Raw genomic sequence first — 72089 nt, 5'->3', positions numbered from 1 at the left:
TTGTGTGAATTATCGATTTTTATTTTCAAGTGATCCGAAGTTGATTTGGAAGAATAATTCTCAACTAGCAAGCTTTTAGTTGGAAGAGTTGATCAAGTTTGACTTTTGTGTATTTGATATCGGATCAGAGTTTTGATGGTTCTGTTAGGTCCGGATTGTGATTTTGGACTTGGGTTTATGTCCGGATTTTGCATTTGGATGTTTCTTGAATGTTCTAGTATTAATTGGCGAAAGTTGAAAATTTGGAGTTATGGAATGTTAATAAATTTGACCGGAAGTTGACTTTAGTGATATCGGATTCGGATTTTGGTTACGAGAGTTGGAATAGCTTCGTTATATCATTTAAAACTTGTGCGCAAAATTTGAGGTCATTCCGAGTTGATTTGATATGGTTCGGCACGAGTTTTGGAAGTTGAAAGTTTAAAAGTTCATTAAGTTTGATTTGACATGTGATTCATGATTTTTATGTTGTTTGATCTGATTTGAAGCTTCGAATAAATTCATATCATGTTTTAGGACTTTTTGGTATGATTGAATGGGGTCCCGATGAGCTCGGGTGTGTTTTGGATTATTGGTTGAGAAACTAGTTAAGTTAAGGATTTGGAGTTTGACCATGGTCAATATCGGGTCAAGATGACCTCTTTTAGGTGTTTTGAGTGCGAGAGCAGGTTCGTAGCATGTTGTATGATTGAAATAGATATATATGGTTTGTGTACGGGGGGTTCCGAATGAGTTTTAGGTGCTAAAACAAAAATTCTTTTGTTGCTAATTTTCTGGTGTAAAATAATTACAAATATGTCATTTTTGTCTCTTAAATTTTCAGATTTCCTTTGAAACTTCAAAATATCATATCTCCCTTATTTTAAGGCCAAATTGGGTGATTCAAAAGGCTATCTTGGGTATAATCTCACAAGGATTATGTTGGGATTATCAAATGAGAGTTTTGGTGTCATCTTAGATCTCTATAATAACTGCTGCATTTTTTACTTATTCCGAAATTTAGTCACTTTTTCTCACATGATTTTGGAGCTCGGATTTGGGCAATTTTGGAGAGAATTTTTACCACATGGATTGGGATAAATATTTTCTACTCAGTTTTGATTATATTCTGTGATTCCATCTTTGTTTTTGGCATTTAATTGATAATTTTAAAAGAGAAATTGGGGGTTTTGTCTAAACTTTCCTAAAGTGAAGTTTTAAGTTTTGAGCATCAATTCAGAGTCAGAATTGAGTCAAATTAGTATGGTTGGACTCGTAATTGAATGTGTTGTCAGAATTTGTGAGTTTTGTCGGGTTCCGAGGTGCGGGCTCGAATTTGACTTTTTGGTTGACTTTGAGTAAATGTGTAAAGATTCGACCTTTATCGGTTGGGTTTGCTTCCTATGGTATTATTTGATGATTTTGAGTTGCTTTTGGCTAGTTTCAAGCAGTTCAAAGGATGATTTGAGCGGGATGGCACTTCTAGTGTATCGATTGTGCTTGTTTGAGCTAAGTGTCTTGCCTAACTTTGTTGAGAAAATTTTTCCTACTAATTGCTATTGTTTGCTACATGCGGGGGTGATGCATATATGAGGTGACGAGCATATATGCATCTGCCAGGGTTAATCATGCTCGGGGATAAATTATATAATTAAGTGTGCCTTGTAAAATTACGTGACCTTCTTGTTTTATGTCTTGACTTCTAGACTACTAAGAATGTGAAATTAAATGCTAGAAACCAAGATTTAGCTTATTATAACTTGATTAAAATTTGACGGATTTTCGTGAAACTATTGATGTGTTAAATTCGGTCATCACTATGCTTAATTACTAATACATCGCTACGACCGTTATTCTTGAGATATTAGATTTTATATTTGAATTGAAGATAATTTTTGAAACTTGTTAAAATACTTGCACAATAAGGTTCTTGAGGTTTATTGAATTATTATTGGCTTGAAAGTTGTGATTGATATTCATTTGGAATATCTACTTAAACACTCTCATTGATGCTATTCATGCTTCCTAGCTTGCTTGTCATTAATATACATGTGCTTGGTGAGGAAAAGTGTAAAGCACGAAGGGTGATGTCGTGCCATTGCATATACATTATCATGTGAGAAAGAGTCTAAAGCACGAAGGGTGATGCCGTGCCATTTCATTTACATTATCACGTGAGGATGAGAGTAAAATCACGATGGGTGATGCCATGTCATTTCATTTACATTATCATGATCTCATTTACATTGTCATGTGAGGATGAGAGTAAAAGCACGAAGGGTGATGCCGTGCCATTTCATTTACATTATCATGATCTCATTTACATTGTCATGTGAGGATGAGAGTAAAAGCACGAAGGGTGATGCCGTGCCATTTTATTTACATTGTCATGTGAGGATGAAAGTAAATGCACGAAGGGTGATACCGTACCATTTTATTTACACTGTCATGTGAGGATGAGAGTGAAAGCACGAGGGTGATGCCGTGCCATTTTATTTACATTATCATGTGAGGATGAGAGTAAAAGCATGAAGGGTGATGTCGTGCCATTTCATTTACATTACCATATTTTTATATTATCATATGTTCATGGCACGAAGGGTATTTTCGTGCAGGAGAGGATGAGAGACATGCATTATGTGGTAATATCTTTTCCTTGTGTATACATTCATGTCATTATCTTGAGTTGTTACTAGTGCACCTATATTTTCTATGTGACTTGTCGTTGTTATTCTGTCTTTGTCCTCTATCTCAATTATTGTTGTGTTATCCATGCCTTCTATCTGTTTAACTTTCAAATATCATGCTTTCCTTCTTATTTGTCATATCTACATATGTGTCATTTCTCATTTGTTGCACTTTCGTATAAGCCTTCTACCATGTTTGTCACTCATGCCTTCTATTTGTTTAGCTTATAAATATCATGATTTCCTTCATGGTTGTTATATCTACATCTAAGCCTTCTACCATGTTAGCTAGTAAAATTTATGTTCATCTATCTTAAATGTTATCATTACTTCTATGCCTTCTATCTAGTCTGTTACTATTTCCTATATGCACTGCGTTGCTCGTTATTGCTTCCTGTGTGTCTCTCACTTTATCATTATTGTTATTGGCATTTTTTTCACCTGGTTGGTACTGTTATACGTATGCTCGGTGAGGAAGAGATAAATGCATGAAGGGTGTGTAACGACCCAACCAGTCATTTTGAGAATTTGCACTTCGCTCGGTAGTTTACGGGCAAGTGTAGCTCCGTATGATGTATTATGACTTATGTGAATCGTCGGTTTTGGTTTTCAGGTTATTCGGGACTGATTTTTGAAGAATGATTCTCAACTATGGAGCTTTAAATTTGAAAGAGTTGACCAAGTTTGACTTTTTAGCATTTGACCTCGGATTGGAATTTTGATGGTTTTGTTAGCTCCATTGGGTGATTTTGGACTTAGGAGCGCGTCCGGATTGTGATTTGGAGGTCCGTGGTTGAATTTGGCTCGAAATGGCGAAAGTTAAAATTTTAGAAAGTTTGATAGGGAGTGAAAATTTTGATATCGGGGTCGGATTCCGATTTCGGAAGTTGGAACAAGTCCGTAATGTCAAATGTGACTTGTGTGCAAAATTTGAGGTCAATCGGACGTGATTTGATAGGTTTCGACATCAGTTGTGGAAGTTTGAAGTTTCAAAGTTCATAGATTTTGATTTGAGGTGTGATTCATCGTTTTGATGTTGTTATATGTGATTTGAGGACTCGAGTAGGTCTGTATTATGTTATGGAACTTGTTGGTACATTTGGACGGGGTCCCGAGGAGCTCGGGTGAGTTTCAGACGTAGTTCGGATCATTTCAAATGATTTTTGCATTGTTGGTTTTTTTGTTGTTACTTGTTGCTTCTGAAGTTCTTCGCGATCACGAAGGCTTGGCCGCGATCGCGAAAGGTGTTTGGTCAGTGGAGCTATTTGTTCTTCGTGTTCGCACTTCTGAGGTCGCGTTCGCACTCGATTGAAGATTGCAGTCTTCGCGTCCACGTCCATGGCTATGCGTTCGCGTAGTGTTGAGTGGGGGTTGGTCAGTTTATATGGATTCTTCATCGCGTTCGCAGTGAGTTGTCCGTGATCGCGAAAGTCTGGTAGTGTGTTTCATCATGTTCGCGAGGGTTTTTCCGCGAATGAGTAATGCAAAGTGAGGCAGTGTGGGTTTGTGCTTCGCGAACGCGAGGCTTCTACCGCGTTCGCGAAAGAGGATGCCTGGGCAGAAGTATAAAGTACTCTATTTCGAGGGTTTCTGCCATTTCTACATTTTGGGAGCTATGGAGCTCGGATTGAGGCGATTCTTGAAGCAATTTTCACCATATGAATTGGGCTAAATGTTCGCTACTCGGGTTTGATTATATTTCATGAATCTATCTTCGTTTTTGGTAATTGGATTGTGAATTTTAAAGAGGAAATTGGGGGGTTTGGCCTAAAGTTTCATAATGTGAATTTTTGAGTTTTAAACATCGATTCGAAGTCAGATTTGAGTAAAACTAGTATGGTTGGACTGGTAATTGAATGGGTTATCGGATTTTGTGAGTTTTGTTGGGTTACGAGGCGCGGGCCCAGGTGTTGTTTTTGCCGATTTTGGTTTTTTATTAAAGATTCGATCTTTATAATTTGGAATTGTTTCCTTGGACTTTATTTGATGTATTTGAGTTTCTTTTGGATAGTTTTTAGCCATTCGGAGGTCGCTACGCGTGTGATGGCATCGTTGGAGCATCGTTTCGCTTGCTCGGCATTGGTATTGGCTTGTTCGAGGTAAGTAACTCTTCTAATCTTGGAGCTGAGGGTGTAAACCCTGAATACATGTGTTATGTGTTTGGTGTTGAGGTGACGCATATGCTAGGTGACGGGCGTGTGGGCGTCCACCGTGTGAACTGTGATTCCGTTATTTCTGTGGTACTGTGTAGTTACCTGAACTTATCTGTAATCATGAAATCTCTACGTACTAGAGTTATCGAGCTGTGATTCATGTTAGAAGCCATGTCTAGGCTACATGCTCATTCTGTTGGGACCCATTGAGGTCATTACCGCTGTTGAATTATTTGTTTACATTGCAATGTCATACTCAGTCATATTTATTCATTGCATATCATATCTCAGCCTCTGTTGTTATTTATTGATACATCAAATCATTATTTTCGGGCTAGTTTTATGACATTGTGAGCCCGTGAGTGAGACTGGAGAGATTGATGACTAAGTGAGGCCGTGGGCCTGAGTGAGAGTGATATTTGGAATCGGGTTGCATACCGCATCATGTTATATTGATTATATTTTATGGGATCGGGTTGCACACCGCAGCGATATATATATTGATTACATTTTATAGGATCGAGCTGCACGCCGCAGCGATATATATATTGATTACATTTTATGGGAACGGGCTGCATGCCGCAGCGATATAGCGCTTGGGCTGAAGGAGCCCCTCCGGAGTCTGCACACCCCCAAGAGCGCATTCGACTATATATATGTGGATCAGACTGCACGCCACAGCAGGTATCGAACAATGCTGAGTGATTGAGTGTACTGAGCATTGAGCATAGTGAGAGGGAATGCGAGACAGTAAGATTGAGTACTCTGAGAGTGTGAGTACATGAGCTCATCATTGAGATACATTGCATTTGTCCTGCGTACTTGAGATACATGCATAGAGATGCATTTCCTTCTGCTACCCCGCTTTGGGGACATTTATGCTTTTACCTGTATCTTGACATGTAGGCATAGAAACGTACTTTCCTCATGCTATCTAAAAATGAAATATTTTACTTATCATTGAAAAAAGTTTTGGAAAAAATTACAGTTTTCAAACTTACTCGTATTTTGATATTTTCGGTAAAAGATTTGGGTTTTCACTAAGATACTTGAAAAGAAATGCCAATTTTTTTCTGGAACTGAGACCGAACTGAGCATTTTATTTCTGAGATGCCTCTTTGTCACGACCCAATTTCTCCCTCCGTGAACCGTCGTGACGGCACCTAGTCTCTATGACTAGGTAAGCCTAACACTTTTGCAGAAATGAAACAAAAGCATGAACATTAGCTACTAACAGTAACAAATATCTAATAAGCAACTGAACGTCACTCGGCATATACAATTATCACCTCTGAAAAGTACGAAAAAACATTTTCCCAAAACCCGGAAACCCGCAAGTCACAAGCTACTGAGAAGTCTTAACTGTTCTATACGTCATTTCTACAGAAGGAAGGAAAAATGAACATAGGTGAATAGAGGGGGACTCCGAAGATCTGCGGGCGCGGGCAGATGTACCTTGAAGTCTCCAATAAGCAGCAACGACTGCAACTAGTGATGAGGCTAGTAAGATGAACCTGGATCTGCACACGAAAAACATGTGCAGGAAAGGGTGTGAGTACACCACAACAGTACCCAGTAAGTGCCAAGCCTAACCTCGGTCGAGTAGTGACGAGATCAGGTTAGGGCCCAACTGGTATAAATATAATGAAATAAGACAGAATGAAATATCGCCATAAAAATAAATACGGAAATCTAACAGGAATAGAATCAATGAAAGACAACAGCTCAGAACACAGTGATAACAACAGGGGATCTCCCAGGATACCATCCCGTAGTCCCAAACATAAATGTGCAGGTGGGATCTACCGGAATACTGTTCCGTAGTCCCAAAGTAAATATGCAAGACAGGGGGATCTACCGGAATACCGTTCCGTAGTCCCAAAGTAAATATGCAAGGTAGGGGGATCTATCGGAATACCATTATGTAGTACCAAAGTAAATATGCAAGACAGGGGGGTCTACCGGAATACCATTCCGTAGTCCCAAAGTAAATATGCAAGACAGGGGGATCTACCGAAATACCGTTCCGTAGTCCCAAAGTAAATATGCAGCGCAAACAATAGAAATACAACTACATTATGAATTCTTATGATTTAGACTAAGTACAAGTCAAGGGAATCCGGAAATTTCACTAAACATGTTGCGCAGAGTTCAAATAGGCAGTTAAACAAGTAGGCATGCTATTCTAGTTTAAGCAGGATAGTTACATATGCTAGTGTGTTTCAAATAAGGAGAAAACAAGTTATGACTTAGTGAAAAATGGAGTTTTACAACAAATAGCCCATGTACGTACTCGTCTCCTCGCGTACACGGCTACCAAATGCAAAGGGGAGTTCCCCCACAGAAGGTTAGGCAAGCCACTTACCTCGAACCAAGCTCAAATCAAATCCGAAATCACGCTCTTGCAACGAGTATCCAACTCCGAGTGGCCCAAATCAAATCAAATAAATTACATAACGTAAATATAGCTACAAGTAACTAATCTAGCAAATGAAATCAAAGCTAAAGCAAGAAAATAGAAAAATGCCCAAAAAGCCTCCCCGGGCCCATGTCTCGGAATCGGGTAAAGGTTACAAATTATGAACACCAATTCACTCACGAGTCTAACCATACCAACTTCACTCAAATCCGATACCAAAATCTCGATCAAAATCCCAAAATTCGGCCTAAGAACTTTTCTCAATTTTCCCCCTATTTCCACCCCAAATCCGAAATTAAATGATGAAATCAGGCATAGATTAGTGGGATTGAATCATAAAGGAGTAAGGAATCATTACCCAATAACATCCTCCGAAAATCTCTCCAAATTTCGCCTTCTACCGAGCTCTCAATCAAATTTTGTGATATGAACTTAAACCCTCATTTTTGAATTTTAAATTCTGCCCAGTGGTTCCTTCATCGCGATCGCGAAAAAGGCCTCGTGATCGCGAAGAACAACTTCGCTCCCTCAAAAACTTACTCTACGCGAACGCGTAACACCTCACGCGAACGCGATGCACTAGTTGCTCACACCTACGCGATCGCAATTGTCCTCATGCGACCGCAAAGAGTAACACTCAAACTCCACTGCTGCCTCACTTCTTCTTTGCAAACGTGGCCTAGCCCACGCGTTCGCGGTGCACTGCCTGATAACCTTACATGATCGCGTCTTCATCTTCGCGAACGCGAAGAGAAATTTTAACTGACCTCTCAGATGACCTATGCGAATGCAAGATCTCCCTCGCGAACGCGATGAAGAAAAATGTCTGCAATAACACCAGAAAATCTGCCAACTCCCTAAGTCCAAAAATGAACCGTTGAGCATCTGAAACACGCCCGAGGCCCCCGGGACCTCAACCAAATATACCAACCAATCCTAAAATACCATACGAACCTAGGCGAGACATAAAATCACATCAAACAATGCTAAAATCATGAATCATCCTCCAATTCAAACTTAAAGAACTTGAAACTTCAAAATTCTACAACTGATGCCGAAACCTATCAAACAACGTCCGATTGACCCCAAATTTTGCACACAAGTCATATTCAACACTACGGACCTATTCCAACTTCCGGGATCGGGATCGGGATCCAACCCCGATATAAAAAATTCCACTACCGGCCCAAAATTCCAAAAATTCGACTTTCGTCATTTCAAGCCTAAATGAGCTACGGACCTCCAAAACACAATCCGCACACGCCCCTAAGCCCAAAATCACACAACGAAGCTAACGAAATTAATGGAATTCTATTCCGGAGTCGTATTCACATAGTTCCAACTATGGTTCCAATCCTAAGGCTTAAATATCCATTTAGGGACTAAGTGTCCCAAACACTTCCAAAAACCAAAATAAAACTTCCTGGAAAGTCATAATAGCAGAAAAAGATACTGGGGAAACAGTTAATAGGGGATCGGGGCTCTAACTCGCAAAATGACCGACCGGGTCATTACATCCTCCCCCTTTTAAAATAATCGTTCATCCTCAAACGAGTATAGAGACATACCTGAAACTGTGAAAAGATGAGGATAACGGCTGCGCATATCCCGCTCGATCTCCCAAGTCACCTCCTCGACCGGCTAACCCCGCCACTGAACCTTTACTGATGCAATGTTCTTTGACCTCAGCTTCCAAACCTGCCTGTCCAAAATAGCCACTGGCTCCTCAACATAGGATATATCCTTGTCCCACTAGACTGAGATGAAATCCAACACATGAGACCGATCGCGCGTGATACTTCCGGAGCATCGAAACATGAAAAATCGGATGAACTCCTGCTAAGCTGGAAGGTAAGGCAAGCTTATAAGCAACCTCCCCAACTCGCCACAACACCTCAAAGGGGCTAATAAACCTTGGGCTCAGCTTGCCCCTCTTTTCGAACCTCATAACGCCCTTCATAAGCGAAACCCGAAGCAGGACCCGCTCTCCAACCATAAATGCAACATCGCGAACCTTCCGGTCTGCATAACTCTTCTGTCTGGACTAGGTTGTGTGAAGTCTATCCACAATCACCTTCACTTTCTCCAAGGCATCCTGAACCAAGTCCGTACCCAATAATCTGGCCTCGCCCGGCTCGAACCAACCCACTGGGGGCCGACACCGCCTACCATATAGAGCCTCATACAATGCCATCTGAATGCTGGACTGATAATTATTGTTGTAGGCAAACTCCGCAAGTGGCAAGAATTGATCCCAAGAACCTCCAAACTCCATCACATACGTACAAAGCATATCCTCAAGAATCTGAATAGTGCGCTCGGACTGCCCGTCCATCTGAGGGTGAAAAGTTATGCTCAACTCCACCCGAGTACCCAACTCCTGTTGTACGACTCTCCAGAACCGCGATGTAAACTGCGTGCCTCGGTCAGAGATGATAGATACCGGCACGCCATGAAGTATGACTATCTCACGAATGTAAATTTGAGCCAGCTGCTCGGAAGAATAGGTAGTCATCACAAGAATAAAATGAGCTGACTTGGTCAGCCTATCCACAATCACCCAAACTGCATCAAACTTCCGCTAGGAGCCGTTTGGGTGATCCGTTCCAATTTCCACTCTGGAATCTCTATCTTCTAAAGCAACTTACCCGGTCGCTGATGCTCATACTTCACCTGCTGACAATTTAGACACCTAGACACATACTCTACTATGTCCTTCTTTATCCTCCTCCACCAATAATGTTGTCTCAGGTCCTGATACATCTTCGCGGAACCAGGATAAATGGAGTACCGTGAGTTGTGAGCCTCCTGGAGAATCAACTCATGTAAACCTTCCACATTGGGCACACATAACCTTCCCTGCATCCTCAATGCACCGTCCTCCCCAATAGTGACCTCCTTAACATCACTGTGCTGGATCGTGTCCCTAAGGACAAGCATATGGGGGTCATCATACTGACGCTCCCTGATACGATCATAAAGAGAAGACCAAGAGACCACACAAGCCAATACTCGACTAGGCTCAGAAATATCCAATCTCACAAACTGGCTGGCTAAGGCCTAAACATCTAATGCCATAGGCCTCTATACTGCTGGTAGATATGCTAAACTCCCCAAACTCTCTGCCCGATGACTCAAAGTATCAGCCACCACATTGGCCTTCCCGGGATAGTACAAAATGGTAATGTCATAATCCTTAAGCAGCTCTAACCACCTCCTCTGACACAAATTAAGATCCTTCTGCTTGAACAGATGCTGCAAACTCCGGTGATCAGTGTAGATCTCACAAGGAACACCATACAAATAGTGCCTCCAAATCTTCAAGGCATGAACAATAGTTGTTAGCTCAAGGTTGTGGACATGATAGTTCTTTTCATGCATCTTCATCTATCTAGACGCGTAGGCAATCACCCTACGGTCCTGCATCAACACCGCGCCGAGGCCAACTCGCGACGCATCATAATAAACTGTATAAGACCCCGAACCTGAAGGCAATACCAATACTGGGCTGTAGTCAAAGCTGTCTTGAGCTTCTGAAAGCTCTCCTCACACTCCTCTGTCCACCTGAACGGAGCACCCTTCTGGGTCAGCCTGGTCATAGGTGCTGCAATAGAAGAAAATCCCTCAACAAACCGATGGTAATACCCCGCCAAACCAAGGAAGCTCCGGATCTCTGTCGCTGAGGACGGTCTGGGACAACTTTGCACTGCTTCCACCTTCTTCGGATCCACCTTGATCCCATCACTCGATACTACATGTCCTAAGAATGCCACTGAGCCTAGCCAAAACTCACACTTACAAAATTTTGCATACAACTTCTTTTCTCTCAAAGTCTGAAGCACAGTCCTCAGGTGCTGCTCATGATCCTCCCGAGTCCGGGAGTACACCAGAATGTCATCAATAAACACAATGATGAAAGAGTCAAGATAAGGTCGGAACACACTGTGTATCAAGTGCATAAAGGCTGCTGGGGCATTGGTCAGCCCAAAAGACATAACAAGAAACTCATAGTGACCATATCGGGTCCTGAAAGCATTCTTCGGTATATCTGGCTCCCGAATATTTAACTGGTGATAGCCTGAACGTAAGTGAATCTCGGAGAACACTCTGGCACCCTGTAACTGATCAAATAAGTCATCAATATGAGGCAATAGATACATGTTCTTCACTGAAACTTTGTTCAGCTGGGGATAATCAATACATATACGCATAGAACCATCCTTTTTCTTAACAAACAAGACAGGAGGACCCCAAGGTGACACACTGGGCCGAATAAAGCCCTTATCAAGCAACTCCTGCAACTTCTCCTTCAACTACTTCAACTCAGGAGGAGCCATACGGTATGGAGGAATAGAGATGGGCTGAGTGTTCGGCAACAAATCAATGCCAAAATCAATATCTTTGTCGGGCGGCTTGCCCGGAAGATCAGCTGGGAATACATCTGGATAGTCCCTCACTACTGGAACTGACTCAACTGTAGGGGTATCAATACTGACATCTCTCACATAAGCTAGATACGCGTCATGCCCCTTCTCAACCATTTGTTGAGCTTTAAGAAATGAAATAACTCGGCTAGGAGTATACTCTAAGGTATCTCTCCACTCTAATCACGGTAAGCCTGGCATAGCCAGCATCACGGTCTTAGCATGACAATCAAGAATAGCATAATGGACCAGTCCATGCCCAAGATAACATCAAAATCTACCATGCTGAGTAATAATAAGTCAGCTCAGGTCTCAAAACCACTAAGAGCAATCAAATATGACTAATACACGCAGTCCATAACAAGAGAATCTCCCACAGGAGTAGACACATAAACAGGGAAACTCAAAGAATCCCGAGATACGCCTAAATGTGGGGTAAACTAAGAGGACACATATGAATATGTAGAGCCCGGGTCAAATTATACCGACGCATCTCTATGACAGACTGGAACAATACCTGTAATGACAGAGTCGGAAGCAACTTCCTCTGTACGAGCCGGAAGGGCATAATACCTGGCCTAGCCTCCCCCTCTAGGGCGACCTCGACCTCCCTAACCTCCACCTCGAGCTGGCTGAGCAGGTGGGGCGGTAGCTGGTGCTGGAATCATTACCTGAGGACCCGGTGGAGCACTTGGTGGCGTTGAAGTCTGTGGAGGTGCAACCCTCCTAAGTCTGGGGAAATTCCTCACCATATGGCGGGTGTCGCCACACTCAAAACAACCCCTCGGAGGGCGTGGCTGCTGTGACTGACTTGGGCTAGGTCTGCTGGACTGGCCACTAAAAGTACCCCGAGCAGGAGGCACACTAGATACTGGCAGCACATAATAAGTCTCCTGGGCCTAGAAGGGGCTGCAACACCACTGGCGGCTGGAAAAGCTGAATGAACAGGGCGACTCACATAACCCCTACCATGGCGAGCTGCTGGGGCACGAGCTCCAGAATAAGAGCCAGTCTCTCGAGACCTCTTATCCTCTGTCTCCTCTCGGTTTCGGGCAAGCATGCCCTCCAATCTCCTAGCAATACTCACAACCTGCTGGTAAGGAATATCCATCTCCAGCTCCCTGACTATACTAATCCTGATACTAGGGTGGAGTCCCTCAATAAATCGTCGAACCCTCTCTCAAACTGTGGCAACCAAGGCCGGTGTATGTCGGGCCAAATCACTGAAGCAGACTGTATACTCTGACACAGTCATAACACCCTGGTGCAGCTGCTCAAACTCCGCGCGCCATGAGTCTCTGAGGCTATGAGGGACACACTCTCTCAAAAACATGTCCGAGAACAGAGTCCATGTAAGTGAAGCTGCCTCATCTGAACTACTCAACTCATAAGCACGCAACCACTGATAGGCTACTCCTCTAAGATGGAAAGTGGTAAAAGAAACCACACTCGTCTCCGCTACGCCCATAATACGGAGAATGCGATGACACTCCTCCAGAAAACCCTGAGCATCATCTGTAGCCAATCCGCTGAAGGTAGGTGGGTGGTACTTCTGGTACCTCTCAAGTCTAAGCTGCTCCGCCTCAGAAGCGGTTGTCCTAGTCTCATGCTGAACTGGGGCTACCGGCGGCATAGGAAAGAACTCTGGGGCCTGATCAACCTGGACCCTCTGCTCAGGAGTGTAGGCTGCGGGAGTCTGTGCCCCTCCCCCGGCCTGAGATGTGGAGGGAGCTAACGGAATCAATCTAGCCTGAGCTAAGGTGCTAAACATTCTCATGAACTGGGCTAGAGTGTCCTGGAGGGATGGTGCAACAATAGGAACCTCCAGTGCCTACCCTCCATCTGGAACTGTTGGGGGTTCCTCTGTCGTAGCTCGCGCGGGTGCTCTGGCTACACCGCGTGGCCGTACTCTACCCCGACCCCGGCCTCTGGTGGCTCTAGCAGGGGGTGCGGGTGTCTGGTCATCAGATCCTCTAGTACGGGTCCTCACTCATCTCCACTCGTCTCCGCTACGCCCATAGTACGGAGAATACGATGACACTCCTCCAGAAAACCCTGAGCATCATCTGTAGCTAATCCGTTGAAGGTAGATGGGTGGTACTTCTGGTACCTCTCAAGTCTGAGCTGCTCCACCTCAGAAGCGGCTGTCCTAGTCTCATGCTGAACCGGAGCTACCGGTGACATAGGAATGAACTCCGGGCCTGATCAACCTGGACCCTCTGCTCAAGAGTGTGGGCTGCGGGAGTTTGTGCCCCTCCCCCGGCCTAAGATGTGGCGGGAGCTAACGGAATCAATCCAGCCTGAGCTAAGGTGCTGAACATGCTCATGACATGGGCTAGAGTCTCCTGGAGGGCTGGTGCAGCAATAGGAACCTCCAGTGCCTGCCCTCCAGCTGGAACTGATGGGGGTTCCTTTGTCGCAGCTCGCGCGGGTGCTCTTGCTGCACCGCGTGGCCGGACTCTACCCCAACCCCGGCCTCTGGCGGCTCTAGCAGGGGGTGCGGGTGTCTGGTCGTCAGATCCTCCGGTACGGGTCCTCACCATCTGTGAGAAAGAATATAATAGAGAAGTTTTAGAATTTGATGCCAATAACTCGCACGACAAGGAATCAAAAGAAGTATGTTTGTTCCTAACAGTTTCATAGCCTCCCGAAGATAAGTACAGACGTCTCCGTACCGATCTGCGAGACTCTAATAAACCGGCTTGTGACTCATGACTCCTATGAACCTAGAGCTCTGATACCAACTTGTCACGACCCAATTTCTCCCTCCGTGAACCGTCGTGACGGCACCTAGTCTCTAAAACTAGGTAAGCCTAACACTTTGCGAAAATGAAACAAAAGCATGAACATTAACTACTAACAGTAACAAATATCTAATAAGCATCTGAACGCCACTTGGCATATACAATTATCACCTTTGAAAAGTACGAAAAAACATTTTTCCAAAATCTGGAAACCCGCAAGTCACAAGCTACTGAGAAGTCTTAACTGTTCTATACATAATGTCTACAGAAGGAAGGAAAAATGAACATAGGTAAATAGAGGGGGACTCCGAGGATCTGCGGGCGCGGGCAGATGTACCTTGAAGTCTCTAATAAGCAGCAACGACTGCAACTAGTGATGAGGCTGGAAAGATGAATTTGGATCTACACACGAAAAACATATGCAGGAAAGGGCGTGAGTACACCACAACGGTACCCAGTAAGTGCCAAGACTAACCTCGGTCGAGTAGAGACGAGATCAGGTCAGGGCCCTGCTGGTATAAATATAATGAAATAAGATAGAATGAAATATCACCATAAAAATAAATACGGAAATCTAACAAGATTAGAATCAATGAAAGACGACAGCTCAGAACACAGTGATAACAACAGGGAATCTCCCAGGATACCATTCCGTAGTCCCAAACGTAAATGTGCAGGGGAATCTACTGGAATACCGTTCCGTATTCCCAAAGTAAATATGCAAGACAGTGGGATCTACCGGAATACCGTTCCGTAGTCCCAAAGTAAATATGCAAGGTAGGGGGATCTACCGGAATATCATTTCGTAGTCCCAAAGTAAATATGCAAGACAGGGGGATCTACCGGAATATCGTTCCGTAGTCCCAAAGTAAATATGCAAGACAGGGAGATCTACCGGAATACCGTTTCGTAGTTCCAAAGTAAATATGCAGCGCAAACAATAGAAATACAACTACATCACGAATTCTTACGATTTAGACTAAGTACAAGTCAAGGGAAGCCGGAAATTTCACTAAACATGTTGCGCAGAGTTCAAATAGGCAGTTAAACAAGTAGGCATGCTATTCTAGTCTAAACAGGATAGTTACATATGTTAGTGTATTTTAATTAAGGAGAAAACAAGTTATGACTTAGTGAAAATGGATTTTTACAACAAATAGCCCGCGTACGTACTCGTCACCTTGCGTACACGGCACTCACATATCAAACAGTACCAAATCCTAAGGGGAGTTCCCCCACACAAGGTTACGCAAGCCACTTACCTCGAACCAAGCACAAATCAAATCTGAAATCACGCTCTTGCCATGAGTATCCAACTCTGAGTGGCCCAAATCTAATCAAATCAATTACATAACGTAAATATAACTACAAGTAACTAATCTTGCTAATGAAATCAAAGTTAAGGCAAGAAAATAGAAAAACGCCCAAAAAGCCTCCCCGGGCCCATATCTCGGAATCTGGTAAAAGTCACAAATTATGAACGCCCATTCATTCACAAGTCTAGCCATACAAACTTCACTCAAATCAGATACCAAAATCTCGATCAAAATCCGAAAATTCGGCCTAAGAACTTTTCTCAATTTTCCCCTTATTTTCACCCCAAATCCGAAATTAAATGATGAAATCAAGCATAGATTAGTGGGATTTAATCATAAAAGAGTAAGGAATCATTACCCAATAACTTCCTCCGAAAATCTCTCCAAATTTCGCCTTCTACCGAGCTCTCAATCAAATTTTGTGATATGAACTTAAACCCTCGTTTTTGAACTTTAAATTCTGCCCAATGGTTCCTTAATCGCGATCGCGGAAAAGGCCTCGCGATCGCGAAGAACAACTTCGCTCCCTCAGAAACTTACTCTACGCGAACGCGTAACACCTCACGCGGACGCGATGCACTAGCTGCTCACACCTACACGATCGCAACTGTCCTCATGCGACCGCGAAGAGTAACACTCAAACTCCACTGCTGCCTCACTTCTTCTTTGCAAACGTGGCCTAGCCCACGCGTTCGCGGTGCACTGCCTGATAACCTTACATGATCGCGTCTTCATCTTCGCGAATGCGAAGAGAAATTTTAACTGACCTCTCAGATGACCTATGCGAATGCGAGATCTCCCTCGCGAATGCGATGAAGAAAAATGTCTGCAATAACACCAGAAAATCTGCCAACTCCCTAAGTCCAAAAATGAAACGTTGAGCATCCGAAATACGCCCGAGACCCCCGGGACCTCAACCAAATATACCAAACAATCCTAAAATACCATACGAACCTAGGCGAGCCATAAAATCACATCAAGCAATGCTAAAATCACGAATTACTCTCCAATTCAAACTTAAAGAACTTGAAACTTCAAAATTCTACAACTGATGCCGAAACCTATCAAACAACGTCCGATTGACCCCAAATTTGGCACACAGGTCATATTCAATACTACGGACCTATTCCAACTTCCAAAATCGGAATCCGACCCCGATATAAAAAATTCCACTACCGGCCCAAAATTCCAAAAATTTGACTTTCGCCATTTCAAGCCTAAATGAGCTACGGACCTCCAAAACACAATCCGGACACACCCCTAAGCCCAAAATCACACAACAAAGCTAACAGAATCTATGGAATTTCATTCCGGAGTCTTCTTCATATAGTTCCGACTACGGTGCCAATCTTTAGGCTTAAACCTCCCTTTAGGGACTAAGTGTCCCAAACACTTTCAAAAACCAAAATGAAACCTCCCGGCAAGTCATAATAGTAGAAAAATATATGGGGGGAACAGTTAATAGGGGATCGGGGCTCTAACTCTCAAAACGACCGGCCGGGTAGTTACACTCCTTCATTACTTGCTTTATGTTATTATAAAATGTTATTGGTTATTGGAGCTGGACTCTGACCTTGGTACAAGCTCGTCACTACTTTCAACCTAAGGTTAGGTTTGTTACTTATCGAGTACATGGAGTCAGTTGTACTCATACTACACTTCTGCACCTTGCGTGCAGATATTGGCTGCTGATGTTGCTGCGTTCATTGGGAGCTGGATCTGAAGATGTACCTGCGTTCCGGTTGTAGCTGCCTCTCGTTCATGGTAGCCTTAGTTTTATAAAAATATGTTTATGTACTTTTCAAACAGATGATGTATTTATTTCATACCAGCTTTATAAACTCCATTCTTAGAAACTCATGATTTGTACTACCAGTCCTTAGGGAGTGTATAAGATTTAGATAATTTCTTTTGCTTAATTTCTTTATTAATTGTTATTGGAATTGGTTAGTAGTTAACTGGATTACCTAGCGGGTTGGGTTAGGTTCCATCACGACTAGTTGGATTTTGGATCGTGACAGGGTATTGCCGTGTTAATTGATTTGATCTACATTGATATATTTGGCGAGGATGAGATAAATGCACGAATGGTGTTGTCGTTCCATTTGATTTGATATCTTGAGTACATTTCTCACACCATGAAAGTTATGAATTTACTGCCGTGATTTCTTCTAGCAATCATTTACTGCCTCGCATAGGTGTTTTCTTGTACTCTTATCTGTTATGTTCTAGAACTATTTCTATTGCTAGTCTACCGCTTGAGGTATAACAGTGAGTATCTTTTAACTAAAAATTTCTCGTCACTACTTCAACGAGGTTAGACAATATACTTACTGGGTACATGGGGTCGGTTGTACTCATACTACACTTCTGCATCTTGCGTGTAGATTTTGGAACTGGAGTCGTTGTGCATGGCAGGAGCTGGCATTGAAGATGTACCTGCGTTCCGATTATAGCTGCCACTTGTCCTTGGTAGCTTTAGATTTTGCTAATCTATTTAGGTAAACTTCAAACAGATGGCGTATTTATTCGTACCAGTTTTTATAAATTCTAAGTTTTAGAAACACGTGGTTTGTACTACCAGTCCTTGGGTTATTGTATAAATGTCTTGATAATTCTTCATTATTTTCTTATAAATCTTATTTGGATTGTATTGACTGTTAGTTGTCTTATTTAGCGGATCGAATTAGGTGCCATCACGACTAGTGAATTTTTGGGTTGTGACATTGGTATACCTTTTTGTTACACAAATAGGTTTGACCAGATTGTAATCTCAAATTTTATACATATAACTAGGTTGACTGAATCTTAATAGAATAACCTTCATATATCATTAAAATTATAACGATAACATAAATATATAAACAATAAGCAATTAAAAGCCGTCAATAACAACAACAACAAAAGCAAAAACAACAACTTCAGCAATGACAACAACAAAAGCAACAACGACAACAACAACAACAACAACAACAACGATAATGACAACAAAAATAACAACGACAACAACAACAACAACAATGACAATGAAGACGACAACAACAATAGCAACAAAGAAAACGACAACACAATAACTATGTCTCAATCCTAAATAAGTTAGTATTGACTACAAGATGAAAAGACAGAGATAGGGAAATAAAAATATTGCATGCTCAATCAAGGTCCTTAGGATGCCCATCATTCTTCTCTCCATCATCATTGGCTTTACCTTCTGATTCTCCAAGCCCTATAGCACTGCTTTGACTTTCAACATTCTCATCTACTAGTTGTTGATTAAGTTATTTTTTTCTTTCTTCAAGTTTAGCCCTCTTCACATCAAATAGCTTTAGCAAACCTTTTATTTGTCTAACATCAAGCTCGTTGATATTCTTTCCCTTGACAAGTTGGTTAAAGAGAGTCTCCATTTCCATCTCCTCAGCCATTTGTTCAATTTTTGACCTAACATTTTTTTCCATATCATTCACTTTTTCTTGAAGGTAGACGTCATGTCTAACTAACTTCTTTTCCCTTTGGACCTCGGTAAACCTTAAATAGTTCGTTACAATGTTTGTAGCCTTGGTTAAGGATGGCCAAACAAAAGGATTGGTTTCTACAGGACTATTATATATTATTAGACCTACTTCTATATCACATAGAATTGACAGCTTTTCTGCTCTCTTACATAGAGATGCTATTCTTTTATCTAAGATGGCTTTTTTCTTACTGTCACTGAGATTCTTAATATTCCTAAGCCCCTTTCTAGTCATGTTTGGTACACAGAAAAAGGAGCACCTCCCTTTAGAGTACAATATATGAGTAAATAGCTTATCTATGAATGTGGAACATATAGTAGTCTTTCGCTTATATAGAGATGTATAGGAATTGATAGGTCCAAATTAATAACATAATCTAAAGTTGATTGAGATAATTTGACCAAATTTAGGAATAAACTAATTGTACACTTTGATTTTTAGAGAATTGATTAATTACTTTCTTAAATAGATGTAGTTGAATTCCTAAAACTCAATCTTGAAGTTGGAGAAATAATCATATTTCCATAATGAATGTTGGACAATAGATCATATTTCCATAATGAATCTTTCCGGAGTTGGCAAGTGCAAATGGTCAACTCACATTTTGAGACAACGTTTCAAAATAAATAAATTTCGGGCGTATAGTTTTAATAAATAAAAAAATTACATGTTCAATGATAAATTTGAGCTTAAAATTTTCTCAAAGTTGATTTATACAACAGTAAAATCTTTCTATAACAGCCGCTCTTTACAATAATATTTTACTATAATGGTCCGTTTATTTTGGAACCGATTTTTATGTTATCTTACACTATATGTTTTCTATAAAAGCATTTCGCTATAACAACCTAAAAATATCAGAACAAATGAATTGTTATATAACTATTCAAGATCATTTAAAAGTCTCTCTGATAACAATAAAGATTAGAAAGGGAAAATATACAAAATTAAACAATCTCATAGTCTAGGACTAGATCTTAATTAGGAAAATGAAATTACCCACACCACATCAAGAACAAATAACTGAGAGTTCAAGATCAAAGGAAATATTTTCAATTTCAAAGTTCAAGAGTTTTAAGAGGTAATAATAATAACGTCATATATGACGTTGGAAATAGGTGCAACCAAATATTCATAGTACAATATAATATCTTTCTTTTAAGAACTTGAGTCCCCAGCATAATCCGTTTGCACTAAGACAATCCTTCGCTCCATCTGCCAGTGTAAGTGAATTTTTTTAATAAGATTAGAAAAAAAATTATAATTACCAAGAAACAATTAAAAGTTACAAAATACTAATTAAGTAGTGATTTCTCTGTAATTAAGCTGAGTACCCGAGCATAAGCTTCCAACTCGTTTTGTGTAGTACTGAAATCATTCCTTAACCTGCTCAAGGTTTGGGAAAATCGGAAATGATGCCAATTGATGCCGGAATGAGAGCAAAAAGAGTTATAGTAACACCCAGATGATTATCATTTTTTTGTTAATGGCAGAACAGTCATAATTTTCCATTTAATTAAGATAACAATCATTAGAAAGAAATTGTTAGAAAATCAAGCAAATTAAAGTAACAACGTAACTTTTGATTATTATGTCATTAATTATTGTTACAATGTAAGGCATGTCTTGCATATACTTTTTTAATCACTTAACTATGATTACGTGATATGCATTTTCACTTTAATTTGATTCTTAAGATTAATTGTTTAGTTAGGTGTAAACATTCGGTGCAAGTAAGTATTTAATGTGCCTACTATTTGATATTTAAGAAGAAGTATTTACTGTGCCTACTATCTTTGTCGCATATTTTGTAATTAAGGAGAACCCCTAAATATCTCAAATTATGTGTTTATCAAGAATAATTCACAAATAATACGACATACCAAAAATTAGCAAAGTTTAGTTGAGCATAAAAATGATAGCAACCAAAGATGCTTCTTACTTCTTTTTGTTTCTTTGCTCGCAAGTGCGAACGAGAAGCAGACATGCAGATTCCACATGCACAGCCCCAATCATGTACCATCAACATAAATTAATAATAATCTTAGTGGTATTATCACTTTTCGCGAGCATCAGAAATTATTTATATTCAAAAAAATATATAAAATTTTATTTAATTTATATATATATATATATATATATATATATATATATATATATATATATATATTAAAAACGGCTATACAATATCATTTTCCCATAATTCAAAACACAATTTTCGCTTTCGGTGTGGGTTTAGACATTGAGTTTTTTAAAATAAAATTTTAATATGTTAAATGACGTACATGACAAGTACCATAAGTCAACATAATTAATAATTCACAGGATTTAAAAAGAGCTTAAAAATCGTCATCAAAGAAAGAAAAACATATACGATTTCTCAAATAATAGCACCTCCAAATAGAACCATAAGTTTTACGTGAGAGGTTAAAGCAAAACAGCAAATTTTCAGAAAATTACAAACAGCTCACATGTAACAAACCAGCTGGGCACATCAGCTATACCTAGAGGCAGTACAAGAGAGACAATTACCAAAGCACCTGGACCAATATGTGGTCCCTGATCCAAAGGGAATATTATAGCTGCCAAATCCGTTAGAGAAGGTGAAGAATATTCGTGGCTAAGGATAGTATATAAGGGGGAAGGCCGAAGGCACACAGAATAGGTAGGGAATAAGTTGTCTTTTATTTTTGTTAGCTCATTTGAGCATTCTGGAACCTCCATTTTCTTGTTTTGTTTTGTTATCCTCTGTTTATTCCTAAGTGAGAATTCCAGATCTTGTAAATTCTCCCAACTAGTTGAATATCAAATTTTGCTTTTGTTCCATCACCTTGTACTTTTTTCTATGACTTGGTCGCATAACGCAGCCAAATGAGAAAAATCAACATCAGGAACCTCACTGCAAATCATTTGAATATTTTAATGTGAAGAAATTATTGCATGAGATGAACAATAGAAAATCGAATTTATCGTAGAGTTAATAAATTTGATTCTTTGATAAAAGTATAGATATATGACTTTCTAGTTTAAAGAGTAAGTACTGCATGTCATTTTTCATTTGCGATATCATAGCTTCAATTTCAGCACAATAATCCTCTAATGTTTGCACTACAAATTGAGGATTTTGTGCCCTCTTAGATATCATTAGGTGTTCAAACTGATCATTCACCAAACCCTGCATAAAGACAAATTAAGGATATTTTTTAAGTCAAACTAATAAATAATCAACAGAAGACAAAAATAAATAAGTTCAAACAAGATAGAGATAGACAAGTCAGATTAGATTCTACCTTTTTCAACATTTGGTTAAGAAGTGCTAGTTGAAGTTCCTTCAAAATTCTCAATGCCATAGCAGCTGCAAAAGGAGATTAAATAAAACAACTGCATAAACTGAACGAAAAAACATCTACTTTCGTCGCACTAGAAAGTAAAGTGAAAATCACAATGAAAGTAATTAAGTTTAAAAGACTTGGTTCACAAATTATAAAGTATCCCAATAGTTTGACTAATTACAGAATTGTTGAGGCAACATATAAAGTATTTTACTTTCACGTCCAAAGGGGTAAGACAAAAAGCAACCTCGATTCATTGAAAGAAAAAACAAACAAACACAAAAGCAAAACAAAAATTAAATTAAATAAATGAATAATTTTTGAAGGATTTGCAAGGTGCGTGGTGAGGTACATGACAATCTTATAATTTTAGTCATCATTATCAAATAACTCATATAGCCAAATTAATCTGAACTTGTTTGGAATTGAGACCTAGATGACCAAAGAAGAGAGATGCTGAAAAGCCAGATCAGACTGAACGGTTTGAAAGATTACAAATGTTTCCGACAGTTAGACCGTTTGAGAGCCTTGCAGGACATTTGAGAGTAAACAACCGGAGAAAGGGAAGATGATGGAGAGAGTTAATTAAGACCGTTTGAGATTTGCGTTAGCACACTCGATCGCATAGATTAATTGCAAGAAGATCTAGATTGAATAAAAAAGATCGATTCATGCGTGATACGGTAGATATTGTACGCAGTAGTTGTTCAACAATAAGATTAACTAAACTAATCAACTTTTTATGTTAGAAGTGTTACTGAAATCATGAATAGATTTTCTAAGTACTATAACACAAATAGATAACAATAAGCAACAAACTTAACTAGGAATACTATTAAAAGACGACAATAATAACAACAATTAAAACAACGACAACAATAATAATAATAATAATGACAATAAAAATAACGACAACGACAATGATGGCGACAACAACAATAACAATGACAACAACAATAACAACGATGACGATAACAATAATGACAAGGACAACAACAACAACAACAACAACAACAACAACAACAACAACAACAACGACGACAATAATAACAACAACAACAATGACACAAAAACTATGTCTCAATCCCAAGCCAATTAGGATCGACTACGAGATGAAAAGACAATGATAGGGAAATAAAAGTATTGCATGCTCAATCAAGGTCCTTAGGATGCTCGCCATTCTTCTCTCCATCATCATTGGTGTTACCTTCTGATTCTCCAAGCCCTATATCATTGCTTTGACTTTCAACATCCTTATCTACTAGTTGTTGATTCAGTTATTTCTTTCTTTCTTCAAGTTTAGCCCTCTTCAATCAAATAGCTTTAACAAACCTTTCATTTGTCTAACACCGAGTTCGTTGATGTTCTTTACCTTGACAAGTTGGTTAAAGAGGCTCTCCATTTCCATCTCCTCAGCCATTTGTTCAATTTTCGACCTAACATTGTTTTTCCATATCATTCACTTTTTTTTAAGGTAGACGCCATGTCTAACTAACTTCTTTTCTCTTTGAACCTCGGTAAACCTTAAATAGTTCGTTACAATGTCCATAGTCTGGGTTAAAGACGGCCAAACAAAAGGAAATTAGTTTCGACAGGACTATATATTATTAGACCTACTTCTATATCACAGAGAATTGACAGCTTTTCTGCTCTCTTACATAGAGCTGCTATTCTTTTATCTAAAATGGCTTTTTTCTTACTGTCACTGAGATTCTTAATATTCCTAAGCCCCTTTTTAGTCATCTTTGGTACACAGAAAAAGGAGCACTTCCCTTGGGTACAATATATGAGTGAATATTGTATACGGTCAAAATAGATTTCGGCCTTCGTACGTCTGATCGAGTTCGAAAGATAAGCGATCGAAGTGAGACTTCGAGATGGGTTCCGAAGATGGTACAAACAAGCTTCGAACCCGAGGGGCCGATAAATGTCAAGTTCAATATCATTATCAAACTCGAATCCAAATCGAACTATGATGCAAAGTAAAGCTATCAAGATTATGATCTAGAGACCGACCAACATTGACTTCGAATCAATTCAAGGGTCCGAGTCAGAATCGAGCTTAAGCCAAGATCGAGAGCTCGAGTCTGGATCGAGCTCAAGCCAAGATCGAGAGCTCGAGTCAAGATCGAGCTCACAGACAAAAACCGTTACAATCCCACTAGAGGAGAGAATCTTGGCAGGAATTGTGAAAAAGCTGATTTATCATGGACTTCCCACTAAGTATTTTTAATTATATTTAAAGTAAGATCCCTCTACTATAAAGGTGGAGGGTTATCATTTCTGTAAGGGCAGTTTTCAGATAGAGCTTACATTGTAATTCAAGCACCATATCCTCTTATATTCAAGAGTTACTCTTTTGAGCCTAAAAAACTAATCCATCTTGCTTAGTCCTAAAAATCGTCTTCTTTACAACTTTGTTTATTTTACATTCTCTGCAGTCCATATTTGATATTTTCTTTTATCCTTACGATTTGTATTAAGCTATATCACATATCCTTAGAACTACGTATAAATTCAACTCTATCCGTTTTTCGGGTAAATAGTTTGGCGCCCACCGTGGGGCTAAGCATAACAGTGGTTATTTGATACGAATCTGAAAAAACACGACATTGTGTTTTGCGCTTATTTCCGAAAATATCTTGAATTTCGGATTAGCTACGACTAACCACCAATCAAATTGCTTTACTAATCGACAACGGAGCCGGCCTTCAAGACGAAAATAACAACTTGATACCTAGTACTGAAAGACCACTTGTAAACGCCGTTGGAGCTCGAATCAAAGCGCCAATAGATATCAATTCACATGTAGCCATTGAGGCGAACCTACATGTTGAACCCGTGAATAGCATCCATGGTGGTACTCGGTCTGCAGCTTGAGATACCCACAACGTCGAGGAAAATGGCGTTAGCTTGCGTATGATTTTCGAAATGTTGCAAGCCCAACAGGCAGCAATAGCTCAGTTGCAGAGCCAAACCCAGCTACAAAGCAGGCCGGAGCTCAATCCACCTCGAGAAATCACCCACAGAACGGGGCCAGCCATAGTGAAGTCAAATGAGCAAGAATCGGGGACTACTCCCGAAATTGCTAAATTGCTCGAGGAACTCACGATAAAAACCAACGATAAAAAAGTATAAACTTATAACTCTAGGGTCGATCAGATCCCGGGAGCTCCACTAATGATAAAAGGGTTGGATTCAAAAATATTCCTGCAAAAACCTTTTTCCCTCGAGCGCAGCCCCGGAACCAATCCCCAAAAAATTCTGTATGCCCGAAATTCCCAAATATAACGGAACGACCGATCCCAACGAGCATGTCACTTCTTATACATGTGCCATCAAGGGAAATGATTTAGAAGATGATGAAATCGAATCTGTGTTATTGAAAAAATTCGGAGAGACCCTCTCGAAGGGGGCAATGATTTGGTATCACAACCTACCACCAAATTCCATCGACTCGTTCTCCATGTTAGCAGATTCTTTTATGAAAGCACATGCCGGCGCCATAAAAGTCGCAACAAAGAAATCGAACCTCTTCAAGGTAAGACAGAAGGATAACGAGATGCTGAGGGAGTTCGTATCTCGTTTTCAAATGGAACAAATGGACTTGCCACCAGTCACAGACCATTGGGCTGTTCAAGCTTTCACTCAAGGTTTGAACGAACGAAGTTCGACGGCTTCACGGCAATTAAAGCATAACCTGATCGAATACCCAGCCATCACATGGGCCAACATGCACAATCGGTACCAATCAAAAATTAGGGTCGAAGATGATCAATTGGGGTGTGAACCCACTGTTCGAAGGGATACTAATCGAGAATGAGGTCCGATCGGGTATCGATACCAACCGTACAACGGAAGTCACAGAGTCAGTAAATCGAGACATAACCTTGGGAAAAATAACAAAAGAAGTGATCGAGGTCAAGGGTCCTGGGGCTGATGAACAAAAGTAGGTTCGATAGGCCTGTTGGATCTAAGAAAGCACCTTGGCTATCGGAATATAACTTCAGCATTGATGCGTCCGCCATCGTTTTGGCTATCGGACGCATCAAAGATACTAAATGGCCTCGACCCATGCAGACCGATCCTGCCTAGAGGAATCCCAATCAAATGTGCGAATATCATGGCACCCATGGCCACAGAACGGAAGATTGCAGGCAACTAAGAGAGGAAGTAGCCCGATTATTCAACAAAGGGTACCTTCGAGAATTTTTGAGCGATAGAGCGAAGAACCATTTTAAAAATAGGGATTTCGGCAAGCAAAACGAACAAGAAGAACCACAACACGTCATTCACATGATCATCGACGACGCCAATATCCCTCAGGGACTAGTGCTTAAACGCACTAAGACATCGATTGTGAGAGAAAAGCGATCTCGAACTCAAGATTACACACCCATAGGAACTTTGTCCTTCAATGATGAAGATGTAGAAGGAATCATACAACCTCATAACGATGCACTGGTAATATCCGTACTCATGAATAAAACTAAAGTTAAGCGTGTGTTGATTGATCCAGGTAGCTCGGCCAACATCATCAGATTGAAGGTCGTAAAACAGCTCGGCCTGCAGGACCAGATCGTACCCGCAACCCTGGTTCTAAACGGATTCAATATAGCATGTGAAACCACCAAAGGAAAGATAATTCTACCAATAAACGTGGCCGGAACCATCCAAGAAACGAAGTTCCACGTGATCGAAGGTGACATGAGATACAACGCCCTTTTCGGAAGGCCATGGATCCACAACATGAGAGCTGTACCTTCGACCCTACACCAGGTCCTCAAATTCCCAATATCGAGAGGGGTCAAAATAGTGGACGGAGAACAACCAACTGCAAGAGAAATGTTCGCCGTCGAGGAAGCGAAACCAATATCCTCACTTTTGCCAGTAAAGGGATCGGGCCCAGAAGGGGAACGATATACCAAATAGCAATCACAGACATCGGCTTTGACCCAACCAGATAACCAGAAGATCGAAGAAGATGATGATCAAAGGATACCTCGATCCTTCGTGATTCTCGATGACTCCGACACGACCAAATCAATGATTGAGCAACTGGAGCAAATCACACTAATCGAGCACTGGCCCAAACGGAAGGTATACCCGGGAATGGGGTTGAGCCCCGAACTCAGGAAGAAACTTATTCAATTTCTTATCGATAACATTGATTTCTTTGCCTGGTCCCATTTAGATATAACAGGGATCTTACCAGACATAACGACGCATCAGCTAAGCTTGGACCCTAGGTTCAGACCGGTGAAGCAAAAGAGAAAACCCCAATCCAAGAAAAAGCACACATTCATAAAGGACGAGGTAACCAAACTTCTCAAGATAGCGTCCATTCGGGAGGTGAAATATCCCGAATGGTTAGCCAATGTAGTTGTAGTGCCTAAAAAAGGGAACAAACTTAGAATGTTCTTGGACTATAAGGATTTGAACAAAGCATGCCCCAAAGATTTCTTTCCGCTGCCCAACATCGATCGCATGATCGATGCCACGGCCGGCCACGAGATCCTCACTTTTCTCGATGCTTATTCCGGGTAAAATCAGATCCAGATGAACCCGGAGGACCAGGAAAAAACTTCATTTGTCACCAAATATGGAACATATTATTATAATGTGATGCCCTTCGGGCTAAAAAATGCAGGGGCTACTTACCAATGCCTAGTAAATAAAATGTTCGAAGAACAAATAGGTAAATCAATGGAAGTTTATATTTATGACATGCTAGTTAAGTCCCTGCGCACAGAGGACCATTTGACCCATTTGCAGGAAACGTTCGAGATTTTGAGGAAATACAACATGAATCTCGACCCCGAAAAATGTGCTTTCGGGGTCGGTTCGGGAAAGTTCCTCGGCTTCATGGTGTCAAATAGGGAAATCGAGATTAACCCCGACAAAATCAAGGTCATCGAAGACATCACCATCGTGGACAGTGTGAAAGTTGTACAAAGGCTAACTGGACGGATTGCAGCTTTAGGCCGATTTATTTCGAGATCATCAGATCGAAGTCACAAATTTTTCTCTCTACTCAAAAAGAAGAACGATTTCGCTTGGACCCCGGAATGCCAACAGGCATTAGAGGAACTAAAACGATATCTATCAAGCCCACCACTACTTCATACTCCAAAAACAGACAAAAAACTTTGCTTGTACTTGGCAGTATCGAAAATCGCAGTAAGCGATGTCCTAGTTCGAGAAGAGCAAGTTACGCAATTTCCCGTTTATTATATAAGTCAGACCTTGGGTGAAGCAGAAACTAGATATCCGTACCTAGAAAAATTGGTACTTGCGCTGATAAGCGCCTCTAGAAAGTTAAGACCGTACTTTCAATGTCATCCCATATGCATATTAACCACTTACCCGCTTCGTAATATTTTGCACAAGCCCGAACTATCAGGCCGATTGGCCAAATGGGCCGTCGAACTCAGTGGGTACAATATCGAATATTAACCCGTACAGCCATCAAGTCTCAAATTTTAGCAGACTTCATGGCCGATTTCACTCCAACCCTCGTACCCGAAGTCGAAAAAGAACTCCTGTTGAAATCGGGTACATCATCGGGGGTATGGACCCTTTTTACGGACGGGGCTTCGAACATGAAGGGGTCCGGTCTAGGAATAGTTTTAAAGCCACCCACGGGCAACACTATTAGGCAATCTATTAAAACTACCAGGTTGACTAACAACGAGGCCGAGTATAAAGCCATGATTGCAGGTCTCGAGCTAGCTAAAAATATGGGAGCAAAAGTCATTGAAGCCAAATGTGACTCTTTGCTGGTGGTAAGTCAGGTAAACAAAACCTTCGAAGTTCGAGAAGATAGAATGCAAAGGTATTTGGACAAACTATATGTCACTTTGCACCATTTCAAACAATGCACTTTACAACATGTTCCACGAGAGCAAAACAGTGAGGCCGATGCACTTGCGAATTTGGGTTCATCGATCGAGGAAGGTGACTTGATCTCGGGGACTGTCGTTCAACTCTCGAGATCCGTGATTGAAAAAGGTCATGCCGAGATAAATTCTACGAGCTTAACCTGGGATTGGAGAAATAAGTATATTGAATACTTAAAGAACGGAAAGCTCTCATCGGACCCTAAAGATTCAAGGGCACTACGGACAAAAGCTGCTCGATTCACATTGGCTTCAGATGGAACTCTATACCGAAGGACATTCGATGGACCATTGGCCGTATGCTTGGGTCCAGGAAATACCGATTACATCCTACGTGGGGTGCACGAGGGCACTTGTGGGAATCACTCCGGTGCAGATCCACTAGTCCGAAAAATAATCAGGGCAGGGTATTATTGGATTGATATGGGCAAATATGCGAAGGAATTTGTTCGAAAATGTGACAAATATCACAGGTTTGCACCAATGATCCATCAACCCGGGGAGCAACTTCACTCAGTCTTATCCCTATGTCCATTCATGAAATTGGGAATGGATATTGTCGGCCCTCTGCCATCGACCCCAGGTAAAGCTAAATTCATTTTATTTATGACTGACTATTTCTCTAAATGGGTTGAAGCAAAGGCGTTCGAGAAAGTAAGAGAGAGAGAGAGGTAATAGACTTTATCTGGGATCATATCGTATGTCGATTCGGGATACCCGCCGAAATAGTGTGTGATAATGGGAAACGATTTGTTGGCAGCAAAGTGACGAAATTCTTCGAAGATCACAAAATAAGAAGGATATTATCAACACCGTATCACCCCAGTGGGAACGGACAGGTCGAATCAACGAACAAAACTATCATTCAAAATCTAAAGAAGAGGCTGAACGGCGCTAAAGGAAAATAGAGAGAAATCCTACCCGAAATCCTTTGGGCATATCGAACAACGTCAAAATCTAGTACGGGGGAAACCCCGTTCTCCTTAGTATATGGGTCCGAAGCCTTGATACCCGTCGAAGTCGGCGAACCCAGTGCCAGATTTTGATACACAACAGGACTGCAAAATAACAAGGCTATGAACACTAGCCTCAAACTATCGGACGAAAAATGAGAAGCTGCTCTCGTCCAATTGGCCGTCCAAAAGCAACGAATCGAAAGATACTATAATCGAAGAACCAAGCTCTGCCATTTTAAGCCTGGGGACTTAGTGCTAAGAAAAGTCACCCTCAATACCCGAAACCCGAACGAACAAAAACTAGGACCGAACTGGGAAGGACCATATCAGGTTCTCAAGAACGTCGGAAAGGGATCATACAAGCTCGGCATTATTAACGGCAAACAATTATCAAGCAATTGGAATGTGTCACATCTAAAATGATACTACTGCTAAGGTACGACCCTCCCATATTCATTTACAATTCAAAACTAACCCCTACAGAAGTTCGATCAGGAGCTAAGATGGATCCTTCAATACGAAGCCTTAGGTCTGAAAGCACGCGTAGCACTCTTTTTCCCTTAGACCGGTTTTATCCCAATGGATTTTTCGGTAAGGTTTTTAATGAGGCAACCAATGATCGTGCTGCACTTACAACAGTATCCGAGGCCTCTTTACAATTGACCTCGAATATTGAGGGGGCATTAGCCCTCAAATATATCAAGTTCTGATGCAAGAAAGTTAGTTCGCAACAACGGGGTTCCAATAGGAAAAGTTATAAGAGCCAAATGGTCAAAACGAACCACGCTCATGTAGTTGGCCCGAACCCAGACGCGAAACATGAACACATGTATAAATGAATTGCAATGAAAGTTCTCCTCTTTACCGATATCTTATATCCAAGAAACATTCCTCTATTTGGAGATTTATTATGCAAACAGAATTAAGATAAACTCGACCAATAAGCCTACATGCTACTTTTATTTCGAGTTCGAGCAAACACTCACTCGACCATTACGCCTACGAGCTACATTACTTCGAGTTCGAATCATTCACTCGACTAAGCCTACGGGCTACTTTTATTTCGAGTTCGAGCAAACACTCACTCGACCATTACGCCTACGGGCTACATTACTTCGAGTTCGAATCATTCACTCGACTAAGCCTACGGGATACTTTTATTTCGAGTTCGAGTAAACACTCACTCGACCATTACGCCTACGGGCTACATTACTTCGAGTTCGAATCATTCACTCGACGACTAAGCCTACAGGCTACTTTTATTTCGAGTTCGAGAAAGCACTCACTCGACCATTATGCCTACGGGATACATTACTTCGAGTTCGAATAATTCACTCGATTACTAAGCCTACGGGCTACTTTTATTTCGAGTTCGAGCAAGCACTCACTCGACCATTACGCCTACGAGCTACATTACTTCGAGTTCGAATCATTCACTCGATTAATCCTACGGGCTACTTTTATTTCGAGTTCGAGAAAACACTCACTCGACTATTACGCCTACGGGCTACATTACTTCGAGTTCGAATCATTCACTCGACTAAGCCTACGGGCTACTTTTATTTCGAGTTAGAGCAAACACTCACTCCACCATTATGCCTACGGGCTACATTACTTCGAGTTCGAATCATTACTCGACGACTATGCCTACGGGCTACTTTTATTTCGAGTTCAAGCAAGCACTCACTCGACCATTATGCCTACGGGCTACATTACTTCGAGTTCGAATCATTCACTCGACTACTAATCCTACGGGCTACTTTTATTTCGAGTTCGAGCAAGTACTCATTCGACCATTACGCCTACGAGCTACATTACTTCGAGTTCGAATCATTTACTCGACTAAGCCTACGGGCTACTTTAATTTAGAGTTCGAGCGAACACTCACTCGACTATTACGCCTACGGACTACATTACTTCGAGTTTCAATCACTCACTTGACTACTAAGCATACAGGCTACTTTTATTTAGAGTTCGAGCAAGAACTCACTCGACCATTACGCCTACGGGCTACATTACTTTGAGTTCGAATCATTCACTCGACTAAGCCTACGGGCTACTTTTATTTTGAGTTCGAGCAAGCACTCACTCGACCATTAAGCCTACGGGCTACATTTCTTTGAGCTCAAATCATTGACTCAACTAATAAGCCTAAGGGCTACATCAATTCAAGTTTGAGTAAGCGCTCGCTCAGTTATAGAGGCTACAAAGTCCAAATTTGATTAAGTTGTTTAAATCCTTGTGAAAACATTCATACGGCGTGAATAAAGTCTTCACAAGACAGAAAACAAAACAGAAGCAAGTCGGCAAAAAAGGGGATATTTTTATATACAAAATTGTTTACATGATTGATTACAACATAAAAATTAAGGACTAAGCTTCCTGATCATCCCCAGGAGCGGTCTCTTCTCTATCGGGCTCCCCCATGTTCTTGGATCCGCTCTTAATCCCATCGTCATCATCACTGACATCATCATCATCATCGAAAACCAAGGCTTCAGCATTGACTTTGAGTTCTTTGGCCCTATTTATCTCTTCAGCGAGGTCGAAACCACAAGCATGGATCTCCTCGAGGGTTTCCCTCCGAGATCGATACATAGCAAGTTCAGTGACCCAATGTGCTCGAGTATCGGCGGTCTCAGCTGCCTCTCTTGCTTAGACATGGGCAGCTTTAGCATCGGCCCGATAGACGGCCACGAGTGTATCCGCATCGGCCTTTGCCTTTTCAGCATCAGATTCGGCCTTAGCAAGTACAGAGGCCAACCGAGCCTCGAGCTCTTCTATTTTTCTTGCTTGAACCGGGCCTTTTTCCTTCATTCTCTGAAATTGGGTTTCGGACGATGATAACTGGGCTCGAGCAGTTTCTTTCTCTGCAGCAAAGCGGTCCATACCTTATTTCCACTACAAAGACTCTGCTTTTATCATGTCGACCTCCTCACAAAGCTTCCTGATCATCCCAATTTTTTTGCTGCAACTGTGAGACCAAAAAATTAGCCATCGTTCTGGTATCAAGCCTATAGTCTTTTAAAAGTATCATTATCTGCTCAGATAGATCGGTCTGATCTCGGTAAGCCTTGGCCAACTCAGCTTGGAGGTCTTTTATTTCCTCTTCCCTTTGCCCTAAGAGAAGTTTTAGGGAGTTCCTCTCCTCAGTAACCCGTTGAAAGTCAGCCTCGTATCGACGCAGCTCGTTTTGGGACCGAGAACATGCTTCTCGATGAACTGCCGCTGCCTGCAAAGAAACAAGAAATGAAGTTAGAAACAAAAAGTAAACATAAAGGTAGTACCGACAAAATACTTTTAAGGCTTACCTGATTCAAAGCCTGCTGCACCCCGTGAAAAAGATCCGATTCATCACTAGTATCGGCAACATCCTCGATACCAATAAACAGATCACGAAAGGGATCCTCTCCATCATGAGGCATGTCTAGATCGAGGGCCCCCAAAGCTTGGGCTTCCCGAATCACCTCTGCGGAAAAAGCGGGGAAGGTGGGCGAATCTTTGATTGCTGCAGCCCCAAATGAATCACTTGGAGCATTCTCTTCGGTCCGAAGGGATTCAAGAGGGGCCCCTTCAGATATATTCCCCATCTGTTGGCTTCGATGGGATGCGTCTTCGATCTCCGATAATTCAGGGATTCCGCCCGAATCTTTCTCCGGTATATACTCAGTTCGAGGCGGAACCTCATGAAGCATCATCGATCTAGCTGCCGATGGGGCATCGGTGGTTCTCTATGTTCGTGCCGCCAGCGCGGACCCATCATTTTCTTTTACTTCTTCGTCTTCATCCCTTAGACGCAGAACTAATTCCACGGTCAAAGGAATGGCATTCTTGTTCGGCTTACGAGCCGTCCTCTTCTTCGGTTTTGGATCTTCAAGAACGGAGGCTCTTTTCCTTTTATTTTCCTTCACCAGCTTTGGGACGGAGGCCAAAGTTTCTTCCTCATTGGACAAGGGCCTCAAAACCGCATCTTTGCCCAAACCTGCATATGGAAAATTTTATTAAAATATTTGGAAAGAATCTCGTTCGAATTATCAAAGAGTACGAGAAAGGGGCTTACCATGATTTTTGGCCTCCCACTGACCCTTTGACAAATCACTCCATGAGCGCTCGACGTATGTGGAGGTAGAAACAAGAGCTCGTACTCAGTTCTTGAAATTGGGAACTGCTCCAGGCATCCAAAGAACCGCTGCATCATAAAAATAAGAGTATCGATGAGAAAAGAAATAAAAGAACAAAATAGAAGGAAGTAACAGTAGGATCACACTTACGTTTCATATTCCACTCCCCGGGAAAGGGCATTTTTTGGGTCGGAATCAGGTTTGAAGTCCTCACTCGAACGAACCTGCCCATCCAGCCCTGATCTCTATCCTCATAAATGCTCAAGAATAGAGCCTTGGTAGCCCGACGCTGAAGTTTTATTAACCCTCCTCGAAAAAGTCAAGGACGGTACAATCGGATAAGATCGTCGAGGGTGAACGACATCCCCTCGATTTTGTTCACAAAGTATCGGATCAAGATAACGATCCGCCAAAAAGAAGGATTGACCTGGCCTAGGTTTATTTGGTATTGACGACAGAAGTCAATAATAACGGAATCGAGGGGACCTAACGTGAAAGGGTAAGTATACACATTCAAAAGCCCTTTCACGTAAGTGGTGATATCTTCGTCAGAAGTAGGAATTATTATTTCTTTTTTATCCCAATTGCAATCTTTATTTAACTGTTTGAGGTGCTTCTCGGTTATCGAACACATGTACCTCGATACTGGATCGCATCGGCCAGGGACCGATGAGCCTTTATCGACCTTAAAATCAGAAGTAAGAACACATGCCCCGGGAACGTACTCCTCAGGCCGTGGTTCTGCCGGTGTCTCATCGACGGCACACTGTGAAGATGAAGCCTTCTCTTTCTGAGGAATGGTTTGTGATATTTTCGCCATTTTTGAATTCAAAGGTAAGGAATAGAAGAAAATGACGAAGATTTGGTAAAATTGAAGAGGGGATTTTGGCAAAGAGAAATCACAGATTTGCGGGCAAGTCAGAGAATACGAAAAGGAATTTGGGAAATTTGGAAGATTGGAGATGTAAAAGTGGTAAATGATGAAAGGAATAGTTATTTATAGGTTTAAGCGATGGTGGTTCAGTATCAGCGATGTCCGACCACCGTCTGACATGCATTAAATGCCTTGAAAGACTAAATCGACGGGACAGCTATCACGTACGTCATGATCGATCCCGATGGAAATTTCAGTTTATAATCCGATCGAGCCATTGAAAACTCATATCGTTTCTCACCACATTCTTCCTGAGAAACGAGGGGACTATCTGTATACGGTCGAATTAGATTTCGGCCTTCGTACGTCTGATCGAGTTCGAAAGATAAGCGATCGAAGTGAGACTTCGAGATGGGTTCCGAAGATGGTACAAACAAGCTTCGAACCCGAGGGGCCGATCAATGTCGAGTTCGATATCATTATCAAGCTCGAATCCAAATCGAACTATGATGCAAAGTAAAGCTATCAAGCTTATGATCCGGAGACCGACCAACATTGACTCCGAATCAATTCAAGGGTCCGAGTCAGAATCGAGTTTAAGCCAAGATCGAGATCTCGAGTCTGGATCGAGCTCAAGCCAAGATCGAGAGCTCGAGTCAAGATCGAGCTTACAGACAAAAGCCGTTGCAATCCCACTAGAGGAGAGAATCTTGGCAGGAATTATAAAAAAACTGATTTATCATGGACTTCCCACTGAGTATTTTTAATTATATTTAAAGTAAGATCCCTCTACTATAAAGGTGGAGGGTTATCATTTCTGTAAGGACAGTTTTCGGATAGAGCTCATATTGTAATTCAAGCACCATATCCTCTTATATTCAAGAGTTACTCTGTTAAGCCTAAAAACTGATTCATCTTGCTTAGTCCTAAAAATCGTCTTCTTTACAACTTTGTTTATTTTATATTCTCTGCAGTCCATATTTGATATTTCCTTTTATCCTTACGATTTGTATTAAGCTATATCACATATCCTTAGAACCACGTATAAATTCAACTCTATCCGTTTTTCGGGTAAACAAATACCTATCTATGAATATAGAACATATAGTAGTGTTTCGCTTATATAGATGCCTGATTGGAATATTGACAGGTCCAAATTACTTTCTTAAATAGATGAATGTTGGATAATATATCATATTTCCATAATGAAATGTTTTCGGAGTTGGCAAGTATAAATGATCAACTGACATTCTGAGACAACGTCTCAAAATAAATAAATCTCGAGTGTATAGTTTTAATAAATAAAAAAATTCACGTGTTTAATTATAATTTGAGCTTAATTTCTCAAAGTTGATCTATACTACGACTATTCAAGATCATTTAAAAGTCTCTCTGATATTAATAAAGATTAGAAAAGAAAAGAATTAAATACAAAAGTAAATAATCTCATAGTCTAGGACTAGATCATAATTAGGAAAACGAAATTACCCACACCACATCAAAACACAAATAGATGAGAGTTCAAGATCAAAGGAAATAAATTCAATCTCAAAGTTCAAGAGTCTTAAGAGATGGCAATAATAACGTCACAAATATATGACGTTGTAAATAAGTGCAACCAAATATGCATAGTACAACATAATATCTTTCTTTTAAGAACTTGAGTCTCCAGCATAATCCGTTTGCACTAAGATAATCCTTCGCTCCATCTGCCAGTGTAAGTGAATTTTTTTAATAAGATTGGAAAAAAAATTATAATTACCAAGAAATAATTAAAAGTTACAAAATAATTAAGTAGTGATTTCTCTGTAATGAAGCTGAGTACCCGAGCATAAGCTTCCAACTCGTTTTGTGTAGTGGTGAAATCATTCCTTAACCTGCTCAAGGATTGGGAAAACCTGAAAATTGAAATGACGCCAATTGATGCCGGAATGAGACCAAAAATAGTTACCAGGAAAAATGACACTGCTATAAAAATAATAGCCGAAAAAATATATAAAATTTATATAATTTTATATATATATATATATATATATATATATATATATATATATATATATATATATATATATATATATATATATACATTTTGTATGTTATGTATAAAAATTATACAAATTTTATATATTTTTTCGGCTACCAAATGTTAATAGTTTCTGGCGCGATCTAAAAGTGACAATACCCCAAATAGTTATAGTAACACCGAGATGATTATCATTTTTTTTTGTTAATACTCGTATAATGGAAAAACAATCATAATTTTCCATTAAGTGATATGCATTTTCACTTTAATTTGTTTATTCTTAAAGTTAATTGTTTAGCTAGATGTAAACGACTCATGCGTGTAAATATTTACCGTGCCTATTGTTTGACATTTATAAGCTCTCCTCGAACTAGCTGTTGATGAAGCAATGCTCCTGCTATTTTGTAATTTTTGCACATATATATTCTTAACTATCCAATTAAAAAAAAAAACTAGTTGTTGATGAAATCAAAGGTAACTTCTAAACGTCACAATGATCGATATGAGAGTTGACCTTAATTAATAATCTTAAGAAAGAGTTGTGTTTAATGTTAAGGGATTGTTTTTAAGATTAGAGTTGCACTGTAATTATTTAACTAGTAGCCATATTTGTTAGGATTGGCTATGGCTATTATTGCAATTAGTTAGTCAGGATGTTAGCTAGTGGTAGATGACAGCTGTACAAATATAGTATCTTGTATATAGGCGCACTAGTTCTGATTTTTAACTAATAAGAAATATTTTTCCAGTTTGAGATTCTTCGAAGCTTCCTCGTCTTCTCTGAGCTCCATGGCTTTCAGTCATGGCAGTTGAGCTTCAGCTCAAACATTTCTCCAATAGCCCTTAGTTTTGAAATGGTATCAGAGCCTAGGCTTCATCTATTGAGGTATTTCACGGTCCCTTACTTCGTCTTCTCTCCAATTTCGAGTTGAAGATCTAGGTTTTCTTCGAAATTGTTAATCAATTTTTTTTTTTGAAATCCCGTTCGAAACTGTAATTTCACTGTGATCTCATCTGATAGTGACGACTTATAGCATTTTTAACCTCTGGTTTTCTCGAAGTGTGGTTTTTTGTGTTGCCTCTGTTGAATTTTCATTTTTATCTTCAATTCACGGTTCAATCAATTGTGATCTATGATTTGAACAATGGCTGGAGACAAGGAAAGTGCTGCAGACAAAGACACCTTAGATACCTCGAGTCCCCTGTACATGCATCCATCGGAGAGTGCAGGTTCAGTGTTGGTACCTGTAGCTTTTGATGGCACAGGATATAGATCTTGGAGGAGTACTTAGAGCCCTCTCAGTGAAGAATAAGATTAGTTTCATAATAGGGAAGTGTCATAAACCAGTAATTGGACATGCAACTTTTGATCAGTGGGAACGATGTGATGATATGGTGACTTCATGGATTCCAAATTCCCTTTCAAAGGGCCTAGCGGATAGTTTGCAATATGTGAGTGATGCAAAGGAGTTATGGCAGGAGTTAGAAGATAGGTATGATCAAACCAACGGTGCAAAACTATACCAACTTCAAAAGGAAATTAATGATCTGAGTCAAGGAACTCTTGACATAACAGGCTATTATACAAAAATGAAGAAGCTATGGGAAGAGCTAAACACACTGAATGCACACGCACAATGCAGCTGCCAATGCACCTGCGGAGGTAAAGCTAATATGCACAAGGCTGAGAAAGATAGAAGACTGATACAGTTTTTGATGGGTTTAAATGAGGTGTATACTGTTGTGAGAGGGAGCATACTGATGATGAACCCCCTTCCAAGCATTGCACAAGTCTTTTCTATTCTCATACAAGAAGAGAAGCAAAGAGAAGTTAAACCAAACAATCAACAACTGGTGATTGAATCTACATCACTGAATGCTAATGGTCCAGAAAACAACAACTTTAGAACAAACTACAACCAACACATGAATCCTTCTGGGAACAATAGTTATGGAAGAGGCTATATGGGAAATAGACCTAGGCAATTCATTAATTTCTGCAAGAGGCCAGGACACACTAAGGATAAATGTTATAAACTTCACGGGTACCCTTAGAACTTCAAGTACAACAATGGTAGCAGGGGAAAGAAACTAGCAGCAAATGTGTTTGATACAACAGGTAATGGGACAAATATGATAGATGAAGGAGGAAACCTTCAGGAGCAAGGTCGAACCATGCAACAATTGAGTAAGGAACAATATGGACAACTGCTGAGCATATTGGAGAGTTTTAATAATGGAAACAATAGAGACAGCTCAGAAAACATCAACATGACTGGTGGAGCTGTTAACTTTGCAGGTATGACTGCTTGTACCACCTCTGTTGGGCCCAGTAAATAGTCTCATGAAAGTTTCAAAGAAAATGTTGATTCCTGGATTCTTGACTCAGGAGCCACTAACCATATGACTTATAACAAAGCCTCATTGAGTAATATCAAAACTCTAGTTTATCCCTTTTTGGTCTCTTTACCAAATGGATATAAAGTAAAGGTGACAATAATTGGAGATGTCATTCTCAGTCCTCAATTCACTCTAAAAAGAGTCCTATATGTGCCCAGTTTCAGATTCAATCTAATCTCTGTACACTTATTGACAGTCCAACTTGATTGCATCATCATATTCACTAAATTTTCATGTCTTCTTCTACAGGACCTTTCTGAAAGGTCTCTGGAGATTGGTAAAGCCAAAGGCAGTCTGTATTTTCACTATTCAAGTTCAGGAAAGAACAATTTTTCTGATGTCACTAAAGTTTCCACCACATCGCTCACGCATAGTTCTGCACCTAGTGCATCCATCTAAGGTAGTCACAATATCAATAATGTACACTGTCAAGACCACTCTTGTGATTCTGCACCTAGTGCATCCATTTCTTCTCATGTTTGTGATAATAAAAGTGTACAAGTTCTTTTGAATTCCAATAAAAGTTCTTCTAACAAAATAGACTCAGTGTGCAATGCATGTACCTCTAATGAAAGTCTTGTGGGTCTCTTGTGGCATAACAGGCTGGGTCATGTACCTTTTATCAAGATGAAGGGTATCAACCCTATACCAATAACCTTTGCAAACAAATAACCTTTTCTATGTTCTATTTGCCCTATGGCCAGACAAAATAGCTCTCCTTTCCGAGAAAGAACTACTTCCACAACCAAGATATTTGGACTCTTACATGTGGATATGTGGGGTCTTTATCATGTACCAACTCATGACAATCACAAATACTCCATTACCCTAGTTGATGATTATAGTAGATGTACTTGGACACATCTTCTAACTAGCAAAAGAAATGCCCTCCATGTTATAAAGGCTTTCTTTGCAATGGTCCAAAACCATTTTAATACCTCAATAAAGACCATCAGAACTGATAATGGTTTAGGGTTTGTGAACACTGAAACAGCTATGTTCTTCCAAACCAAAGGGATCATACACCAGAAAACTTGTCCATACACTCCACAACAGAATGGTATAGTCGAAAGAAAACACAAGTACCTTCTTGAAACTGCAAGAGCACTATTATATCAATCCAAACTGCCTATAAGGTATTGGGGAGAGTGCATTCTAACTTCTACCTACATGATCAATAGATTGCCATCTTCATCCCTTAGAGGGAAATGCCCATTTGAGATTCTATATAAAACGAAACCAAATTACTCACATCTTAGGAGTTTTGGATGTTTATGCTTTCCAACAAATCTGAAACCTCACAAAGATAAGTTTGAACCAAGGTCAACACCCCATGTATTTGTAGGATACACTTTTGGATCAAAAGGATACAAGGTTCTCAGCTTAACCACAAGGAAAATACATGTTTCAAGAGATGTGACTTTTCATGAAACAATTTTCCCTTTTGCATTGCCAGGAAAGCACACTGATTTAGTATCTAAATGTGAGCATCTATCTCTTCCTTTTCCTCATATAGGACCTAGCATGAGTTATTTTGACACTGTCAGTCCTACTGGTAACAGTAATAGTGATAATCCACATCAACAATCAATGTCACCTGAACTTTCATTTGGCAATGACACCAATGCCAATATTTATGAACTTGTTTCACCATCTCAACCAGACTACCAAAACTCTTCCAGCTCAAATAGAACCTCCAACACATCATCTGAACCTTGTTTTCACTCCCAGAACCAGCAACAATCCCTTCTGAATGATTCACCAAGCTCTGCATATTCTGAGCAGACTACAACCTTAACTCATAATAGACCTCACAGAACAGTCAAACCGCCTAGTTATTTGAAGGATTACATTTGCAATGTACCCACTCTTAACACTAATGCTGGGGAGCAGGTTACAGATAATGATCACAGTTCACCCTCCTTCTCTTTTCACACACATGTTCCCCATTTACAGCCTATATCCCTTAATGCTCTAAGTGGTAATAGTCAGCATTTAATTGAAAACCTTTCTACTGATTGTGAACCTAAGTCATATGAGGAGGCAGCAGCTATACCTGCTTGGCAACAGGCCATGAACCAAGAATTTGATGCACTCTACTCTAATCATACTTGAGATCTTGTCTCACTACCTGCAGGAAAGAAAGCAATAGGTTGTAAGTGGGTATACAAAATCAAGCATAAGGCAGATGGGAGTGTTGAAAGATTTAAAGCTAGGCTAGTTGTTAAGGGCTACACTCAGCAGGCAGGGATAGATTATACTGAGACCTTCTCACCAGTGGTGAAGATGACTGCTGTGAGAGCATTGGTCAGCATTGCAGTAAAAAAAGACTGGAAAATCTTTCAGCTTAATGTAAACAATACTTTCCTACATGGAGACCTAAATGAAGAAGTATACATGCAAGTACCACCGGGGCTATCAGTAGGAAAATAGATTTTGGGGTGCAAGCTGAACAAATCTTTATATGGATTGAAGCAGGCAAGTAGGCAGTGGTATGCCAAGCTAACTGAGGCCCTATGTTCTAAAGGATATGTGCACTCCATGCTAGATTATTCTTTGTTTTACAAAAGGGAAGGACGCTTAGTTATTTTTGTAGCAGTTTATGTAGATGATGTTCTCCTGACAGGGACAAATTTGGAAGAAATTAAGGCATTGAAGACCTTCCTACATGAGACTTTTAAGATAAAGGATCTGGGGAGATTACACTACTTCTTAGGATTGGAGGTACTATACAAGCATGATGGAGTAATAATCACATAAAGAAATTTTACAAGCGACCTGATAAAGGAGTTTGAATGCTCACATTGCACTTCAATGTCCTCTCCACTTGATCCTTCAACAAAGTTAAAGGCATCTGAGGGTAACTTACTCACAGATCCCACTCAATACAGGAAACTAGTGGGGAAACTAAACTTCCTCACTAACACACGACTTGATATTGCTTATAGTGTTCAACATCTCAGTCAACACATGCAGAGTCCTCGAGATTCTCATCTAAAAGATGTTATGCATGTGCTCAGATAATTGAAAGGTGATCTTGGTCTGGGGATCTTCCTATCAAACAGTGCAGATTATAGATTGAGAGCTTTTTGCGATTCAGATTGGGCAGCTTGCCCTGAGACTAGGAAGTCACTTAGTGATTACATTGTATTACTTGGTGACAGTCCAATTAGTTAGAAATCGAAGAAACAGTCCACTGTATCCTTAAGCTCTGCAGAGGCAGAATACAGGTCTGCGAGAAAGGTCGTTGCAGAACTTGTTTGGCTATCCAAACTTCTGGAGGAGCTAACCATGCCTCTAACTCTTCCTATTCCAATCTACTATGATAACCAAGCAGCTTTGCACATTGCGAGAAATCCAGTGTTTCATGAACGAACAAAGCACATAGAGTCGACTGCTATTTTGTTAGGGATAAGCTCATTGAAGGGATGATTTCTCTGCATTATATCCACACAGATGACCAACTAGCAGACATACTTACTAAATCTTTGACGGGCATCAAGCATTCTTCACTGCTTCACAAGTTGGCAGTGAGTACCTCCCTTCCAACTTGAGGGGGGTGTTAAGATTAGAGTTGCATTGTAATTATTTAACTAGTAGCCATATTTGTTAGGATTGGCTATGGCTATTATTGCAATTAGTTAGTCAGGATGTTAGCTAGTGGTAGATGACATAAGTACAAATATAGTGTCTTGTATATAGGCGCACTAGTTCTGATTTCTAACTAATAAGAAATATTTTTCCAGTTTGAGATTCTCTCGAAGCTTCCTCGTCTTCTCTGAGCTCCATGGCTTTCAGTCATGGCAGTTGAGCTTCAGCTCAAACATTTCTCCAATAGCCCTCAGTTTTGACAGAGTTATAACGTTATATATATCAATCGTTAAGGAGAGCCCCTAAATATCTCAAACTATGGGTTTATGAAGAATAATTCACAAATAAAAATGAGAGTAAGCAAAGATGCTTCTTACTTCTTTTTGTTTCTTTGCTCGCAAGTGCGAACGAGAAGCAGACATGCAGATTTCACATGCACAGCACCAATCCTGTACCATCAACACAAATTGTAGCAATTAATAATCTTACGAGGGTCAAAATATATAATTTCCTGTGTGAGTTCAGGCATTGAGTTTTTTTAAAATAAAATTTTAATATGTTAAACTACGTACATGACAAGTATCATAAGTTATCCTAGTTAATAATTCATGGGATTTAAAAAGAGCTTAAAAATCGTCATCAAAGAAAGAAAAAATTATTCGATTTCTCAAATAATTATAGCACCTTCAAATAAAACCATAAGTTTTACTTGAGAGGATAAAGCAAAATAGCAAATTTTCAGAAAATTATAAACAGCTCACCTTGTACTTTTCTCTATGACTTGGTCGCATAACGCAACCAGATGAGAAAAATCAACATCAGGAATCTCACTGCAAATCATTTGATAAATTAATGTGAAGAAATTAGTTGCATGAGATAAAAAAATAAAAAATCGAATTTATCGTAGAGTTACTAATTTTGGTGTCTTTGATAAAAGTATAGATGTATGACTTTCTTCTAGATAAGAGAGTACTACATGTCATTTTTCATTCGCGATACAATAGCTTCGATTTCAGCACAATAATCCTCTAACGTTTGCACTACAAATTGAGGATTTTGTGCCCTCTTAGATATCATTAGGTGTTCAAACTGATCATTCACCAAACCCTGCATAAAAACAATTAAGGATAATTTTAAGTCAAACTACACATAAAAATAATCAAAAGAAGACAAAAAAAATAAGTTCAAACAATATAGAGATAGATAAGTAATTAGATTATATTCTACCTTTTTCAACATTTGGTTAAGAAGTGCTAGTTGGATTTCCTTCAAAATTCTCAATGCCATAGCAGCTGCAAAAGGAGATTAAAGAAAACAACTGCATCATGAACTAAACGGAAAAACATCTACTTTTTGTTACACTAGAAAGTGAAATTTACCGAAAAAATAATTAAAATTTAAAAGGACTTTGTTGGCTATAGGTCATAAATCACAAATATTTTGGCTAATTTGGGAATTGTTGACGCAAAAGAAAAAGCAACCCCGATTTATTGAAAGGAAACAAACACATACAAAAGCAAAACCAAAGTTAAATAAATGAATAATTTTTGAAAGATTTGCAAGGTGCATGATAGGTACATGACAATCTTACAATTTTCGTCATCATTAACAAGTAATTAACTCATATAGCTAAATTTGAACTTGTTTGGAATTGAGCCCTAGACGACTAGAGAGGAGAGAGACAGGAAAGTTAGATCGGACTGACCGGTTGGAATGATTACCAAAGTTTCCGACAGTTAGACTGTTTGAGAGTCTTGCAAGACTTTAAAGAGTTAACAACAAGATAAAAGGAAAATGATTGAGAGATTTAATTGTGTACGACCATTCGAGATTCATGTTAGTATACTCGATATCGCATAGATCAATTGCAAGGAGATCTAGATTGAATAAAAAAGATCGATTCATGCTTGATACGATAGAGATCATACGTAGTAATTGTTGTACCATCAATATACAACTCGTAATAATAAACTAGTAATTATAACCGAGAAGGCTAACCATTTCTCAACAGGAAAAAAATTTGTACAAGATTATATATCAAACAAAGTAGTGCATCAAAAGGTCTTCAACAATAAGGTTAACTAAAACTAACCAACTTTTTATGTTACAAGTGTTACTGAACTACATGCGATCGATGTTATAGATGAAATCATGAACAGAATTTCTAAGTGATATATATAGAAACAATAAAATTTATCAATGCAAATCTTTTTCTTTTTCTCTATTTACCAGGAGATGTAACAAGTTAACATCAAAATAGACTCTTACCTATGATCAATACTTTTCTGAAAAAAGGCTCAATTCATCAATGAACTCTTCTTTCTGAGGGAGGTGTTTATATAAGTCCAAAAATGATAAGTCCTCATTTATTACAATTTCAGTTACGAAATGAGAAATAGTTGAAATAAGATTTGAAAATGGGACACGTTTTTTTTCCATGTAGGTTAAAGATTCTTTTGATTTTGCATTAAGTGATGAGTTTAGTTTAAAGTTTGTTTTGAGTTTAAGCTAATTACGGTGTAAAATTACCTTTTTATCACTATAAGATCATCCAGTTTAAGCCACCCTTTTTAAAAAAAATCATATCAGCCAGAAAATCAATTTTTTGGCGTCAGAAAAGTGTGAATCCGTGATGTATGTTTAATCCACACACCATACGTTGCGCTTTTACTACGGGAACAAAACCCCCAGGCCTTTCATGCATCCTAAATTGCTGGTTGTATCTCTACATGGATAGATGGCAATAAATTATTATTAGTATCTCAACACGGATAGATGTCAATTACCCTCTTTTCGAGTCGAGAAGGAAAATAAAGCTTGTTGGTGTTTGAACCATCTTGAACTCTCAGCTTTATTATAACAATTTTTTTATCTTTTTGGTTAGATGAGATATGCACCGCAACTCTCAAATTAGTAAATTTAGAGAGGAAGAAAAAAATACGCTGCTGATTTCCAGTATATCTTACCATTCAAACTACTATTAAACCATACTTGATACAAGAAATAATGAGCTTTATATTAGAAAAAATACAAGCTGGACCAAAAACTTGAGATATGAAAGTTCAAAAAACCCAAGCTTTAGACTACTGAATCAAATACATTTGAAATTTAATGAAAATAAATTCTGCACAAAAAAAAATGGAGACAAACCAAGCTTTAGACTATGTCAGCTCGGTGCACAAAGCAACTCGCGTTAATGTAGGGTCTGGGAAAGGGCCGCACCTCAAGGGGGTGTGATGTAGGCAGCATACCCTTAAGCAAGCATCAGTGGCTGATTCCGCGGCTCGAACCCGTGACTACTAATCCATAAATTTTCACCCAACTTGTTAAGCTAAACAAAGAAAACAAAATACCTCTTCTAAGTTGAGTATCTAATATTCTCATACTCAATCTTTCCATTAAATTTGCTTACTCTACCAAACACAATTTAGAAATATTAATATCAGAACTGCTACTCACATCTTTGAGACTATTCTCTAAGGCAATAACCAAGTTGTCAAAGTAATCTCCAGTGACCTTAGTCAGCCAAATAAGTTTGGAACGAAAACGTTTGAAATTTTCGCAAAACCCTTGCTCTGTATAATCCAATTTCTCGGTAGATCCAAGATGATCCAATAATTCTTTCTCTGCACAATAATGAAGTCGCTCTAGACCTGCCTCTGCTTCCCCTTGCAAGAACTCGAAAAATTGCATTTTCGTCTTCTCTTTTTCCGGCAAATAAAATCCATAAGCATAAGACCATTTCAAAACTCTTCTACATTCAACAATTTGTTTCCAAGCTAATACAATAAATTCCAATCTATCCTCATATAAATAGTCCAATTCACTTAGTTTCTTCACTCCTTCATCTCTCATCTTATTTAAATCTTGTAATGCCTTTTGTTTTGATTTCTCATTAGACATCCATCTCTCATAGTAATGTGTGTACCTTCGTACATTTTTCTTGGCTTCCTTTATCTCTTTGTTTTCCACATAACGATTACAATTACCATAACAAGTAACCCACTCTTCTAAACAAAGCCAACAAAATTGGTACAAACACCTACAAGTCATATGCATACATCCCATATTTTTCTCAATAGCATTCTTACATTTAGGACACTTTTTAGTGAAAGCCAAAATCCAATTCGTATTTTCAGCTTCCTCAAGATTTCTAATTCTCCACTTAGCTATAGTATCACAATCAATCGGACGATGATTCTCATCCAAGCAATTCCAACAGAAAACATTAGAACAATCACAAATCACATCGTAATTTTCACTCAAAATGTCAAATATTTTTACTGCATTTTTACATCCAGGGGCAGGACACCACTCGATTCACCTATTTTCTTCAACATAAGATCTTATCAAATAATCATAATACTTCAATCTATCTTTTTCCGATGCTAATATAACAGTCATACTTTGACCTACCATGATGTTACAAGATGGTTTAGGACAACGTAAGACAAGACATTTAGGACCAATATTAATTGACGTACTAATGTAATATTCCCAACATACCTTACAAAAAGGGTGTTTACAATCACCAAATGCAACCTTTTCAAGAGAATACTCCTCAAAACAGATCCCACAAGTCAACAATCTATTAGAATCCGAAAACGTTCTTTTTCCTAAAGGGTTTTCGGTTTCTTTTTCAGATAACATACCTATAGCTTTGCGAACTTTGGATTGGTTAGCGAACCATTCTTCATTAGCTCTGTATATATTCCATTTATAGTGGAGCAGAAGAGCTAATGAAACGTCTCTTGGAACCGAAAGAATCATCGAAGTTCTTGAGATATAATTTTTCATGAGTTGACAAATATCTTTATCTTTCATGATTCTGTAATTTTTCTTGCTTTGGGAGTCTAAGGGTTCGTCAATGGTGCCGTCATCACTGAAAACTTCCTCCTCCGAATCCATATCATAAATATCATGATCGGAATCCATTAGCAAATTGTGAAAGAGAAACAAGAATTTTAGAGAAATCCTAGGGTTTTGGGAGGATCTTAGAATAAGAAACCTAATGGAATTTGGAGGCTTTTAGATACGTATGGTTTCAAGCAAAACAAAACAAAAAAAGAGGAGATCAATATGTACTATAAAATTGCCCAACCTAGTAAAGGGGCTTGGGCTCGAAAAAGACATCCTAAACCTATAGGGTTTCAACCCAAAAAAAAAAAAAAAAAACTAGCAAAAGTAGGAAGCTCTTGTTCTTGGGTTAAATTAAAAAATAGTCAGATTTACATGTGGTAATTGAAAAATAGCCGTAGTTTTAAAAGTAATCTAAATTTAGCCACTTTTTATATAAAGATAAATCTGAATGAAAACATTGTTCAAAATCCGAAAAATATTCCAGCATAATATACTGGAATTCGAATTTTTGACATGTGAACTTCCAGAATAATATACTGGAGTTCCAGTATATTATACTGAAACTCCAGTATATTATGATGGAGTTCCAGTATAAATATACTAGAACTCCATCATAATATGCTGGAAGTTCATACACACGTGCTCCAATCTCCACTATATTATGCTGGAACTTTCCGTGTGCTGGAATTACAGCATAATATGCTGGAAGTTCATACACATGTGCACCAATCTCTAGTATATTATGCTGAAATTTTTCTTGTTGCAGCAAAATAGTGGCTATTTTTCAACGACTTTGCAAACGCTATCTATTTTTCAATTACTAATCCGAAAATTGGCTAGCCCGTGCTATTTAGACCTTGTTCTTCCTTTTTTGAAAAAAATATAATGTTTGGTTTATTATTTTTAATTAAAGTCTAATGAAGTACGTTAGAGGTCTTATGATATATCATATGGAATTGTTGGACAGTACGTGTATACCTCATATTTAATTTGATTTATAATCGTGTCTTATTCAATCTACCTATATCAACAATGCTCTCCGATCTAATCATTTGTACAAAGCTTCTTGATGTGGTTCAAGAGTGCCCTTGCTTTTTGTTAGGATCGAAATAATCAGGTGTGCGGAAACTAATCAAATATAGTATCTTATAAATCAGACAATAAAAGAGAAATAAACCAAAAGAAACACAAATATTTAATGTGATTCGGTCAATTGACCTACATCCAGAGGCTGAGATGAGTAATCTACTAATTAAATAAAAGAGAATACAAAATATCGAGAGAACAACTTCACAAAGATGCAAACACAAGTGGCAGGATAACACTTGTCTCACAAATTCTCTCCCTAAACAAGACTCTCAAACCTCCTATAGCTACATTATAGATGCTACTAAATTAGAAGGAATGATTCTCAATTTATAAAAATCTAAAACTTTTTCTTCCAAGAAAAAAGACTACGCAAATATGAAAAATTTATAATTTCTTTTTAGGAAAAGTAAAAATTTCCATCGAGAAAAAGAAAAATAAAATATAGTAAGAAAATCAGGACAAACCCCTAACATTTTTTGTAAAAGTCTTATTAGTTGTTATTAATTAATTAATGATATTCTTTAGATAGGACGAATATCTTACAAATAGATTGATTGGACCAAACCACCATATATATTTTGCGCACATAATTAGGTTGGACTTAAATGGAATAATATTCATATATCATTAAAATGACAACGATAACAAAAATAGATAAACGATAAGAAACAAACTTATAACTAGAAACGCATTAATTAAAAGACAAGATGACAAAACAATGATCGGAAAATGAAAGTTTTACATCCTCAATCAAGGTACTTAGGATGACCATCATTCTTCTCTCCATCATCGTTGGCATTACCTTCTCCAAACCCTATTCCACTGCTTTGACTTGCAACATTCTCATCTACTAGTTATTGATTGACTTGTTTCTTTTTTTCTTCAAGTTTAGCCCTCTTCACAGCAGATAGCTCTAGCAAACAATTGCACAGTGTGGTTTTTAATTAAATGATAAATTACTTTCTTAAATAGATGTAGTTAAAATCTTAAAACTCGAACTTGAAGTTGGAGAAATAATCATATTTCCATAATGAATGTTTTTGGAGTAGTTGACAAGTGCACAAATGATCGACTGATACAACGTAATAAATAAATAAATTTCGGGTGTATATATACTTTCAATAAATAAAGAAATTCATATGTTCAATGATACTTTGAGGTTTAAACTTTCTCAAAGTTGATATATACTAGGATTATTCAAGATCATTTCTCTGTAAGCTGGCTGAGCATAAGTTTCCAGCTCGTTTTTGTAGTAGTGAAAGCATTCCTTAACCGGCTCAAGGTTTGGGAAAACCTGAAATTAATCCTCTATTGTTTGCACTACAAACTGGGATTTTGTGCCCTCTCAGATATCATTAGGTATTCAAATTGATCATTCACCAAACCCTGCATCAAGACAATTAAGGATATAATTTTTTAAAGACAACGTACTACACTTAACAATAATAAAAAGAAAATGAGTTCAAACAAGATAGAGATATATAGTGTCATGTTAGATTCTACCTTTTTCAACATTTAGTTAAGAAGTGCTAGTTGGAGTTACGTTCTTTCAAAATTCTCAATGCCATTGCATCTGCAAAAGGATATTAAAAAGAACAACTGCAAAGTGAAAATCACCAATATAATAATTAAATTGACTTGTTTGAGTATAGTTCACAAATCACCAAGTATTATAATATTTTGACTAATTTCAGAAGAAGATCGTTGTTGAGGTAATATAAAAAGTTTCCTTTTTTTTTTTTTTGTGAGAACATATAAAGCATTCTACTTTCACGTCGCGAAAGGTGCTGGAGAGGGGGGAAGGAGAGATATCGATTCACTGAAAAGGGAGATGAACAAACACAAAAAGAAAACCAAAAATAAGTAAATGGAAAATTTTAATATAATTTTGAAGGATTTTCAAGATGCATTATGAGAGGTATAACTATAACAAATCAGCATGACACGTCGCAGGGTCCTAGGCGCAACACCAGGGAGAAACATCCACCCAAATATATAGACCATTATGTGGTCCCAGATCCCAAGAGAATAAACCTCTGCCAAGTCATTATAGAAAAGGACAAAGGACAGCCTTGCACCGAATAGCATAAATAGGAGAAGAATCAACCAGAAATGCTATGGATGAACTTGCTTATAATTCTTTAGCTTAGAAATTAGATCTGGAACCTCCCTTTTCTCAGTTTTTACTTTCTTTTTGCTCTAGTTACTCCCAGAAGTTGAGGAACAAACTCCTCTTTATGGTCTGGAAATCAGTTTATCGTCAATATAATTTCACTTGTTGCATTTGGTGCTTTCATTGACCCTTCCACTTCAAATGGGTGATGTAGCTCACAATACCCGTTTGAAATCATTGGATGAAGTTGTTAAGCAAATCCAGGCTGACTCTGCTTCACATACCAATGCTCTGGAGTCCATTAACACTGTCCTTCAAGATATTGTTTCTCAGCTGGCATCTATCCGTCCATCGTCGTCGGCAACGCCGCCGCCCACTACTGGCCCTCTTTCTTCTACCCCAAGTCCTTCTTCTACACCTTCACCACATACTTTTACCCATCTACCAAACTCTGCTCCTACTTTAGCCTAACAACCACAACAAGAGATTTATCCAATGACCCAACAACCATTTATGCCCTTTCGGCATGATAAACCAGCACCAATCGATTTGCCCAAGTTCGACGGTCTCTACGCTGAGAGTTGGACTTTGCAAGCTACTCAATATTTTGACAGGTATCATGTTGCCGATGAGGACCGCTTGGACCTTTGTTATTTATTTCTTGAAGGCGAAGCAAGGGAGTGGTACCATTGGATGTATCGCAATCGTCAGTTGTGCGGGTGGGCTCACTCTCTCAAAGTTGTTGTGTATCGCTTTGGGACCAAGTCATTGGAATCTCCATAGAGGTTGTTGGCTAAATTGCATATGACTTCCTCTGTCCGTGAGTATCTTTCTTAGTTTGAAAAACTTGCAAATCGAACAATGGAGATGTCACCACCGATGCTCAAACATTGTTTTACATCTGGGCTTCACCCAGAAATTAAGCAGATGTGTTATTTTTTAGACAGGTGGATCTTAACGAGGCCATTGGGCTGGCATTTTTGCAAGAAGAGAAACACTTGGCCCAACCCAAATTGTCGCCCCGGCCAACTACGTTTAGTAGACCCACTTCCCTCCCTTTCGCCCATCAAACTGCATCTCACCCTAAACCAAACCAGCCCCTTTCCCCGTCATCACCTTTTTTGACTGTTTCTTTATCGGGTGTTGGTCGTGTACCTTTCAAGAAACTTACACAAGTGGAACTACAACGCAAATGCAACCTCAATCTTTGTTTTAAATATGATGAAAAATGGCAGAAGGGTCGTCGTTGTTCATCCCAACCTTAACTATTTCTTCTCGTGCCAGAAGAAGATACCACCGATGAGACTCCTTTAGACACCTCACCTTTGGAATATTGTAACCAGGGTGGGTGAACCCTTATAGATATCAGGTATATCCACATATATAGAGTTAAAAGATATATGGAGTCCAAAGGGTAAGGGTTTTCTTCGGGGATCAAGAGATGGAATATATAAGGCCCCACAAGTTTTGAATTCGCCGCTAGGGAATTCACACGAAAGGAAACGAGGAATTCTCAACGAAAAAAGTGCTCTCTGAACCGAACATGAAAGTAGTTTTCCATCAGATGGCTTTTCCTGTAACTCTACTCTCGACTTGGATTATATATCCAAAAAGGTCCGCTCTCGGCCAATCCACATGCTGCCTAGTAGAGATATGGTTATCTGAAGTGGATTCTCTCTTTTGTAGTAGATGCTTGTTTACGTACTACCCCTTAGGCCTAGGGCTTCATCGTATCCTGCTTAATCCTCTTTCAATTTCACTCGCTTCTACTTTTCTTTTTTTTATTGGCTTATTTATAAAATGGTATCAGCATTTGAGACGACTCTCCCCGACCAATCCTCAGTCGTTCGTCCTTGCCTAGAACCACTATCTCTTGATTGATCTATTTTTTCTACCTTTACAGCTCGCTTTGTAAGTTCACTAGCAATACATTAATACAGCACTAGCTATAGTAGTAACTAGTACAATGAGTCAGGGGTCGGGTGAATTCAATAATAGACGCTTGTTGCCATTCCAGCCTTCCTTCTCCTTTCAGGGAGCTGGTTGAGATATTGGGTTTTCTAATTTACTGCCTTTCTAATATTTTTGGATTGACATGAAGCTTTCTTGTTGTGTGATTCTGCCCCCCACTCTGCCAGCAGCCTATGTGTCGATCTATACCCAGTTGATCTACCGTTATTTTACTTTGCAATTGGTGAAATAATATCTCTCCCCCAAAAAGTATATTTTTTTACCGATGCACAAAGAAAATATTTTATTACGAATGAATAAGATATTGAGGAATTATCCATACTTCACCAGATAATCTCTCGGACAACCCTTCCCTCCTTACCATTAATCTTCACCCTCTTTCCAGAGGTCTACATCCGACTACCCTTCGATTTACGGGTACTGGCAAGGGAAATTCAGTTCAGGTTCTCATTGATGGGGGGGAGCACCTACAATTTCATCCATCTCAGGACAGCCAGAAAACTCAAACTACCCATTGAACCTGCTTTGGCATTTTTAGTGATGGTGGGAAATGACCAAACATTACGTTGTCTAGGAGTGATCCATGTAGTTTGTATTACCATTCAAGGATACTCATTTTCCACCACTTTCTTTGTTATTGTTTTACACGGTTCAGATGGGGGTGTATTGGTTGGCCACTATGGGGCCAAGCCTCTCTGATTATGTCAAATGTACTTTTGAATTTACCATTTCTAGCCAGCACATTCGTTGGGTGGGTGACCTTGTTTCTTCCCCAGCTCAGATAAATGTTTCTACCCTTCGTCATTTTTCCAAGACTGATTCCATTTCTTATGTTTTGCGTTTGGACCTTCACTCCACCAATACCACTGATCCATCAAAGTATACCCTGACTTGTCTTCACTCCTTGAGTCTTACCTTGATATTTTTCAGCCACCTACATCACTTCCCCCATCCAGATCCCAAGACCATCACATACCGCTTTTACTAGGAGCTAGCCCAATTAATGTATGCCCATATCGCTATCCCCATTTTCAGAAGGCAGAAATTGAGCGCCAAGTATCCTAAATGCTCAGAACGGGCGTCATTTGCCCCAGTTCTAGTCCTTATTTGTCCCCTGTTCTACTGGTTAGAAAGAAAGATGGCACATGGCAATTTTGTGTAGATTATCGGGATTTAAATTCCATCATAGTGAAGGATAGATTCCCCATCCCAACTGTGGATGAATTGTTTGATCCACAATTTATTTTAGTATTTTTCGATGATATACTTGTTTAAAGTTAATCATGGGACGCTCACTTGGCATATCGTGGCTCTGTGCTTGATATTTTGCACCAAAATTCATTGGTTGTCAAGCGTTCGAAGTGTCACTTTGGCCAAACATCCATTGCTTAATTGGGACATATTCTTTCTGTTGAGGGTCTTTAGGTTGATCTAGAAAAAATAGCTGCAATACTTTCATGGCCTATACCTTTATCAATTAGGGATGTGCGAGGATTTTTGGGTTTAACCAGATACTACCACCGATTTGTCAAAAGTTATGCACAATTAGCCTCCCCTCTTACAGATCTTTTAAAGAAGGATTCATTTATATGGTCAGATGAGGCATTGGTTGTGTAACAACCCGATCGGTCATTTTGAGCTCTAGCACATTATTTGATAATTTGAGACCTTGAGTAACTTCACTTCAGGTATTATGACTTGTACACGTGATCATAATTGAATTTTGGGAAGTTCGGAGTTGATTTGGGAAGAACATTTTAATTTTGGAAGTTTTGAGTTGGAAGAATTGACTAAGGAATAACTTTTGAGTAAACGACCTCGGAATCGGGGTTTGAAGGTTCTAATAGGTTTGTATTATGATTTTAGGCTTGAGCATATGTTCGGGTAGAGTATCAGATCACCCGGGAGCATTTCGACACTTATTATGAAAGGTTGGTATTTTGAAAGTTTAAGAAATTCTTAAGTTTGAATTGAAGTGGATTTTTATGTTCTCGATGTCCGTTCAGGATTTCAAGTCTTGGAGTAGTTTCTCCGTGTCATTTATGACTTGTGTGCAAAATTTGAGGTCAATCGGACCTGATTTGATATGTTTCGGCACAAGATATAGAATTTGAAAATTTAGAAATTTATAAGTTTGATTCGAGGCGCGATTTATAGTTTTGATGTTATTTGACGTGGTTTGAGACTTCAACTAAGTTTGTATTGTATTTTGGGACGTGTTGGTATATTTGGTTAAGATCCCAAGGGCCTTGGGTGGATTCTGGATGATCAACTAATCGAATTTGGACTTGGAAGAAGTGTTGAAGCAGCTGTCTTCTAGTGTAACCGCACCTGTGAGGTTTTGACCGCAAGTGCGGAGCCGCAGAAGCAGCCAAGAGGGTCGCAGAAGCGGTTCTGGCTGGAGAAGGCTGGGACCGCAGATGCGTTTGAGTTCCACAGAAGCGGGACCGCACCTGCACACGTGGAGCCACAGAACCGAAGGCGCAGAAGCACGTATGGGACCGCAGATGCGGAGTTGAGGGGACTGAAGGAGGAACGCAGAAGCGGTATGTCGGTCGCACCAGCGGGACCGCAGAAGCGGTCAAGTGATCACAGGTGCGAGAGGTTGCTAGGCAGTGTGCTCTTTTAAGAACGGGATTTGGTCCATTTTCTTTCATTCTCTCTTGGTTTGGGCGATTCTTGGAGAGGTTCAAGTGGAGGTTTTTATCATCAATGGAAATGTAAGTTATCCCCACCTATTTTGAGTTAAATACATGGTTTTTATATGGATTCAAGTATGAAAATTGGTAGAAATTGTGAGATTTTGAAAGAAACCTAAAAATTAATATTTTTGGATTTTGACCATTTGGGCATGGAATTTGGAATAAATTATATATTTGAGTTAGCAATGTTATGGGTAATATTTATCTTCGAAAAATTTCGGAATCCGGTCACGTGGGCCCGAGGGTTGACTTTATCAATTTTTCTAGCGGAGTGGAAAATTGTTGTAAATTGATTTATTAAGAGTATTTTATATATATATATATATATATATATATATATATATATATATATATATATATATATATATATGGATTTCCACATTGATTGACTAGTTTTGGAGCGACGGGCATCGGTTTGGGGTGTTAGAGTGGCGTTGGAGCTGGATTATGGAACTTTGGAGTAAGGTAAGTCTTTTGTCTAACTCTATGAGGGGGAAACTACCCCTAGGTGTTGTAATTGATAATTTCTACTTGTTGCGGGGGCTACGTACGCACGAGGTGACGAGAGTCCGTACGTAACTATATTCAGGTTATTGTCCGGGTAGACTCAGGTTCATGCCATGCTATAACTTTACTATTTGAGTTATCTCTTGCCTATTAAATTCGTTTACTACACGTTACGATTTGAGACTAGATTTGTGCAGAGTGGTAAACTCGCTATTGTAGAGATTTGGACGAACTTCATGATTTGCCACGGAATAATTGTACTCATGTTACGAATTTCTCCGGCATTATGCGTTCTTATCGAAAGGTTTCCCCAAAGCTTCTTATAACTCACATATCCCTTCGTGAGTGGGGTTAAGAACCCGTCAAAGCTTCTTATTCTAATGGGATCGGGCCGTTTGCCTCGGCAGGATAGATATATATATGGTTCGTGCAGTTCGACCCTCGGCAGTGTGCACATCTTATGGGATCCGGTTGTTTGCCTCGGCATGGATTATGTACCACACTCTCATGGGAGTGGTCCTTTCACCTCGGCAATATATAATAGATATATCTATGGTTATATACAAGGTTATGACGGGATCGGGTCGTACGCCTCGACATTTCTATAAAATATTCCCATGGAATCGTGCGTATTAATTGTCAGGAGCCAGTGTATCTGGGAGTTTTCCTGATTCGAATATGACGGCCTATCTGGAGAGGTCCATTATATATACATATACTCCGGTTGAGGAGGTAACTACTAATCGATAGTTTGAGTCTACTGTTGAGAGGAGGATTGTACCACGTATTTATACTTGTTTATTTTGTTTATTTATTCTGCCCCATATCTGTTTACCTCTTGTTGTATCTGTCATATTGGACCACTAGTAAGTGTCGATGTCGACCCCTCATTACTACTTCTCTGGGGTTAGGCTAGATATTTATTGGGTACGTATTGATTTACGTACTCATGCTACACTTGCTGCACATTTTTGTGCATGTACATATATGTCTGATGGTCTTTTGGGCGCAGAGGCGCGGCTATTGCGGGGACTTACCGTGAGCTGCATTTCATGTTACGATCCGCATCCTGCAGAGTCTCCATCAGAATTATTTGCATTCTCCTGTATAATTTGTATCTCGGATAGATGTTGTATTTTATTATATTTCCTAGTTGACGCTCATGCACTTGTGACACCAGATTTTGGGGGTGCTTATGGGTTGTCCTTTATTATAGTTGTGAAAACATTATCAGTAATCCTGTAAATTTTATTTCTTATTATTTAATTGGAGAAAATTATGATTTAAAAAAAAAACTAAAATGAGTAATTAAGTTAAACATTCATTGTTGGCTTGCCTGGCGGCGATGTTAGAAGCCATCACGACCTCTAGTGGATTTTGGGTCGTGACAGCTTGGTATTAGAGCGCTAAGTTCACATAGGTCTCACGAGTCATGAACAAGTCTAGTAGAGTCTTGCGGATCGGTACGGAGACGTCTGTACTTATCTTCGAGTGACTACATGACTGTTATGAGTACTTCCTTTCTTGATTCCTCATCGTGCGATTTGATTCCTTTAAGGCTTATGCCTTCATTTCTTTCCTATTCATTCTTATATGATGTACAACGCTCATGCCAATTGGGCATCGAGGAGTTGCAGTGGTACTACAGACGTGGAGCAGGATGTTTCTCCATGCGCATTCGAGCAAGTTATTATCGTCTTCTTGCGGAAGGGTGTTCCGTTATTTTTGCTCAATAGTTGTATTTCTGATAGTCTTGAGACTATACACAGGTTGCTATGATGTCCAGACGTTGTTATCGTACAGTGTTAATGAAATGGTAAGGTTTTTGTCTATGTGTCGAGGCAGTGAATGACTTGAAAGGAGGGTTTTTCTCAGTGCATGATTTAGAGGTTCAGCATTTAATTCCAGCGGAGGAAAGACAATCGGTCTATGGATACTCGGGCTTTGGTTGATGGAGTAGAGAGACTTGATGTTCTCGAGTGTGGAGGAATTCTCATTTTGATGTAGTGTCGTCGTCTTTGTTGAACGCATTAAGGTTCGCCGGTGTTATAATTTTCTTTGATTTGCCTTCGGGCAGGGTGTCGTGAAATAGTGCCTAAGAATCGGTTGTCAGATATGGCAGGTATATGATGGCTTCAGAATCGAATCAGCATTTCTAATGATGATGGCTCGGGATAGATGATCTTCGAGGAGGCTTAGAGTTGGTAGCAATTTACCAGGTCAGGTGCTACAGTGATTGATTTTGCTTTGATGCAGTATTTGGGCAGCGAAAGATGAGGAAGGACAGGGCGGAAGGTGTCTCGCAGTGGTCAAATTACTAGCAGGTCAAGTATGAAAAGAGGAAGTCCAGAAGTTGCTTAAAAGAGAGGGTTTAACCAAAGTGGGAGAGTGACAGAGTATCATATGGGTTCTGTGGTAGGATAGCCACACGCTTTGAGGAAAGTTTAGAGCAATTTGGGAATCATGGTGGGCAGTGACTAGGTCCACGAATTTTATTTGGATGCAACATGACTTCGAGTTTGGAATGTATTGTCAGATTTTCAGTTGATGTCAATGGGGTGTGCACAGACTTGTACAACTGGTGGATGAACACGGAATCAGGAGGGTTACTGATTTCGTGGTAGTTGTACCCCGTGCAGCGATGTGGGAAGATGTCGGTATGGAATTCCACGGGTGGGTTATATCCTGTGAGCAGGTTAGCGGTTGCACTATTTTGATGAAGTTTCTACAAAGAGTTCTACTTACTACCTAGCAGGAGGTCGAATGTGCGGTTGTGGCTGATGGTTCAGAATGTTTATGCAAAGTTTAATATGGGATGGTGAGAATTTGGTGGGTTGAATATGCGAGATCATGGTATTTGAGAAGGAAGAATCATTGTGGGCTCTACATTTTGTGATGGTAGCTTAAAGCTAAGTGAAGGAGCCTACCGTCTGTGATTGGATCGCGTGGTTGTCTGCTTGTGCGGATTCTGATTATCAGTGTGTTGGTGGGTTATTATGACTAAGGAAAGAAAAACATCAGTGGTAATTCGAGCAAAGGATTTTAGGAATATATGCTACATTTGGTCTTATTGATTCATGTTCAAGTTTTGGGAAGACTTAGTGTTTATGTTTCCCTGATAGGGTGTTCACGTGCTAGCAGCGCACTAGAGTTTGATTATGTTCGGGACCAGGTCAGAGTGGGTGACTCTCAACAGCGGTTCTAGTAGGTTCAAGAATTAAAGTGCAGCACCTAAGGATTCCGCATCCGTGGTGTGGTTAAGTATCGAGATTTTGCAATGAATTATGAAAGGGACTTGGAGTGTTCTATGTTATCATCGGTCTGCGGTGCAGCATTGAAGAAATGGGAGAAAATAATTTCGAAGTCATAGAGGAACTATGAGAATGGGTGTACCAGTTGAAGATGTTATTGTGCGCCTAAGGAGGCTATGGGATGGTTCATAAGTATTGAGACGGTGTGGTATAATGATTCGGATCACTCAGGATGAGTGCGGATTGAGTTCGTTATATTTTGAATGGAGCTATTATTATTTCTAAGGCAAGTCAAGAGTAAATTAGAAGAAGTTGGTTCGATTAGTAATGGTTTGAATCAGTATGATTACAGTAGCGATCAGTTCCTTCGGCGTGTTAATGTTAAGTTATATAGGTGGTTTGTGGTTATACTTGTGGGCTTGACAGCCACCGTAAGTTGATTGATTTGGAGGTGTCTGATTAGGATAGCTTGTTATATGTAGATGGATCCCGGAAGAGTTATGGTTGTTTAGACCACAACTTGAGGTTTGTATTTCCTATGGTTATGGAATTCAGTCGTGTGTTGCAAAGGTTCTCCTGAAATGAGTTAAGTGAAAGGTTTCTGTATGATGAAGTGTTTAAGCTATTGGTGGTTCAGGAGTCATGGTGAAATTCTCGTACTCTTGCGTAGTGGCATGTTAGGTGAAGTGAGCGGCATGGAAAATTGGAAGTTGAGGATTAAGGTTGCGGTTCGATGTTGTCAATAACGTCACGAGCTCGGATGAGCAGGGGAGAATTCAGATGTTCAGAGTAAGCTGGTATTTTCTTTATCGTCACCTGAGAACGATGTCCTGTGTAAGAGGCCTTGTGTACTGAATTGCGGATTCTCTATTTTCTTTACAACATTAGTATGACTAGTGGTATGGATGTGCAGACTTTGCTACCTGATGCGGAAGGTCGTGGGAGCATATCCCACGGGAAGATTGTACAAGTGTGACATATAGTCACTTGATTGATTAAAGATTGAAATAAAGTATGGGGATTATTGTACTATCGCTAATGTGAGAGTTTATGCCTGAGAGGCATTTTATTCCTTGGGTTGTGAACTGTGTGAGTTTGTTTCGAATTTGATGGTTGTTCTTATGTGTCAAGGGTTATTGTGGATCCTTGAAGGGTTATTAGCCCAGTACGGTACAATCAGAATCGGCTTGAGGTCTGTTGATGGGTCTAAATGTGAATGTGTGCTCTACATCAGGCCGGGTGTGTTCATTCAGCATAGCGTTGCTTACGGAGGAGTCTTCAGGCTTTGGATGTTATTTCCGTCGTCAGCTATTCCGTGTAATCTCTATTGTGCCATGTGGGTTGTGAGACGATTTTATTATTCGCACACGTATTAAGGTCCCATGTAGTTTGTAGTGATTGTGAGAGCAGGATGGCTCTCGATATACAGGTCATTTATTGCACCTTAGTTGTGCTTGGGTTTCGTAGCGTACAACGCTATCCATCTCCCCAGAATTGTATTATACACTTGGCATGTTTTTGGTCGACATTCGGGTATTTCTTAGGTATAATCATTCTGGCTCGATAGGTATTTCCTTATAGATTATTATGTTTGGATCAGGTAGCACGCCTCCGCCACGGGTATGTTGTTTAGATCAGGTGGCCCGCCACCACGGGTATCATGGTTGGATCGGGTTGCACACCACAACGGTATCATATGTAGATCGGGTTACACGCCGCAACAATATGATGTGGAGTACAGTTCCTTATATCTATTCTTGTGTGTTTTGCTTCTCATTTTCTGAGGAAGGGTCATAACATCTTTTTGGTTGTTTAATTAGTTACGTGGGTTGAGTAGTTCTTTCCAGAGTTCATTTTTTCTTATGTATCACATTCGAGTTTGTAGCTTGTTGGCACATTGTGGAATTATATGAGACTTTTGGCAGTGTCTGAGGTGGCTTATTGCCTGAGCAGCTTATACTGGGTGAGGCGAGGTTATTGGACCTGTGATCAGTGCGATCGGATTTATATAGGGTATATTAAAGAGCAATTATCGTTGTTCAGTTAAGAATGAAGTAATGCTTCTTTTTAGGAGGAGAGACTCCATGATTTGTGATTCGGCAGATGGTTATGAGTTTCTATAAATCTCTTCCGTCGTGGCAGTATTGCGAGAGTTGAAACAGGGCTTATATATGTTGTGAGGTATACTACGGGCTTCGGGTCAGTGGAAATTTTAGCCGTTGTGCTTGGGGGACATTGCCTTGGGCAAATGAGTTATGTGGTGCATTGTGTGATTTCAACGGAGGAGCATGGTCACGTTAGGTTCAGTGTCTGGTGATTAATACGGTGTTTGTGTGTTACAATATGGTATCGTAGAGAAACTCCGGACGTTGGAATTTGACTCTAAAGCTTTCTAGCTAAGGTAGCATGAAAGATCTTCAGTCTGGCTCGAACTAATATGCTTAACTGGGTTGTGGTGGCACAGGTAGGTACACGAGATGTTAAATAGTGATTTTGAACAACTCCGGAGCAGTTCTTAGCACGTTCGAGGACGAACGTATATTTGAGTGGGAGAGAATGTAACGACCCGACTGGTCGTTTAGATCTCTAGCATGTCGTTCGGTAGTTTGAGTCCTTGAGTAACTTCACTTCAGGTATTATGACTTGTACACGTGATCGGAATTGAATTTCGGGAAGTTCGGAGTTGATTTGGGAAGAAAATTCTAATTTCGAAAGTTTTGAGTTGGAAGAATTGGCTAAGGAATGACTTTTGAGTAAACAACCTCGGAATCGGGATTTGAAGGTTCCAATAGGTTTGTATGATGATTTCGGGCTTGAGTGTATGTTCGGGTTGAGTATCGGATCAACGGGAGCATTTCGGCGCTTATTATGGAAGGTTGGTATTTTGAAAGTTTAAGAAATTCTTAAGTTTGACTTGAAGTGAATTTTTATGTTATCGATGTCCGTTCGGGATTCCGAGCCTTGGAGTAGCTTCGCCATGTCATTTATGACTTGTGTGCAAAATTTGAGGTTGATCGGACCTGATTTGATACGTTTCGGCACAAGATATAGAATTTGGAAATTTATAGGTTTGATTCGAGGCGCAATTTGTAGTTTTGATGTTGTTTGACGTGGTTTGAGGCTTCGACTAAGTTCGTATCGTATTTTGGGATGTGTTGGTATATTTGGTTAAGGTCCCGAGGGCCTCAGGTGGATTCCGGATGATCAACTAATCGAATTTAGACTTGGAAAAAATGCTGAAGCAGTTGTCTTTTGGTGTAACCGCACCTGTGAGGTTTTGGCCGCAGGTGCAGAGCTGCAGAAGCGGCCAAGAGGGTCGCAGAAGCGGTTCTGGCTGGGGAAGGCTGGGACCGCAGATGCGGTCGAGTTCCGCAGAAGCGGAACCGCACCTGCGCACGTGGAGCCACAGAAACGAAGGCACAGAAGCGCGTATGGGGCCGCAGATGCAGAGTTGAGGGGCCTGAAGGAGGACCGCAGAAGCGATATGTCGGCCGCACCTACGGAACCGCAGAAGCGATCAAGTGATCGTAGGTGCGAGAGGTTGCTGGGTAGTGTGCTCTTTTAAGAACGGGATTTGGCCCATTTTCTTTCATTCTCTCTTGGTTTGGGTGATTCTTGGAGAGGTTCAAGGGGATATTTTTATCATCAATGTCAAGGTAAGTTATCCCCACCTATTTTTGAGTTAAATACATGGTTTTTATATGGATTCAAGCATGAAATTTGGTAGAAATTGTGAGATTTTGAAAGAAACCTAAAAATTTATATTTTTGGATTTTGACCACGAATTTGGGCATGGAATTTGGAATAAATTATATATTTGAGTTAGCAATGTTATGGGTAATGTTAATCTTCAAAGAATTTCGGAATCCGGGCATGTAGGCCCGAGAGTTGACTTTATCGACTTTTCGAGCGGAGTGGAAAATTGTTATAAATTGATTTATTATGAGTATTAGAGTATATATTTATGGATTTGCGCATTGATTGAATAGTTTTGGAGCTACGGGCATCGGTTAGAGGTGTTAGAGTGGCGTTGGAGCCGGATTATGGAACTTTGGAGTGAGGTAAGTCTCTTGTCTAACTCTATGAGGGGGAAACTACCCTTAGGTGTTGTAATTGATAATTACCACTTGTTGCGGGGGTTACGTATGCACGAGGTGACGAGAGTCCGTACGTAGCTATATTCATGTTATTGTCCGGGTATACTTAGGTTCATGCCATGCTATAACTTTACTATTTGAGTTATCTCTTGCCTATTAAATTCTTTTACTACACGTTACGATTTGAGACTAGATTTGTGCAGAGTGGTAGACTCGCTATTGTAGAGATTCGGACGAACTTCATGATTTGCCACGGAATAATTGTACTCCTGTTACGAATTTCTCCCGCATTATGCGTTCTCATCGAAAGGTTTCCCCAAAGCTTCTTATAACTCACATATCCCTTCGTGAGTGGGGTTAAGAACCCGTCAAAGCTTCTTATTCTAATGGGATCGGGCCGTTTGCCTCGACAGGATAGATACATCTATGGTTTGTGTCGTTCGACCCTCGGCAGTGCGCACATCTTATGGGATCGGGTTGTTCGCCTCGACAGGGATTATGTACCACACTCTCATGGGAGCTGGTCGTTCGCCTCGGCAATATATAATAGATGTATCTATTGTTATATACCAGGTTATGATTGGATCAGGCCATACGCCTCGGCATTTTTATAAAATATTCCAATGGAATTGTGCGTATTAATTATCAGGAGCCAGTGTATCTGGGAGTTTTCCTGATTCGAATATGACGATCTATCTAGCAAGGTCCATTATATATACATATACTCCGGTTGAGGAGGTAACTACTAATCGAGAGTTTGAATCTACTGCTGAGAGGAGGATTCTACCACGTATTTATACTTGTTTATTTCGTTTATTTATTATGCCCCATATCTATTTACCTATTGCTGTATCTGTCATATTGGACTACTAGTAAGTATCGATGTCGACCCCTCGTTACTTCTTCTCTGGGATTAGGCTAGATACTTACTGGGTACGCATTGATTTACGTACTCATGCTACACTTGTTGCATATTTTTGTGCAGGTACATATATGTCTGGTGGTCTTTTAGGCGCAGATGCGCTGCTATTGCGAGGACTTACCGTGAGCTGCATTTCATATTACGATTCGCAGCCTGCAGAGTCTCCATCAGAGTTATTTGCATTCTCCTGTATAATTTGTATCTCAGATAGATATTGTATTTTATTTTATTTTCTAGTTAATGCTCATGCATGTGAATACCTATTTTTGCACAATTTTAACACTTCCTAAAGTCATTAGTGTTTTGTTACTTTAATTATTTTTTCCAATTTTTGTGTCTTTGATTGCATATTTCCTATCATAAATATACCAAAAAATAGTTCTTTCTTTATTTGTGCATTTTAGGAATTAACTAACTATTTCAATTGGTGAATTAATCTAGTTAATTGATCATTTGAATAAGTTACTTAATTTATTTATTTGTTTGTGTAAATTTAATTTAATAAGTAGGATTAAGGAAGAAATTGGTTCAAATTTAAAAGAGAAAGTGGTCAAAAGTGCAAGATAAGGGGCTGCCCTTGAAAGGGTCTGAAACTTAAGTGACCCAAGATCAAATCTCACCCATTGATCACCCCTTGATCTAATGGTCCATATTTGATCTCCCAAGAGGTATTTAAAGCCTTAAAAATCTGAAAAATTCTCTCATTTCCCCCATAACTCTTTCTCTCTTCTCTCTCTCTTCTCTCCACCGCCGCCACCGCCCCCGAAAATCGCCCACCGGCAGCGGCCTACCTCCAAACACCCCCAAATTCACACCATGTAATCTCCACAACCTCCTCTTTCCATATCTCCAAACTAAATCTTTCAAAAAACCCTTAAACTCCTTGAATTTTAGATCTAGGAAACTTTAGCCGCCACTTTTTTGCCCAAAATCTTGAAGTTCCGGCCACTACCACCCCCACAATACCTACATCAACGGATAGAGATCATCAAGACCTACCTATTGATGTCAATTCCATCCCGAAAATCCAGCAACTAAAAATCCGTCCAAATTCTGGCGACCACCCCGAACGCCCTCGTTTGGTATACCCCTATTCTCGTTTTCTTTGTCTATTTTTTCTAATTGTGTTGTATTTAGTTTATGTCTAGCATAATTTATGGTTTTTATTTATTTATTTTTATTATTATTATTTATATTTTTATTATTAGTTGTGTTTAATTTATGTTAGCTTAGTCGTTCATAGTTATTAATCACTGATAATTAGTTATTCATTAGTTTTGAAATAGTAATTCGCTTAGTCATGATAGTTTATGATAAAAGTTTCAAGTTCTTAGTGAATTTATTTTTATTGGATTTGAGTATTTGAATTTTGTGTTGATAAAAGCTGAAATTAAAGAAGGAATAGTACAAGTTTGGTTGTTTTTATTGTGCAAAGACTTTTGAGTACAAAACTCAAAAGTCATTGTGTGGTGACAAATGCAATACTTTTTGATAGCTTTTGAACAGTGTTTAGCACACAAAGTCAGTCTTTTGGACAGACTTTTCGTGAACCAAAATCTATCCAAAAAATCTGATTTATTTGCCTATTTAAAGGGCTGCTCTTCTCTTATAAAAGGGGACACACTCTATCTTACACTGAGACACATCTTGGAGAGTTGCTTAAAGACATATCTTTGAGAAAAATCAGCAGCTTAATACATATAACAAGCTAAAATTTCAGAGTTTTGTGAGGATTATTTCAGTGCAAAAACTTTGAGAAAAATAGAAAGATCTCTTAGGCAATTTGTGAAGTTGATAGCTACCAGTTTCAAGCTTCTTTGTTGAGTTTTCTAGGTTGTCTTAACACTTGAGTTGCTGTTGTTTCTACTGTATTTGCTGCTGAATTTTTTGGTGCTACACTACTGTATTTTATTATTCTACAAACCAGGTAACTTTCAAATTCTTATATTGCAGATTTTTGATGATAATAAGAAGGATTTGATCCCGGTTTGGTTGATGGAACATGTTAGATCTGATTTTGTTTCAAGATGAATGTTATATTAGTGTTATCATCATGTAAATCTGTTAAAAATTAGTTAAATTATCGTTTTCTTCTTTATATATGTGATTGAAATTGCATTCTGTTAAGATTACTTAGTTTAAGGAAAAGATAAAGACCCCACTTTTAACTATGTTTATTTAGTTTGGGCTCTTTTCCGTGAGTTACTTTCATGGTTCATGTATAATTATCTAAGAAAGACTTCTAGCTTCAAATGTTTTGATGCTTTGAATTATAGTCAACATAATGTTATACTTAATATAGTTCTTCTCTTTAGCATTAAAGTATTACCGTTTTTTATAGTTTTTATATTTAGTCGTGATTTTTATGTTGCTAATGGGTGTAGTTTGATTAGTGCCATGTTGGTGTAGATGAGTAAAAATATTATATTAGTCCTTAAGAAATAGTTGGTTAAGAAGATAAAAGATAATAATTAGTATGTAAGTTTCTTTTATGAAAAATAATTTTTAGTTTGGATATCAATGTAAGAAGCAATTTGGGCTTAGAAGAATACTTGTTATTTTGTGTTGTCTTGGTCATTAAGGCTCTTAAGCAACATGGGCCAAATAAGCTAAATTTTGTAGGCCCAATGATAATAGAAAGTAAGATGAGCATTTTCTTTAAAATCAATAAATTATCTTTTGTTAAATAAAATAAGTGGCCAAATACCATGAAAGTTTAACATAAGCTTACCCGGGTTTAATGTCTTGCATTAGTTAGAAATTATTTTTAATAATAATTTTTTTTTCAGTCGAACAAGTAATAAATAAAAAAGAAGCGTTTTTTAATTAATTTAAACGCTAGGCAACTTACAGGCACGCTTTAACTTCTTTTTTTTATTCACGGACTCGCTTGCGTAGCGTGATTTTTAACATTCAATAAATTAATCAAATAATCTCATACCTTATCCAATAGGTTTAGTTAATTTATAATTTAATTATTTCTCATAATCGCGGATTCACTTGCGTAGCGCGATAGTAACTTTTAATAAATTTCAAAAAAAAAATAATTTTCTCAAATTTAGTAATTTTTCCAAAAGTCATAGCGTGCTAATAATCCTTGTCATGACTGCGCATTCGCTTGCGTAGTGTGGTTACGATATCTTGTTATTTAATTCATTCTTTATCAATTCTAATAAAGCAAGTATTAAAAGCGGATAGGTAAAACATGAAAATCATTTAAATCACAGTTTTTCCAAAATTAATTCAAGCCAAGTTTTAAGTCAATAAAGCGACTGTACTAGAACCACGGGACTCGAAAAATGCCTTACACCTTCTCCCCGGTCAACAGAATTTCTTACCTGAACTTTATTTTCGCAGACCAATAATAATATAGTCAAACCTTCATTTAACTAGGGATTCAAATAAAAGGTGACTTGAAACACCCAAAAAATCAATTCCAAGTGGCGACTCTGAACAATAAAATAATCCCTACTCAAATTTGATACTTTAATTGGAAAAACTCTTTAACCCACAATCAACACACATTATCTTTTTGGGGTAGAAAAGGGGTGTGACAATGCACTTGTGACAAATGATTTTGGGGGTGCTTATGGGTTGTCCTTTATTGTAGTTGTGAAAACATTATCAATATCCCTGTAAATTCTATTTCTTATTATTTAATTGGTGAAAATTATGATTTCAAAAAAAATACTAAAATGAGTAATTAATTTAAACATTCATTGTTGACTTGCCTGACGGCGATGTTAAGAGCCATCACGACCTCTAGTGGATTTTGGGTCGTGACAGGTTGCGTTCACCAAACTTAAACAAGCTTTGAGTTCAGTTCCAGTCCTCTCCTTGCCTAATTTTTCTAATGTATTTACCGTGGAAACATATTCTTCTAGATCAGGTATTGGTGCAGTGCTTTCCCAGGAGGGTCATCTGATTGTCTTCTTCAGTCAAACGTTGTCTTCTAGGATGCAAGTTGCTTCCACTTACAATAGATAAATGTTAGCCATCACCCAAGCGGTGCAAAAATGGCGACAATATTTACTGGGCCGTTGATTCATTGTCATCACTTATCAGCAGCCTTTGAAATCACTTATCAGTCAAGTGATTCAAACTCCAGAACAACAACATTGGCTCAGTAAGCTTATTGGGTATGACTTTGAAATCCATTATCGCCTAGGAAGATTAAAGTCGGCAGCTGATGCTTTATCTCGAGTTCCTACTCTTCATGCTCTATCATTAACTATCACTCAAATGGCTTTGATAGACCAATTACGAGCTTTCAACAAAACAGATAAGGAGTTGAGGGCTTTACATCAATAGTGGTAAAGGATCCAACCTCCTTACCTCACTTTTCATTCCAGGAGGGCCTGCTTTTGTTTCACAACCACTTGGTGGTACCTAAGGATGAAAAACATTGCTCTTTATTGCTCGCTGAATTCCATTCTTCGCGCACACTTCATCGACTTTCCTCCAATTTTTTCTAGGCTACTTTGAGAACTAATGTTCAAAAGTCTATCATGGAATGCTAGATTTGTCAACAAATGAAGAATTCTACTTTAAACCTGGCTGGTTTATTGTCTCCTTTGCCAATTTCAAATGTGATCTTTGACGACATTTCGATGGATTTCATCACTGGCCTTTCACCGTCTCAGAGTCGCACTGTTATATTGGTGATTGTGGATCATCTATCCAAATATGTCCACTTTATTGCATTACCAACTAATTTCACCACTCAAAAGGTTGCTGAAGTATTGTGATGATCCAAAATATCATCTTTAAATTTAATAAGTAATTATGTATTCTAAGACCTCGAAAAGCACTAATTATCATTCTTCGACTTGCATGCACAGTCCGTACAATTTTTCGAAAAGTTTTTATGTGAAAAATGGATTAAAAGGCGAAATAGAGCTTTAAAACTCAACTGAGTTGACTTTGCTCAACATTTTTAGCAAACAGACTCGGATCAGTGTTTTGACAATTCCGGTAGGTCCGTATCATGATTTGGGACTTGGGCGTATGCCCGAAATCGAATTCCGAGGTCCCTAGCCCGAGATATGGAATTTTGATGAAAAATTAAAAGCTTGAAAGCTTAATGATTTTAAAAAATTAAAGATGTTGGATTTATTGACCACGGGTCCGTATTTTGGTTCTGGAGCCCGGTATAGGTCCACTATAATATTTATGACTTGTCTACCTAATTTGGTGAGAATCGGAGTTGATTTGACGTGATTCGGACACCCGGTTGTGAAAATATAAGTTTTAAAGTTTTCTTGAAAACTTCCTTTGATTTGATGTCCGATTCATAGTTCTAAGTGTTATTTTGGCAATTTGAACGCGTGAGCAAGTTCGTATAATATTTTAGAACTTGGGCGCTTGTTTGGTTTGGAGCCCCGAGGGCTCGGGTGAGTTTCGGATAGGCTACGGGATGATTTTGAACTTAGAAAATCTGGTTTTTGAGTTTCTGTTGTCATCTGTTGCATTGTGCTTCGCGATCGCGAAGCCATTGCTACGATCGCGAAGAGGAAATTGTGAGGCGTGAGTTTTACTCTTCGCGTTCGCGAAGATAGGCACGCGAACGCGAAAGGCTAGCTTCCAGTGCACTGCGAACGCGAGCACAAAGTTGCGATCGCGAAGGAAGAATGAGGCAGAAGCTGAAGCACCGAAATTATGCTACGCAATCGCATAAACTTGTACGCGATCGCGTAAGGCTGAGAAATTGTTCTCTGCGATCGCATGGCCTTATACGTGATCGCGTAGAGTTAATAAAATGGGCAGCCAAAATGTGCTTCGCGATCGCAAACCATTATCCGCGATCGAGAAGAGTAAAATGAACCTCGGCAAAAGTTGTTCTACGCGATCGCGAACGAATTTTCGCGATCGCGATGAATAAAAATCTGAAAAATAGAACTTAAGTTCTGGAAATGGGATTTCGACCCATTTTCAACCATTTCCAATTTTTGAGCTCGGGTAAGGCGATTCTTGGACGATTTTCACGGGAAAATATTAGGGTACGTGTTCCTTATCCTATATTGATTATGTTTCATAATTCCATACTCATTTACATCATGAATCCGTGAATTTATGGAAGAAAAATCAGATTTTTAAAGAATAGTAGAAAAGAAAAGAAATAAAGGTGGAGACTTGAAAAAAAATGGGTTGAAGAAATGGTGTGTGTCGGAAAATAAGATCAATAATTCAGAAAGAGGACAAATAAAAAAGAATTCATATATCTATATCTCTATATATAAATAAAGAAATTAAATCGTTGCAAACTATGTGTAACCTCTGTGCAATTTTCGGTTGAACTAGCAAATTACTGGAGGAGTTAATCTCAATTTATATTGTATTATCTAACAAAAATTGGATCATGGAAGAATCCGTTTGAACTATTAAGTAAACTCAGTTTCATCACCAAAACTAAACTAAACTCATCTGCAAAATCACAAGAAAACTTAACCTACATGTAAGAAAAACGTGTCATTTTCAAAATTTACATAACGATTTTTTCCTTTCGTAACTGAAATGTAATAAACCAAAAATGATAAGTCCACATTTTAAAAATAAATGTGGACTTATCGTTTTTGGAATTTTATATTAATTGCTGGTTGTAGATCAGAAGCTGGTGATACAAATTAACCACCTCCCACAAAAAGAACACTTCATTGATAAATTGAGTTCTTCTCTACATTTGGACTTAAACTTGTTGAGTCTTTTATTTCTCCTTTGAGTTTTGATTTTAGGTATTCAACATTTCTATGTTACTGTAACGATCCGGCCGGTCATTTTGAGTATTACAACCCCGTTCTCCCATTTACTGCTCAATTTATGCCTTACATTTGTTATGTGACTTGCCGGGGGTAATTGGTTCAGGTCCGGTGAGGTTTTGGAATGATTTAGAACACTTAGTTCCAAGGTTTAGAATTTAAATTGAAAAGGCTGATCGGATGTTGACTTATGTGTAAAGACCCCGGAGAATTTTTGCTAAGAAAATTAAGGTTTTGTGGTGCCGAGGTAGATCAATTAGTATAAAGGTTATAGAAATTTCTCGCGGCGAGCAAGCTCGCCGCGGCTCGGACTTTTTGGGTTGAATAATGCACTGGGAGTAAAAAAAAAATTTCGGCATAAGAGGACATTTCTGCGACCCATTATGCTGTCG

General features: G+C 39.2%; 4 protein-coding genes across 4 annotated transcripts; 1 reads left to right on the top strand and 3 right to left on the bottom strand.

The window, feature by feature from the left end:
* Positions 1–18597: 18597 nt before the first annotated feature.
* LOC138901949 (agamous-like MADS-box protein AGL80) lies at positions 18598–19468 on the bottom strand. Its single transcript, XM_070189750.1, has 2 exons — positions 19057–19468; positions 18598–18809 (listed from the first exon to the last, which is right to left on the bottom strand). The coding sequence occupies exons 1-2, from the start codon at positions 19466–19468 to the stop codon at positions 18598–18600; spliced, it is 624 nt and encodes a 207-aa protein (XP_070045851.1).
* Positions 19469–38696: 19228 nt separating this feature from the next.
* On the top strand, positions 38697–39494 carry LOC138901948 (uncharacterized). Its single transcript, XM_070189749.1, has one exon. It carries the CDS (start codon positions 38697–38699, stop codon positions 39492–39494), a length of 798 nt encoding a protein of 265 aa, XP_070045850.1.
* Positions 39495–43803: 4309 nt separating this feature from the next.
* LOC138891402 (histidine-containing phosphotransfer protein 1-like) lies at positions 43804–46829 on the bottom strand. The gene is made up of 5 exons (XM_070189748.1): positions 46784–46829; positions 44658–44722; positions 44407–44537; positions 44192–44260; positions 43804–43879 (listed from the first exon to the last, which is right to left on the bottom strand). Exons 1-5 carry the CDS (start codon positions 46827–46829, stop codon positions 43804–43806), a joined length of 387 nt encoding a protein of 128 aa, XP_070045849.1.
* Positions 46531–48365, bottom strand: LOC104095894 (probable E3 ubiquitin-protein ligase ARI8). Its single transcript, XM_033656028.2, has 2 exons — positions 47937–48365; positions 46531–47744 (listed from the first exon to the last, which is right to left on the bottom strand). Exons 1-2 carry the CDS (start codon positions 48363–48365, stop codon positions 46839–46841), a joined length of 1335 nt encoding a protein of 444 aa, XP_033511919.2. The 3' UTR covers positions 46531–46838.
* Between the last annotated feature and the right edge of the window lie 23724 nt (positions 48366–72089).

Source organism: Nicotiana tomentosiformis, chromosome 11 (assembly GCF_000390325.3).
Source record: "Nicotiana tomentosiformis chromosome 11, ASM39032v3, whole genome shotgun sequence".
NCBI classification, from domain to species: domain Eukaryota; kingdom Viridiplantae; phylum Streptophyta; class Magnoliopsida; order Solanales; family Solanaceae; genus Nicotiana; species Nicotiana tomentosiformis.
This window is presented reverse-complemented; position numbering and strand designations above follow the sequence as displayed.

Bases quoted from the DNA above. Each gene is read 5' to 3' on its own strand.
- LOC138891402 (XM_070189748.1), bottom strand. From the start codon at position 46,829: ATGGAAAGATTGAGTATGAGAATATTAGATACTCAACTTAGAAGAG. The intron at 44,723-46,783 runs GTATTTTGTTTT...CTCCTTTTGCAG, and splicing joins AGATACTCAACTTAGAAGAG to CTGCTATGGCATTGAGAATT. The intron at 43,880-44,191 runs GTGAGCTGTTTA...TTGATGGTACAG, and splicing joins GTCATAGAGAAAAGTACAAG to GATTGGTGCTGTGCATGTGA.
- LOC138901948 (XM_070189749.1), top strand. From the start codon at position 38,697: ATGGCACAGGATATAGATCTTGGAGGAGTACTTAGAGCCCTCTCAGTG.
- LOC104095894 (XM_033656028.2), bottom strand. From the start codon at position 48,365: ATGGATTCCGATCATGATATTTATGATATGGATTCGGAGGAGGAAGTT. The intron at 47,745-47,936 runs GTATGTTGGGAA...AGGTGAATCGAG, and splicing joins GTAAACACCCTTTTTGTAAG to TGGTGTCCTGCCCCTGGATG.
- LOC138901949 (XM_070189750.1), bottom strand. From the start codon at position 19,468: ATGACTAGAAAGGGGCTTAGGAATATTAAGAATCTCAGTGACAGTAAG. The intron at 18,810-19,056 runs GTTTGCTAAAGC...TAACTTATTTAG, and splicing joins TGATGTTAGACAAATAAAAG to GATTGAGACATAGTTATTGT.